Here is a 72,089-nt window from a genome sequence, read left to right as displayed (position 1 = left end):
ACATGAGGGTTTTTTTGCCACAATTGACCCTTGAACCGGTATTCGGTAAATCCATTTACCGGTTCCAATCGGTTCAAATGTGCCCCAGAAAGCACTAAACCAAAGCATGGTGATAAAAAAAATAGTTTGTAACTCTCCCGCTAAGGCGGCGCTTCAGCTAACTTTTACATGAGCATGATAAGGTGATGGTGTCTTCAGCAAAGTACAACAACTCAGTATTATGAGCAACTCTTTTAAAGAAACTATCTTTAAAAAGGCTTTTGATTTTGAGGTACAATGCAGTTTAATGTGAAAAATGTGATTTTATATCCAAAATTTGTTTATTTTTAGCTTAATTTTTTATTCTAGCAATATTTATTTTCGAATCATTTTTCTGTATTCCGAAGAGCAATATATAGTAGTGTCTGAGGCGATATATTGTAAAATATTCAAAAATATGAGAAAAAACGATTTATTATCCTACACCCTCCACTTTCCACTTAGATTTTACCTCGGATAGAATCTTTGGGTTATAAAGAATGTAACGGATGCAAATTCGGTTGCAGAAACTTGCCGTATATCTTGCACAGTAATACGGTAATGAACATTGCAGAAGACACCATCATCCTTTCATGCTCATGTAAAAAGTTAGCTCACGCGCCGCCCTAGCGGGAGAATTCTAAACTATTTTTATCACCATATGAAGGCCTACTTATAATGCAACAACATTGTGGTAGACACCAAACTTCTAGAAGGCAACCTTAAGGAGTTATTTATTTATGATAAGATTTCATCATATACGACCACAGTGCTGTGGACCATTTGGAATCCGGAATACAGGACATATTTTGGACCGATTAAATTCCTGATCGAATTTATCACAGTTTATGTGTCGTCTCCATTCAAAATATCTGAAATAATCATTTCCGAAGTATTCGATGTGGAAAATGGCCCAAGCCAACACCAATTTAAATTCTGGAATAACTCCGGAACCAAGTGGCCAATCCCGGAAATCTAAGAAGCTCTTGCAACTTAGATAAATTCCGTTTTTTTGTGAAAGTTGAGAAAAAAAAGGATGTAAGACAAAAAAGTTACAGCCAAACAGATTTTTATTTTTACGGAAGAGTTAATAATCGTATGATTTTTTTTTAAATTCTGCTCATCTAAAAATTTGCTGACCTATATACTGTGTAATTTATCGGAACAGTTGTGTGTAATTGGGTGGATCAATCTGTATTTATTTTTTGTACAAAAACTGTGGACATTACAATTATGTACTTTCATTATGAATTCACGTCTTCAAAGATTTGTTCTGTCACCCTTCCTGCATACGAAATGATTTTTACTTCCCAAGGGACAAATTTATTAAGACAATTTCCGTTTTCGCCTGCGATTTTGCTAGGCCACTCATCTAACTACATACATTGCCTCATCTATTCAATGTTCTGGCTCATCCTCCAGCGTATCCTCTTTTCGCAACCAAACACTCAAGTATACACTTTCGCCCGCATCAGCAATTTACCCACATATTTCTGCTGGAGCCACAAATTCACGTTGCATCTGGCACATTCTGATGTGGTTTTTCGATACATCCCCCCTTCTCTTTGCATGCTTACCAATTTCCGATCTTCACGTAGACCTCACTCGGAATGTTAACGACGCTATGGTAAACCTCGCATATCGGATCGGTATCGACTTTGGAATCGGAACAGCACCACATCGCCCGTGAGGATGGGGTACTGGGCCGGTGGTTTTGGGTGGTAATCAACATGTGCTTGATGGGTCGGTCACACTCACTCTCATGGCATCCCATTCGCTCCAGTAGCAGTGAAACAGGAGCAGCAACAGCAGCCATGCCGAGGTATTTATAGATGAGATCACATTACTCATTTATATGCATGCCTCTACACATCTCATGATTATAAATCAATAAAATATACACTAGACTTTCCGGAATGTGGAATGGATAAGCCCCTGATGGATCGTTCGTTTGAACCTAGTTTGCGAGAGGAGCTGTACCGAAGGATGTCGAAATGCGCCGGGAAGCTGCATAAATAATGACAGCTCACGAGTGCTCTTAGTCGGAAGTATGAGTCCAATGCGATGCGGGGATGAAGTGGAAAGAGGTTTCAATCGTATCAATATTTCCACACTTTCCCTATAGTATCATTGGTGTGGCTTGTTGATGACCGTGTAGACTTTTATTGCCATTTTTCGGGAACAGTGTCAGAAGCAGAACTCTATTTGAAACAAAATCGAGAATGTAATGCATTATATATTTGGTGATTTTTAGTGCATACTTCTTCGACTAGTGATATCGATCTACAATGTTCTGATGAAAGCAAATGAAATTCAAACATTCGAGCGAAGCCTCGGTACGATTTAAGTAAGGAGTTCCTAAGTCCTAAATCGGGTGAACTATTTCGCGGTGACGACACGGCTGCATATGCACTGCGATCATTACATGAGTAAATTTTTCGAAATTATTTACAGAAAAAGTAAACTAAGATTCCACATCATCTCAATTTGTTTAACTGAGTCAATCGCTATAAGACACTGTGAGTCTTCGGCATTTCTATAAAACGGCATATTAATAAGTTAACGAGTTACAAATTTGCTTTGCCACGCTTTCCACCATAATCACATATGCTTCCTAATGTAATTTAAGAGTCACTTTTTTTCAAACAAATTGTGAAATAAATACCAGCTTGCATCTAATTAATTGAAGCGATGGAACTAGCGAACATTAGAGATAAAATGCCTAAGCACCATGCGTCTCCATTTATTCGAATGTTTCATCGATATGATAATTTTATAGCCTACCTATCATGCGCTTGATAAGCCCCTGTTACTATGTATAATATTCAAATTGTATTTCTTTTCTAAGCCCGCCATAGCAGGACTGTGTATTTCGTGTGACAAGTATTGTGCTTTGCAACAAAATGACAACTTTCGTGATCATTTTCCAAGGCTCTCTCAATTTCTCCGCAGTACAAAAACCACGTGCTATCAAAGCATTCACTGCCGGAATGCACCATGCGGCGGATTTTCTATTTTTTTTTTCAAAATATCGAAGTAGCTTTTTTTCTGGAGGTATGTTTTTCGTAGGGGACTATCTGGTGCGTATTTTTCTTTGCGACCAAAAATGAGCGGAAGAGTAGGTATTCTTATGAGCGGTACAGTACAATGGATACACTATGACCAGGGAGTCGAGAATGTTCCCCACCCATAAACATCCTAGACCATACCGAGAATCGAACTCGCCATCTCTGGATTGGCAATCCTACGCCTTTGCTCGCAAGGCTAACTGAAGACCTCATGGATACTAGGCAGACTTGACAAATATTTGTCATCATGACAAAGAGTGTATTAAAGGCTTTAGTCTCTGGATATACGAAAGCAAAAATGACATCTTAGGCTCAGAAACCTCACAGATAATTTCTGGGGAGTGCGGCGATGCAGCAATTCCAAGGGGCGTGTAATGTCACTTATATAACTACCATCAGTTTTGTTCACTATCAGATTGCATCACAATCAATCTAGAAAGTATCAAAAATATATTCACACAGTATCATGGAATAAAATAGCTGAACAACCCAATAGAGGAAGCTATTCTGCATTTCAATATAGACCGGATGGAACTCGTGCAGTATACGTATGCCACGGAACGGTATACAAAGCGGGTTGTGGATTTGCATTCCATTTATAGGATTTCTGAAAGCTGCATTAGGATATTCATGAGATCCATAACGAGCTGCTTTCTGTCATGCTCTCGTTCTAGTTATAGGCAGAAGTGAAAATGTGGATTCCGATATGCCGGGAATGTGGCGATGCCAAAAGAGTTGATTCACAAATCAATTTCGATCGGCTTCCCTCTTTTCGCCTGTTGACTTTGTCGAACGAACCGCCCAAAACATGTAGCTCCATCTTCGTTGGTATAGGAAAAAGCATCAATTTGTCTGAGGGAAGAGGTCCATGAATTGCTTCGGTGAATAACGATGTTCTTTGTTTCCATACGCGAACGACTGTATAATGTGAACCCTTGCTGCTGGGTGTTGTCGGTGAGGTGAGGCGAAGTATGAAACAACTCCATAAACATATTCCAAATCCCAAGAGGCAGCTTCACACGTGGAAATGGAAATTTGCTCGAAATGATTTGGGTTACAAAACACGACCATTAGTTGATATCTAACATGTACCACATTATTCGAGCAAAATAAGAAATCAAAGTCAAAACGTGTAAGGTATTTGCCCCAGTCTTAAATCCAACGCTCAAATTTTTGCACTATCAAAAGCAAAAAAATGAAAAACAAATGTATTTATGTTCTGTTGTACATTCTCCTCCAATAGATTTCAATCGATAACAAAACACTGGAGAAGTTTTCAAGTAGAAAATAAATTACTTATCTGTTGATATAAACAAGTAGGTAAATGGAAGAATTGAAAATTTTTGTAGTTCAGTATTTTATCTACTCCTTCTTTGTTGGCATGGGAAACTGGCAATGGAGTGAGCAGAAATAGTGAGGACTTTCACGTACTATACCTGTTCCTTCGACACTAACTCTAACTGTTAATTGTAAAAGCAACTGACTTGAAAAATATTAATAAAGTTGTGTCAACAATGTTTATCGATATTATTCGTACATCTGAAACCAAAAAAATACCTTCACGTCGCCACCTCCAATTAAAATTATAACAAAGGCCTCCGACGTTGATTTTTGAACCGGCACACATCCCTTCACCACCGTATGTTAGGTCATAACAATTATTGTGGCTACAGTGCTCCAAAATCCATAGCCTGATGGTAGAGAAAAGTTCGAAACCATCGTGAAAACTCCGGTAGACTACCAACCGAAGTAATGAGGAGCCTTACAGTCAGCACTATATAGCATTAATTTCGGCTATCATCAAGCTGATGTGGCAAAACATAAAGTTTGCGGAAGCAACTTTTTCCACTGGTTCCGACGTGGGTGGGCTCGAAACCCGAGTTGAGCGAATGGGCGCTGGTTGGGATGTGTTCGTTGGACGTGTAACTTACTTCTGAAACTCATTAGGATGATCGTAGGAAAACTGTGGGAATGAGTATTAGCAACAATAGGTCTATCCTTTTCGGAGCGGTACTTTTTGACAATTTCGATTCCAATGAAATTAATCAAATAGGTACGATACAAGCACAAAACAGATAGACATCATAGAACAAACTGCAAATTTCAAAGTAGGCTCTTTGTGTATTAACAATCGACGAACGGCACTCCCGTATATCCAGGGCGACAGAAAGAGAAAGCAAAGCATGCGATGCTGCTCTGTCTAATGTGCGTTGTTCAGTAAAGCTTGACTTCCACCGCTAGGTTCGCTAGCGTTCCAAAATCATCGAAGACCCACAATCCACGGCAAATATGCCTATATGTTATGTGATACAAGTCTAGATGCTATTGCCACCTTAACGAAAATGAGAGCACGTGAAACAAGTTGAGGTTATGTATTTTTTTTTTTGAAACATTTGCAGATTATATCGATTATGGATTAAAGCATCAATTTAGGGCGATTTACAAGACTGCATGATATCAAAAAGTTTGTTCTAAGAATCTTAAAAAAGAACCACAAAATTGATTTGTAATATTGAGAGAAGTGAATTGATGATTTGTGTGCGTCATGGAAATAGGCCATATTTGTAGTAAATAAGTACATTTGTAGGAATTTGCTTTCGAGGTAGTTATATATTTTTGCTCGTTAAATCGAAGCTCACTGCTCTAGATGAGCCTTAGATCCTTAATGGAAATGACTCGCATAATCGGTGACGACAGATCTAGACGACCTTCGGAAATCAATGTACACGGCATCTGTTTGCTACCGATTCTGGATGCTATTATTAACAATATTAACCTGTCATAAGACGAGTTTATACAATCCCATTGAATTCCACCACTTAAGTGGTGGAATTCAATGGGATTGTATAAACTCGTCTTATGACAGGTGAAAACATTCCACTAAAAAGCTCAAAATAATTTTCTTATCAACAATATTAAAGAAATATTTGAGTAAGTGATCTGAGCATTTTTTTTCTTATTACAATGATTTGTTATACAAGGGTTAGAGTCCAAAGCAGAATGAAAAAATCTCTCACTTATCATGTTTGAAAACACTCTCGATAGGTACCACACAGTGAGAGACTTTTTTCAGAAGCTGTTGAGATAATGAGCTGATTCGGGGGGCTAAACCCCATGATACATTTCTTTTAAAAAGCACCAATTGCGAGGGATACCGATCCTGATGATGCGCAGCTGTGTGGAAATAAATATGGTCCCCATTTTATGTTGTTTATGCGAGAATGAAGCGTTTTATCAATCCCCTCGGTTGAGGCTGCCTGTCCGAATCATTTTTTTATTTTCAACATGTAGGGGGAAAGACAGCTTTGGCAGGTTTTGTTCTATTATTGGCAGGAGGGTTTTTTTATGACTGACTAGGCTCAAATTTGGCCTAAACATTCTTTGCATATCAAAGAATATTGTGGCCAAATTTCATACAATGCGATGACTTGTTTTCATGGCTTGTTATGATTCAAACTCTCTTTTATCGTTGTTCGTTATCTTGAGAACGATTTCCGCAAACCCACGTGGTGCACATCAGGTTAAGCATCACTCCCAGAGTTTGAAAGGTTGCTGTTGCAGATGAAGTCCGCAAGCTATTCCGACCAGAAATTATCATCGCAAATTAAATATCCTGTTAAATCTTAATTTTAAAGAAGTACGTCGAGCATCACGCCTACAGTTTTATTTTGACAAATGCTCTTCAGATGTGATGATATCATCGATACAAGTGGTACACCGTGTCGAATCCGAATAATTCTAACCAAGATGAATACAACACTAGGTGTTCCAATCTGCCAAATTCACAATTCAGCCATCTTGGATTTTAGTATGGGAGAGCCAGCCGGTTTGTTTATGTTTTGCACCGAAAATGAAGTTTTCACCCCCGCCTTCTTCTCGTCCATAAATTGGGCAGACTGCCACACCTAGCTGTGTATTCATCTTGATTCTAACGTCAAGTTGGTGAAACTTTTGAATGTGGCCAAATCAACCGTCCCAATGTGATAAAAGTGATCGAAGAACGTTTGTCGACAACAATAACTAATCGCAACTTTTAACTTAAAACGGCTACGCAGTCTTTAAGGATTAAAACAAGATTTATATTTGTCCAACGTTTCGACACGGGGTTGGTGTCTTCATCAGGGGAACACCAACCCCGTGTCGAAACGTTGGGCAAATATAAATCTTGTTTTAATCCTTAAAGACTGCGTAGCCGTTTTAAGTTAAAATAACAATAAACAGTCGATCATTTGAAAGTACTAATCGCAACCCAATGAATAACACCAAAACTAGAAGAGGAGGCCTACTTATTGCCATCTCCTCTACTCTTAACAGCCATCATGATTCAGCTCTAGTTAATGATACTCTTGACAACTATGGGTATGGATCGCATTGGAAGACAAATGTCATAGCGTTGGAGCTCAGATCGCTAGAACGATTCTAAATCATAACGATTCAACTGGCGCGGTTCTCTCAGGCCTTACACATCGGAACGTGGTCCTGCTGCCTGGCGACTACAATCAATCAAGTTCGCTGGATATATTCCGAAGACAGATATATGATCGTTGATGTGGATCGTTCTAGATTATCTGGTCCCTGTTGCGCTTTGTTGAACAGTTTTCACATCCTCGTAAATTCCGCAAATCAAAAGATTTGAAAACTTTGGCGGTCGTTTGACCTCGTTTTGCTGAATGATAAGACACTAGATGCAGAATTCAAACTTTTGTCGAGATTTACCTCTAAACGTTCGCACCATTGATCCCTTGCAGCAATCCTCCTGCAGCACTACAATGCCGAATCCACGGTCCATGAGCACATCGGCGATTATGCGTGTGCTCCCGATGAAATTGAGAGATTTGCAGTTCCACGAACCGAGTTTCCAATCGCTAGTCCCTTTTCGTCGCAGTGATCTTCGCCGATGGTTCCGGTCCGTACTCTCTTGCTGATTGTTCGTTGCGTATGTTTTCTAAAGGCTGGCTTGCAAAGCCTGACACCAAACCCCCTAAATTTCCGGAGAACCATTCCTCTCTATTCCCGGTGGACCATGGTGCACAGTTTCACTTATAGTCCCTCGCTGGTCCTCGGACGATGATCAGCCGCCCTAACTTGGAGAACAGACGTTGAGTTGTGAGCCGCTCCTAACATGGAGAACAGACGCTCAGTAAGATATGCATCTCTGGAGAGGAGCAAACTACCCCTTCCCTGTCAGCATACGACCATAGCTCTCACCGTTACCCGATCTTCCCTAAGGTTGCTCGTATCTCGGCCAGCACCACGAAGAGGTAGGGATAGGAGTTGCTGGGAAACAGGCTAAGGACCGCGAGATGGGGTCTGTTATATTCCTTCAGGTACGCGGAGTACCAATGGTACGCTTTACCCAGCATTTGCCGTGTCGTCTCACTACTGACTATCCACTTTTCACTTCTCACTTCTTACTACTCATTTCTCACTTTACTCTTCTTACTTCTCATTCTCAATTCCCACTTCTCACTTCTCATTATTAATTTCTTCACTTCTCATAACTCATTTATTACTTTTCATTTTTCACTTCTCATTAGTCACTTTTCACTTTTCTTTTCTCACTCCTCCTTCACACTTTTCACATCTCATTTTTCATTTCTCGCGTCTCATTCTCACTACTCACTACACTACTATTTTCTCACTTCTCACTGCTCAACTCTTAATTCTCAATTTTAATTTTACACTTCTTACTTCTTATTCTCACTGCTCACTTCCCACTACTTATACTCACTTCTCAATTATTACTATTAACTTCTTCACTTTTTCACGACTAATTTCTCACTTCTCATTAGTCACTTTTCACTTTTCTTTTCTCTTCTCCGCATTACTCACTTCACACTTTTCACTTCTCATTTCTCACTTCTCACGTCTTTTTTTCACTACTCATTTATCACTTTTCACTTCTAATTTTAAACTTCTTATTTCTTATTCTCTCTGCTCACTTCTCACTACTCATTGCTCACTTCGGATTTCTCGCTACTTATTACTCAGTTTCCTCTTCGCACTTCTCACATTTCTCATTTTTCACTACTCACTTCAAATATAAACTACTTTCACTACTCACGTCGATAAACGTTTGTCGACAACCAGGAAAAAATGGAAAACCGGAAGCCGCAAAAACGACGATAAGACTGGCCAGCGGAAGCACAACCTATATGTCGCAAGCAAGCAGGAAGTGTCATCTTCAATCGTGCAACGAGTTGAAAAGACTCACAAGAAGACTCCAAATGACTCCAAATCGTGACGATCAGAAAAACAAGTCGGACAGATTACGATCGCGAAAGCTGTATATGATGAAATTTTATTAGCATATTGAACAGGAATATTATAAATCAACTAAAAAGCATTTTACAGGACAAAGTTGTCCGTAGAAGTATTTGTTTAATGTGTAGCTTTAACCAACATAAAATTTAGATTTGCAACAAATAAAAAAATATTTGGCGAGTTTTAGAGGCCACGATCAAACATCACTTATAACGAAAAAGAAATTAAAATGAAAAGGCTTTAGCATGGCTATTATTAAGTTCTGTAGATACATTTGAAATTGAAGGTGTAGAAAATTAACTAGCATCAATGATGATTGCGAGAATTCCAAATGAAACATTGGTGGCTATCATAAATCATCAATAAAATATGAATAAAACATTTTGGTACTTGGGATTCCTTTCAAATACATATAGCTCTTCAAATGTGCAAAATCTGAAGGGTAATTTATTGTTTTCCTGAAAAATCTTTAGAGTGCAAACCTGCAGAATTGTTTCTTAAGTTTTCCTTGAACATCAAGTAAAATATTACTTTCTAGTTGAACGGAACTTGCCGTTTATCACACTCAGATATTACACGGAAGGAGCGAAATGATTGCATTAAATCCAATTAAATTATAATCTTTTTCACAATCTCGAATTCGAGCGAGACATAATGCGCAAGTGACAGAATTCCATTCTCTCATTTCAAAGAAATAAATTCACCTGGGAGTTGTCCCCAAGCGTGGTCTTTCCGTTCACTTGTACACTCGCATTGAACGTTACATATGCGGTACACGGCAAAGGAACTGGTCGCAAAACGAATTCTGTCAATAGAAACGAAAGAAATGATATTTCTGCTTTCTTGGAATGAATTAAATTGCTTCGAGTTTTGTGTCCCACGGCTCCCGAAAGAAAAGACTTACGAGCGAACAGGAAAACCGTTGTCGTTAGCTAGACGTAGATATATTGAGCAGCAAAGTGCACCAGGACACCAGCTGGTGCCGACGAATCAGATAACAAAATACTTTTAAAATCGAGGAAAAATGGCTCTCTCTCTTCATCTGGAGTTCGGTGGCCGATGCCTTTGCGAATCCTACCAGTAGTCGACCTTCTGCTGTATGGGGCCCAGACAAAGACGATGCTTTCGTCCGGGTGGCAGAAACGCAAGAGGCTAAGGCTATCGCATCTTGCAGTTATGGCATTTTATTAGATTTTCACCAAATTTCGGAACATGGTAACAGCTTGCAGTGTCTGCTTCTTGAGCGTCGAAAAAGAATGCAAAAGCTCTTACAGTAGTGCTGTAAGTAAAACCAAGTTATGTTTTCCATCCCATTGACACCCAGTATTTTTATTGTATCAACTTAAAAAAAATCATTTTTTTTATCAACTTTGAACATTTATTGTAAAAGTATTTAGTTCAAAAAAATAAAAATGCAACAACGAATAGAAACATAGTCATAAAAAACAAGCAATGGAAAGAATATTTAAAAAAAACATACATTATGAAATATGTTAAATGACAGAGATGGAAATGAATTCATGCTTCAAGGATCCATTTTCATCACATGCACTGTAATTTGACTAAAATATATATTACAGTACTTAAATAACGGCTTACGTGCATACAGATGAACGAGTTAAAATCCTACTTATTGTAACTAACTTCAATTTGTTTTCACGTCACTAAACAGCGTTAGTATAACAATTAAATCTCCCTTTTTAGTATTTAGAAGTATTTAGAAGAGTATTTAGAAAAATGATACGGCTTACGAATTCATAAAATGGTAGGATGTACTAAAGGAATATAGGGTTGCTGCTCCTGGACTTCATCTCATAGCTTCTATGTCAATCTAATGAAAAACAAAGTAATGACAGGGAAATCTTATTTTTGTGATTTTTTGAGCAGTTGGCACGCACGTTTACAAAAAGAAGCGACGAAATTGGTGCTGCATTTATTTGTTTCGCGATGAGACGAATATATGTTCAGTGAGGTGGATATGGAAACAGTTTCCCTACCTAACTCGATTAAGAGCAAGAGAAGACGCAGTAGCGAGTGAAAAAGGTGTATAAAAATGGCAAAAAAACAGGCAGAACCCACTAAAATTTATTGCAAGCCCTAAATCATTCCTCCTCTGCTCACATCCATCTTGTGTGGCAATTATTTAGAGCAGGGATAATTTTCCGTCGTCTTCGTCATGCAAGAGACTTGACACAGAATATTCATCTCATCGCGTGTGCACACTCACTTTCCAGTTCACTTCACAATTTTACCTTTATTTGTACAAAATCGCTGAGGTCTTTGTGCTCAGCCGTTTTGTACGTTTCTCTGTGGGTGGAAGCAACTGGCAGCTGAACAAACCCTTCAATATAATGTGGATATTGTTCATAAACCATAGAAAAAAATCCGTTGTGAAAAAAATGTGGAAGAAAAAAGTTTTTTTTATCCACTTATGAGGTTTTTTTTTAATTCATTGACCTTTTAGATTTTATTAGCATTATGAAACTTTTATATTTGCAAAGTCCCAACGCTGGAGTACACCATTCTAGGTTTACCTACTTGAAACCACTTCTTCTCGGTGCTCCTAACGTCAGGTATCCGCAGGTGGAAAGCACAAATAGTCCTCCTTTCTAAAGCAGACCCAGTGCAGGTTCAAAGCCGTCAACAGTCACAGAAAATGGAAAAGCAGGCACTTTGCCTACCTTTTTCGGACGAATCGCTCCCACCTTCAAAAGGGAGTGAGGTTTTTAAACAAGGAGGGTGGAAAACACATTCTTTTCATTTTGGTTTTTCTTAACGAAATAAGAAACAAGAATGGAAATGTGAACCTTTCTCTTCGACTGGGTTCAGTGTAAAAAACGAAGGAAAGCAATTTAAGTTTATTCTTTGCCCAAATAGACAGCTGGTGATGGGGCAACTACGAGTGACGACTGCAGGAAGAAGTGCGATCTGAAGAAGCGTCGAAGCTGTTTTCCAGAAATCTAGCATGGTTGGGAAGGTATCAGGCAGTGAAGTAGGAAAAGTTTAGAAGTTTTATTCTTGAAAGTTCGTTTCTTTCAATTGTTTTTTACCGTCTGGTAAACTTGTCGAAAAATTGAAGTATTTTGGTAATGCTTTTATTCATATTTGCAATTTTGTGCAACTATAATGCTTCAAATTTCAAATCATTCACCTTCTTACTTACTTTCTTACTTACTGACTTACTAACTAGTTTATCCACTAACATACTAACTTACTTTCTCACTTGCCAATTTACGCACTAACTTACTTACTTATTTTGATTATTTCTTTCTTTCTAACTTACTTACTTACTTACGTTCTTACTTTGCTTCTTTATTTTTTTCTTACTTACTTACTTACTTACTTACTTACTTACTTACTTACTTACTTACTTACTTACTTACTTACTTACTTACTTACTTACTTACTTACTTACTTACTTACTTACTTACTTACTTACTTACTTACTTACTTACTTACTTACTTACTTACTTACTTACTTACTTACTTACTTACTTACTTACTTACTTACTTACTTACTTACTTACTTACTTACTTACTTACTTACTTACTTACTTACTTACTTACTTATACACTTACTTTTAGTTCTTCTATTTAATATTCAATTTCAACAACTACTAAAACGTTCTTTCCAATAACAAACAGAATCATTCGCCCGACAGCGATTTGCTCTTAATTGATGTCAAAAATGGAACCCTACCATTCCGGTTGGGTTCAACAATGTGTGAATCGTTATCAGAAAGCCGTGCCAAATGTCCACCAGACCATTTTGATCCTTTTGCGATCCGTTTTTGTTGGCAAGGTACAATATTCGGTCCACTCTGCGCTAACCCCTTCACAGCCCGCGGATCGCATCGCACGCAAATGAGATTGGTTTTTGTGCGTACAGATTCCATCCGTTGTTTCCATCGCGTCATCGTCGCAAATCGGTTCGTGCCAATGCTTTTCCAATTTAACCCCTTTTTGTGTGGGTTTTTTTTTTTGTTTTTCAATCCAATGTTTCGGGGTTTGGAAATGGGAATGAGACTTTTCTCTGATTTCGGTTTCGGTACTGATCCAGTCCGAAACAAACAACTTCGCTGATGGAATAAAAAGGGATCGTAAATAGCTGCAGGTCATGCAAAAGGTTTAATTATAAACATCAATTCGAGAGTTGGGAGTGATGGGTGTTGTTGTTTTCTGGAGATTTTCCTAGGAAAATGGCTGCGACGAACGTTATTGTCACATTATAAAAGCGGGGGTTTGTACAGAAAGAGATATGAATAGAATTATGAAAGTAAAATTGCTTGTTATCTTAACAGGGTTAAAAATTGAGTTGAAATGGGTTATTTATGAGATTTACACAATCAAATTCCACCCTTGCTTATCGGTCGCCTCAGGGGGATGTTATCGTTTCTCCCTATTTATGTGTTGTTACTGCTTTCAAAGAGATAGGATGAAAAAGGAAAATCTTTTGACCTTGCTAATATGGTGTATTGGGAGATGCCTTTTATCAGCGTTTTTTTTTCAATACAATTCGTTTTAGGTTTCTTTGTGTTTCATTTCATACATTTAGGAGAAAAGACGGAAAGTTTAACTGGCGAACATACGAAAAGGTGTCCAAGATCCCCATGGTAGTGATCATTTGCCGATCGAAGTTTTAATTTCCAATGGACATAATCAATCCGCTTCTATCGACCTCTCATATGACCTCACGAAGCACATCGATTGGGGGAAATATGGGGAGGCCATCATCAATGGCATACAGTCGATAGAAACACTTCCACCGCGGGAAGAGTACCAGTTTCTATCTCAGTTGGTTATTGACAGCGCTCTTCATGCACAACGCCGGCCGGTACCAGGAGCTTCGGTTCGTAGGAAACCACATAGTCCGTGGTGGGACACCGCGTGCACACAGCTCTATCGCGAGAAATCCAACGCGTTTAAGGAATTTCGGAAACACGGATCGATCGTTCTTCACAAACGGTATATCGCGCTCGAAGTCCAGTTCAAGAAGCTGGTCAAGGTGAAGAAACGCGAATATTGGCGCACTTTCGTTGAAGGCTTGTCGCGCGAGACTTCAATGAAATCACTTTGGACCGTCGGAAGGAGAATGCGAAACGCGTCGTCCGTTAACGAAGATCGTGAAAGCTCGCCGCGGTGGATACTCGACTTTGCAAAGAAAGTTTGTCCGGATTCGGTACCGGTGAAGCAAGTATCACGTGATACTTTTGCTGATAGGGATGATATGGATCACCCCTTTATGATGATCGAATTCTCGCTCGCTCTCCTTTCATGCAACAACTCTGCTCCGGGGATGGATAGAATCAGGTTCAATTTGCTCAAAAACCTCCCAGACGCCGCGAAGAAGCGCCTATTGAATTTGTTCAATCAGTTACTGGAGTGCAACATTGTTCCGGATGATTGGAGAGAAGTGAGGGTGATAGCCATCCAGAAGCCCGGAAAACCCGCGTCGGATTATAATTCGTATCGCCCAATCGCGATGCTATCATGCCTTCGGAAAGTGTTGGAGAAGATGATCCTTTTCCGGCTGGACAAATGGGTTGAATCTAATGGTTTGTTGTCAGATACACAATTTGGTTTTGGTAGGGGAAAGGGGACGAACGACTGTCTTGCGTTGCTTTCTTCAGAAATTCAGTTAACTTTCGCAAAAAAAGAGCAAATGGGCTCAGTATTTTTGGACATTAAGGGGGCTTTTGATTCAGTTTGCGTCGATGTCTTATCCGACAAGCTCCACGCGTGTGGACTTTCTCCAATTTTAAACAATTATTTGTACAATTTGTTGTCAGAGAAGCGTATGAGTTTTTCTCATGGTGACTTGGCAACTTCACGAATTAGCTACATGGGTATCCCCCAGGGCTCATGTTTGAGTCCCCTTCTTTACAATTTTTACGTCAGAGACATTGATGAATGTCTCATGCCAAATTGCTCGCTGAGACAGCTTGCAGATGATTGTGTTGTATCCGTTTCGGGGCCAACAGCGGTTGATCTGCAAGGACCATTGCAAGATACTTTGGACAATTTGTCTACTTGGGCTTTAAAGCTGGGTATCGAATTCTCCCCGGAGAAAACTGAGATGGTTGTCTTTTCAAAAAAACATAAGCCGGCTAAGTTCTCGCTTCAACTGATGGGTAAGACAATCACTCATAGCATGTCTTCTAAATACCTCGGGGTCTGGTTCGACTCGAAATGCACCTTCGGGAAGCACATTGTGTATCTGACACAAAAATGCCAGAAAAGAATCAACTTCATGCGAACAATAACCGGAACATGGTGGGGAGCGCACCCCGAAGATCTCATCACGTTGTATCGAACAACAATTCTGTCGGTTCTTGAATACGGTAGCTTTTGCTTCCAGTCCGCGGCGAAAACACACATGCTGAAGCTCCAACGCATTCAGTACCGCTGTCTCCGTATCGCGTTGGGTTGTATGAATTCGACTCATACGATGAGTCTGGAAGTACTTGCGGGAGTTCTTCCTCTGACAGATCGTTTCGCGGAATTATCGCTCCGGTTCCTCCTCCGTTGTGAGGTTCTGAATCCATTGGTCATTAACAACTTCGAGAAGCTGCTTGAACAAAACCCTCAATCTCGTTTCATGAGTATTTACCACTGGTATATGACGCTGGAGGTATGCCCATCTTCGGTTGACACCAATCGTGCTAACTCCTTAGACTCCTACAGTTCCTCTGTATCATTTGATCTGTCCATGAAGCAGGAGGTTCATGGAATACCAGACTCTCTTCGTGCGGAGGTATTACCTCCATTATTTGTAAGCAAATACGGGCACGCCAGCCAGGAGAGAAGCTTTTACACAGATGGGTCAAAAACGGATGACTCCACTGGTTTCGGTGTTTTTAACGTTTTTCATAGCGCCTATTTTAAGCTCAAAGAGCCTTGTTCTGTGTATACTGCTGAGCTAGCAGCTATACACTATTCACTTGAGCAAATCGCGTCCCTACCTCCTGACCACTTTTTCATCTTCTCCGACAGTCTAAGTTCACTGGAGGCTATTCGGTCAATGAAACCGGTTAAGCACTCAGCGTATCTTTTGAACGGGATACGGAAAGCTTTGAGTGCTTTATCAAAACGGTCTTACACAATCACTATGGCTTGGGTCCCTTCTCATTGCTCGATTCCGGGAAATGAGAAAGCGGACTCATTGGCTAAGGTGGGCGCTATGGAAGGTGATATTTACGATCGACAAATCACCTTCGAGGAATTTTTCACATTAGTTCGTCAGGAAACCTTGAACAGCTGGCAACAGAAATGGACAAATGGGGAGTTGGGTTGATGGCTGAATTCAATTCACCCGCAGGTGTCGAAGTGTCCATGGTTCAACAAATTGAATATGGGGCGAGACCTCATTCGAACCATGTGTCGTCTATACCAATCACTACACTTTAAACGCACATCTTTTCAGAGTGGGACTCTCAGAAAGCAATCTTTGTGTTTGCGGAGCAGATTGTCAGGACATTGACCATGTCATGTGGGCGTGCGATGAACATCTCCGGGTCCGAGGAAAACAACGAAAACCTATGAGGGAAGTGTTGGCGGGTCTTGACCTCAAATACATGACCCTTGTCCACCAATTCTTGAAAGTAGCAGATGTTAGGCTGTAACCATTGTCCCCTTGTCGTACCCCATCACGAATGTCTTCTTCTTGTTACTCATCAATGTTTGTCGTTATTCCCGTATTTCTTCCTCTTGTTGTCTTCCAAGAAAATATTTGTTTGTTCCGTTACAGATGAAACATCGTTAAGCATCTAAACCATGTAACCATTAGAATCGTAATTAGTAAATACCTTAAATCCCTTTCCTTTCCCTTTGTATTATTGTATTCCCTAACCTCGACCAAACCGCGAGTTTTTCGGTTCCCCAAAACTAACATTATTTATAAGAATCAAGATTAAAATTGTAAAATTGTACTAGAAACATGATTTTGGCTCCGTAGCGCTTTACGGCAAATGAGCCTTTCAAATAAACAAAAGATTAAAAAAAAAAACATACGAAAACCGTGGTAATATTGAAATGATATTTAATAATATTCTATAATAGAAATAGTAATATATTTGAAGAAATCCCATACAGTATAGTTATGTAATTAAATGACGAAAATTAAAAATAAGTTCACATATGCCTGGATTTAAGACGCGAGTGGAGAACTTATACTTGGTGGACATAGTTGGGCTGGTATCGTTGCTCACGGCATCATGGCAGTCGCGGTTGATTCGGTAGACCTTTTAATCCCAACTCCTGGGCGATTTGGAGATCTCACAACATCTACTATGCTTGGATTTGAGACGCAAATGAAAGACAAATACTCGGAGGATGTAATTGAGTTGATACCGCGGTTGAGGATATCATGGAAGCCGTGGTAGATGGGGTAGACCACTTGATTCAAACTCCAGGATAATTTGGAGATCTTACAACATCTCATATGCCTAAATTTGAAACGCAAATGAGCATGATGACCGTGCATTTAGTAGTTGCTACTTTGATGCTTATAACATGCTAGATAACATGCTTTTAAATGTTTTCTGTAGCTTCATACACCCTGAAGTATAAAGTGGTTCTACCAGGCACTAAATTATCACCTCAGCCATAATAAGGATGCCTAAAATTTGTTCCCATGTAACAAGTGTTTCAATGTGTCCATCATCACTAGATGGATTAATTTATTTACAGTAATAAAATATGAAGATACAAATCACAAAAAAAAATGAAATCCGTTCCTTTGCTGCCACAGCGCTAGTAAAAAAATGAGCACAAACACATTCTCTTGTAATGTCCAGGAACCAAGAAGAGATGGCTAAGAGATTGGTGAAAATCTGAGAAAATCGGTTGAAAAACCACTAAGATATGGCAATTCAAAAAAAATGTTACAACGATTTTCTGCACGAGTCAAAATGACGTGACAATGTGTCAATGTGACAAAATAATCAAATTTTCTAACACAATTGTGAAACGTAACTTTTTTTGGTAGAAACAAAAATATCGAAGCAAATTCATCCTTACACACTTAATTTTTTTACCGGGATCTCAGCAAAATGTTGAACTTTTACCGAGTTTCGCACAGCCGTGCCCCAGCAAACATGTTTTTTGCCGAGATTTCTGTCAAAGTTGCTGAATTTCAGCAAATAATTTGCCGAAAATCAGCTAACAAACGTCATTTTTGCCGGGATATTAGTTTTTATTTTGCTGGGCAGACGGCTGTGCGGATTTTTGCCGAGCTGCAGAATTAAAAACTGAGTGTGATCAGGATTCTTCAACATCTCGTAGCAATACTCAACTAGAATAAGGTAGCAGATTTATAACTAACTGATTTATGGTTATTTGAAACAGATTCTGTTATGATTTGGGTCCTATTATTTAGTAGTTAAAACAACCAAGTTTTTTATACGACTTTCATGCGGGAGAGTAGAAACCTCTACACCAAGCCTTTGAAGACATCGTTGCGTAATTCCTTTCAATGCAGTTTGCCAGCCGTACACGGAGCATGTTGTTCAAGAAGACGCTGTTGCAACTGAATTGAAAGGAACTAGGGTGGGTGTTCCAATCGTCGCCATAGTTAAGAACAACTTTTTTTTTTAAATATAAATAAAAGGCTTGTGAGTGGTGTTGATATGTCAAGCGGAAGGTTTCCCTTCCTGATCTATAGTACAAATGTGAAAACCGCATTCAAATTCGTTTTAGTACCCAAAATTGCTTAAACAAAAATAGGAACGCATGTACCAGTTGTGGCCCTATTTTTAATGTTAGTTCCTATTATAACAAATCCCATTGTTTTCTTATAGGATTGGCCATAATGGGACCACTAATGCGAAAACTGGTGCAAAGGACGACAAAAATTAATCAAAATCATTTTCAACAATTAGGCCGTTACAAATATTTAATTAACTTTCGTTAATTAACTTTACTGGTCTCCGAAAGGTCAAGAGGGGGGGGGGGTCAAGGGGGTGTAAAAAATAAATATAATAAATATAAAAAAATAAATTAAGAGGGTTGAGTGTATTAAAATGAAAAAAATCAAAAAACTCCTCGGATTTGTTAAATAATGTTTTGAAAATCCTCAAAATTATCCGAATTTTATTTTGTTGCCTCCTCAAAATATTATTTGTTGGCAAAAAAAATCCAAGGGGGGGAGAGAAAATAGTTCTTAAATATTTGTATCAGCTTTATGGTATGTTTGATTTGGAGGAGATCAAAGGTGTTATCGTGTCATTTGAACATGGTTCACGTTTTGTGGTGATGTGATGTGCCACTTGGTGAATATGTTATGCACTAGTGCGACAACTGGTGCTATAGCCACGACTGGTACATCTACCCTACGTTCTTTTCGGGTAGTCAGAGAAGTCACTTCCTATTATTTTTAAGTGTTTTTTTAAAGCAATTTTATTGTCAATAGCAAATCATTTTGTCAGTTTTGATGTACCGTCGTCGAGGAACACTCACGGGAACACGAGGAACACCCACGACTATCGAAACTTTTACCCTATCTGAGGGCAAGAAAACTAAATAATGAAAGACCTTTTTGAACGATTTTGTTATCCGACTTCCATATTGTCAGTAAGGGCGCTGACCCATTCTCATTCCTTGACCCATTGTCACCCCCGATGAAGATATTTATGGTGTCTATGTCTTTATGTGCAGGTTTCTCGACGCACATGGAACATGCTGCCCAATGGTTCATCGTAGAAATTGAATCGAAAATTTTTATGAAATTGAAGATAATTTTCAATGCCCGGTTAATCAAAAACTCTTAGTTAATTTGTTTTGAAGCAGTATAACATCCGTACAAGGATCATGTCGTCCAGAAAGGCACTGACTGACTCAAAGATATTCCATACTGTTCCAAACTTATATTTACAAGTTTGATATATATATATTCCTATTTCTTCAGTCTTGGCCATGTATAGTTTGTTTTGTGCGATGTCATCTTGTCGTCTTTTTTTTTGTATCTTTATTAAGGAGACTTTCAACCCTAGGCTGGCTCATCTCCGGCCAATCTTGTCGTCTAATTTCGTCTAATATATAGATGAATGACGATGTCCAAAGTTATGGGGTATACGTTCGTTAAAATTCTTTGTCTGCATAACTAAGTTATGTGTTCTTTATTATTTTTGTTCTGTACCAATAATGCTATCAAACTCAATGTAAATTATAGTCCAGCGAAATGAGCAGCCCGAAGTAACTCGCAGTCTCTCGCATCCCGCTCGGTTTCATTTGTTGACAAAAAAAAGGACAAGCAGGATGGGAGAACCCCGAGCCGACTCAAGCCGCTCATTAGACAGCACTTTTGTTTTGTAAAATGTGAAACTGTTAGTGCATTTAGTCTATTTTATTATCATTTCTTTGTGTACGGCCTACATGTCCCGCATTCCATGAATTATCTGGAATTTAATGGAAAGGGGGTGTCTGGAAAATCTGTAAAAGATCCATATAATCAGGAAAAAAAGGCGAACTTGGGCTGTCTAGAGCAGCGGTTCTCAACCTTCTTCTTGATGGGTACCCCTTCGTACTTTTGCATTCATTGAGGTACCCCCTATTTTATCAAGTTAAAGAAAATAAGTGTTATTCCGCGAAATTAAGCGTTATTTCGTTATTTCGTGAATGTTTTCAATTCAAAGTAAGTTTATACATTAAGCTTCTTACAAGATTCTGAAGATATTCAAAAGCTTTCGAGCCTTTTCAAAGGAGGCCTCCGAGCCTCTTGAAAGGAGGCCTCCGAGCCTCTTGAAAGGAGGCCTACGAGCCTCTTGAAAGGAGGCCTCCGAGCCTCTTGAAAAGAGGCCTGCGAGCCTCTTGAAAGGAGGCCTGCGAGCCTCTTGAAAGGAGGCCTGCGAGCCTCTTGAAAGGAGGCCTCCGAGCCTCTTGAAAGGAGGCCTCCGAGCCTCTTGAAAGGAGGCCTCCGAGCCTCTTGAAAGGAGGCCTCCGAGCCTCTTGAAAGGAGGCCTCCGAGCCTCTTGAAAGGAGGCCTCCGAGCCTCTTGAAAGGAGGCCTCCGAGTGTTTTATGGCGTTATATCGGTCCACGGGTTTTAGTCAAAGCCGACGTTTCGAATGTTTAATCATTCATCCTCAGAACAAAACTGGACAGTTATCTTTAGGTCAAGTAGGGTTGAATCATTAATTGGACGGCTAAAAACATTAAAACTGTTATCTATATGCGCAGGTGAAAGCTGGTGTAATGTTGTTAGCCGTCCAATTAATGTTTCAATCCTACTTGACCTAGAGAAAAGGAGGCCTCCGAGCCTCTTGAAAGGAGGCCTCCGAGTCTCTTGAAAGGAGGCCTCCGAGCCTCTTGGAAAGAAGATCTCCGAGCCTCTTGAAAGGAGGCCTCCGAGCCTCTTGAAAGGAGGCCTCAGAGCCTCTTGAAAGGAGGCCTCAGAGCCTCTTGAAAGGAGGCCTCAGAGCCGTTTGGGAGGCCTAAGTCGCATAAAGAAGGCCTAAGTCGTATAAAGAAGGCCTATGTGCCTCTTGAAAGTAAGCATCCGAGCCTCTTGAACCGAGGCTTCCTAACCTTTTGAAAGAAGGCTCCCGAACCTCTCGAAAGGAGCCAGCCAAGCTTAAGAACCTAAGGAGACTCCCAAACATCTTGAAAGGAGGATTTCGAGCCTCTCATAAGAAGGCTTTCAAGCTTGAAAGCTTGAAAGCCCTTCTGGCTTTCAAGTTTCATGAAAGAAGGCTCCAAGACCTCTTGAACGAAGATCCCCGAGCGTTTTTAAAGGAGGCTCCCGAGCTTTTTGGAAGAAGACTCTCGAGCATTTTGAATTGAGGCTTCCGAACCTCTTGAAAGGGGGTTTTCAGGGCCTTTGAGCCTCTTGGAAGGAGGTCTCTAAGCCTCTTGAAAGGCCTCTAAGCTACACACAATATTTTTTACACAGTTGGTATTCTTTAATTACCCAGTTAAACTGATCATTCATAGATTTATAAATATCATCTGAATTTTCTTTGATTTATTGTGATTTTTTAATGGGGTTAATCGACTAAAACCCACCCGTGTAAAAAGAGAACCGGGTGTATTTGGAAAGAGGATTCTTAGCCTTAGCCTGAAAGGAGACTTCCGGGCCTCTGAAAAGGAATCCCTAGAAAAAAGGCTTTCGAGCTTCTTAAAAGAAAGCATACGATCTCCTTAAAAGAAGGCTTCGTAACCTTTTGGAAGAAGGCTTTCGAGCCTCTTGAGAACAAACTTCACAGCCTCTCGAAAAGAGCAATCCGAGCTTCTTGAAAAAAAGCTCCGAGCTTCTTTAAACGCCATTTGAAACCTCTTGAATTGAGGCTTCGGATTCTTTTAAAAGTAGTCTTCCGATGCCTTTTTAAGAGGGCTTCCAAACTTTTTTGCACCGGAGCTACTCATCTTTTCGGATAGAAGTCCTTTAAGCCTCTTAAATAGGGGCTTCCGAACCTTTAGATTCTAGATTTTAGTTCAAAAGTATATTCTCAATATATTATTCATTTCTATGTCTGAAACTCAATTATGCATATGCACAACATGTGATAGATTCAGTTCGGAAAAGGTACTAGATGGTAAAACCGCCCTTTGGTGGGCTTTGATCCCACGACCCCAGTACGCTAGACAGGTGCGTTCCCTACTAAGCTATGAAGGACCTCCGTCTATTCATCGTTATTCATTTTTTTTTTCGGTCAGATAGATTACATTAAAAATTTTCAAAATTTGTTCCTTAATCGTTATGTTCTTTTGGCCTTTTGTCTTATACCTTTTCATAGGTGGTAGACTTTGATTAAATGATCGCCATATATATTGTTCACAATATACAAAGTTTTGGAATAAAAAAATAACAAATATCAAAACTTCATCGATAATTTTTTATTGCAATTGGAATACATCCGATATTACGCAATTTTTTTTTTTCAATGTAGCCCCTGGGGCCAGCAAAGTTATCCCCAACGATACATGTATCCCAGGTTGAGAGCCGCTGGTCTAGAAGGTCTACTGAACTTGGAGAATGATGGCTTGAAAAAGTTTTAGGAGTTTTTCACAAATTCTGTAAGTACATCTCTAAAATCTAGCATTTCAGTAACCTGGAGGGTACCAAGAATAAAAAAATATTAAGAATTTGTATGATTTACGGAATCAAAACTATCTAATCCAAATGGTATTCCAAAAAGTTTTGGTAATGATAATGATCTGAATCTAAACTGCCTATTATCGCATATTTGTAAAATTTGCATTTTGGTTGATTTGGTAAATCATTTGTCAATTCTCCCCCATAAACTCAATCATTTCCAGCTTACCACAGATAAGAAAGATAGTAAAGCGTATTTTACTGTTGTGGGATTAGATGCAGTAAATTGAGCTTTCTGAACGATTCACAGGCTTTAATAAAATCTAATCAAATCTAATCACAGGCTTTAATAAAATGAACAAAAATGCAAGTTTTGCAAATATGCGATCATGGGCTGTAAAGAACTCGAGTCAGCTCCAGAATTTAAAAACATGGGTAAAAGCTAAAGCATCTTTAAATCTGCATAGATCTAAAAATCTGAAAAATCAGGAAACGTCTGAAACATCTGAAGCTTGAAAAAGACAATTCACTGTATGCAATCGCACGGCCACATAGTAGATAATAAAATATTTTTTATCTTAAAACTACTTTGGAAATCTATAGATTTTAGGGTATTTGTTATGAAATCAGGTGATTAGTTGGGTGTGGCAGATTTAGGAGATAAATCTGTTTTGAAACGATTTGATACGCTTTCAATTTATGTAATAAACAAGGTGCCCGGATTATCCTAAAGAAAATCTGGAAACTTTACTCTAAATAATTATTTTCTAGCTAGTAACTTAAATGTTTACACACTAACTGGAATAGGCTAATTGCACTAATGATCAGTTATGGGTCAGCTATAGGATTCACTTTTCGATAACAAAATAAAGCCTCATTGCGCCTATTCCAAATCTATTAATAAAAATTATCAAGAATGAAGCCGATACTAGATTGTTCATATACTATCGTTATAATGTATGGTATTTTAATTATGTTTCTTCAAATTGAGACATAACAAAATACGACTGACGCCACCGCGTTCCTAGGTTTGCTGAAACTTCTACTCAGTACTCAGTGAAACCAAAAGTCGATTCCCTATCAATGTCGATAAACTTGAATACATTTCCTACTGAAATATTCCAACCTAGCTAAATTCAAGTGTGGCTACGACTCATCGTCTTCAGGGAACGCATCAGAAAAGTATTGCCAAAAAGAAGAGAACTCACATCATTATCACTGACTAAGAAGGCCTGCTTGACTGCACTACTATTCAAGGATCCAGGACACGATGTCATTTGGACCAGATGCGTAAAATCAGTATGTCAATGCCAGATTATACGTGATGCATTATTGCAATTAATTACTTTGATGATCCTGTTCCGCTAAGCAAACAACTACCAGATATTCGAACCACTTTACGCCACTCCAAGCGATATGCATCTTCATCATTAAGAATCCATGATTAAATTCTGTGGCTTTTCGCTCATAAAGCATAAAATGAACGCCATAAAATTTACCTCATCCGATAATGTACACAGAGCAGAAAGGCACGGTCCTTCTACTATAATGTAAAGCCCGGTAAAATACGACACAATTACTTTATTCGCAACTTTTCGTCAATTTATCTAATCCGGTGAGCCACTGAGCCGGTAAGTGCTAGATGGCATTATGGGCAAAACTTTGTCCGCTTCTGTTACACTCGGTCAAAACGGCAGAAAAATAAATACCCTACTAAGTACATGCTAGGGGAAGGGATAAGGTTTACAAGACCAGCCTAAGTAATCCGCTTTTTTTTTCGGAGGGGCTTCTAGCGCTACAAAAGGAACTGGACCAACGATTAAACGAACGAACGAGCAAAAAGTAAACTTTTCTCTATTGTAAACTCTTATGAAAACTGCGTGCAAGGATTCCGATAATCTGCTTGAAGTCAACCACGAACTTTGTTAAATTCTTTATTTGTTAACAAAGTTGAGCTGGCTCATAGGGATTGCACTTTTTTTGCGTGAAGCAAATTTTTTGCTCTTTCTCCCTCATGAATTGAAAAGGATTAGTGGCCACCAACAAAACAAGTCATCGTTACAAAGTCAGCAACAGGGCGTTATTACGCAATGATATGGATATGTAATAACTAAAATGGAATTGCGATTCCTACTTCCCATGTACCTATATCTATGTGAGAACAAATCGGGAGTCATGTTTGATGAAACTATAAAAAAAATCATTAAAAAGCACATTTGCTGTATGAAACAAAAGCTAGGAAATATCGAGAAAGCTTATGTATCGATAAGCTCTAGCAGGGACACAAACCTGCTGAAATCTTATCGATTATATGCTTTGCATGGTTTGGTAAGCGCAGTATTCTACTAAATGTAATTATGTAAAATAATGATGTTTTGGCAAATGTGCTTTCAAGTAAGCATATGCGGTATTTCGAAAAATTTCGTTTAAGGGCATTCGAAACGAAATTCCGCGGAATTTGAGTATGGCGAAATCTGATATTTTGATTTCGTTTCGTATCGTAAAATTTTAAAAATTTCGGCTGAAAAATTATACTTTTAACGAAATTAAACGGAATTTCGCGGAATTTCGAAATAAATTTTTAATAATTCAAATTTTCATATTATAAAAAAATTCGGCTGCACCGCTGAATACAGTTTTCAAACTCTATCCAAAAATTTATACATATAAATTCCTTCACTAAATCTCATTACGTAGAGTAGAGTGGGGCAAAAGTGCGCGTGGGGTAAGAGTACGTTTTCGATTTTTTGAAGTAATGAAAAAAGATAAACTAGCAGCACTGCATCAGTTTGACAGGTATTCTGGCCAACTATTATCATGTGTAATTGTAAACGATTTGAATAAACAACAAGGGAGATATGGAGTTAGATAATTTTTTGGTCATTTTGCTAAAAATAATTGGGTTTCCGCAACTAGTATTTCATTACCATATATACGTTCAATCAGGTGAACATTATACCATTTCGGTAACCTATTGTATAGAGTACTTTATGGTACAGAACACCGATCCGGTTGGTTTTCCAAAAAGTCAAAACTATTACTTGAATAATTTTTGGGACTGTGGGGTAAAAGTACGCAGGAACCGGTGGGGCAAGAGTACGCATATGAATTTTCAAGTTATGATGTCAAACCCGTATCTCCTGCCGAAATAAGACTTCTTCCAAAGCGTAAAGATCCACAACTAAGAAAAAAGGGACAGAATTCAAAATTATCACAAGTTTTTAGGATTAGTTGAAGTAATTCGGTGTTAAAAAAGGACTTAGCGATCAAAGCACTGAAGCGAAATAATGAAATTGCATTAAGACTTGTTGTATACCTAAACATAGTACGAAAACACAATTTTATCTAAATTTTCATTTCATCAAAAGAAACATTCATAAATTACCCAACGTTTAGCTGGGAGGGGTTGCGAGATGTGTGACGATCCATATATTTTTTAGAGGATTCATACAAAAAGTGTAAGATAGGGGGGAGGGGTGATGAAATAGACAAATTTTACGTTACGTGATTGGTGGACTTTCTTTAAGGAAAATGCCTTTGTATACGCCACGCGAAACCTGATATATATTTTTACCTCTGTAGTTTTTTGTATATAAAAAAATGGTTTTTCGTATGAAAGTGCACATTTCTTAAGAGTTGCGTAATCTTCAATATTCCATAATAAATGTTCATTAAACATCAATCAAATTTTATTAACTCTTATTTGTGTTAATATATACTTAAAGCACATGATTGAATAAATGCGTACTCTTACCCACCCGATGCGCACTCTTACCACCGATGGGGTAAGAGTGCGTTTTTCACTTGTCTTGAAAAAGGGTTCTACTAAAACGAATCACAATAATTTCAATATTTTTTCCACTGGGTAACATAAAGGAAGAGTATAGGAATCATCGACACTGATTTGATATGCAGAAGCTTGCTTCATAAGGGCCACATGATCGATTGAAAACTAAGTGCGTACTCTTGCCCCACTCTACTCTACACTATGTGGGTCACTTTGTAACAATTATTAGTCACTCCATTTTGCACGCTGAACAAACCATATTAGTGTGTGACCCATGATTGTGGCGTTAGTGTAATACAGTTCTGTATCTTCAACAGAAATGGATTTAGATTTCCACTTGCAAATTTCTTCAATGTTTTAAAATATAACAAAACGTAGTGGATTAAATGGAAAGTACTAAACTCGTCTTAGACGATTGAATACATTCCACAAAAAGAGCTTAAAACAATTTTTCTGTTCAATAATTTGTTGAAAGTGTTCAAGAATAAAACGTTATGCATACCTATCTGTTGATTTAAATAATATTGTTCAGTGACGTAGAAATAATTTGTATCGTTTTGGTATGCTCTATTTTTATTTAAGTTAACTGAGTTGTGAATGTAAAATGTAATGTATTATGAGGCGATTGTTCGATCTGTGCTCTAGTTGTGGAAACTCTTCGATGAGCAAAATATTCCTCACTGGTCTACTGTGTATTGTCTGCTTTCCGTGTTCTTTTGATAGTAATCAGTTTCAGCAACCATTGTTTGAGAATAGTGAAATTGAGATGTTGATGTTACAGAAGTCTCCCTGATTTAGCAAATTTTTAGATGTTTGCAGATTAAGGAATGCTCCAGATTTGGAACATTCTCATCTGATATCTCATCTATTTCAGATCTTGGAACTCATTCAGATCCTTCCGATGGAGATCATTGTTATGACCTAAACTTTTATCTTCAGATAATTTTGATTCCGTATATCATATATAGAATTCGTATTCTTCGTATTCTAGATATAGAATATTCTCACATCTTCTAGATCCTGCAGATCCAGATGCTTCAAAATTGTACCGATTTTCTGTCACAATCGTGTCGGTGCGGTGCGTCTTCCGTAGGGCAGTTTGTTGTTAGTTTGGACGTGCTGCTGGTTTTAAAATTTATTATTTAGCAATAAACGTAAATGTCTGTATTTGCAAAGACTTATACATTATTCTCAAGGTCTGCAAAGATTTATAAGTGTTGATATTAAGCATTATATTTATTTTTTGTCATTTTTTTATCATATCATATATCAGTCATATTTTTTCAAGTGAAATCTTTTGTGATTGAATCTTTCGCTTCTCTTACATAAATAATGGATAGGAGGAAGATAAACATCGAGTTTTGAAACATATTGTATGGAAGATTCTAAACGAAATTAATTTGGATACACTGGTGACCGCCTTGCCAGAACAACCGACTGAATAGTAACAAGACAGCATCATGTCCTAGGTTTGGGAAAGGGTCGTTTGCCCGAAAACTATTCGGCCAAAACCCATCTGACCGAAAGTCATTTGGCCGAAAGGCTCATTTGGTCGAAAGGGTCGTTTGGCCGAAAGGGTCGTTTGACCGAAAGAGTTGTTTAGCCGAAAGAGTCGTTCAGCTGAAAAGGTCGTTTGGCCGAAAGGGTCATTTGATCTGAGTCAAAACGTGTTTTTGCCGAGAACTATGACGTTTTATTGCTAAAACACAGCTAAAACACATTATATAAAAATGCCCCTCACCATAACCAAAAAAATGCTCGCTTAATATTTGCAACAGACCTCAGTAAAAATAAAAAATGCCGATTTTTTAACTGTAATCAACAGCTTTCATACTGCTAAGATCTGTTGGAAAGACCATTTTCATGAATTTTGTTGACCATTTGCCTGGAGACTTCATTCAAGATGGTAATAGAAATTGAGGGGTGGCACATTGAATCTGTTGATTGCTGTTAAAAAATCATTTTATTTTTTTATTTTTACTGAGGTCTGTTGGAATTATTAAGCGATGAATATTTTTTCGTTGTTTAAGGTAAGGGGCATACTTTTGAAAATGTTTAACAGGTTCAAAGCTGTCCTTTTGTAAAATTAAGCTACATTCTCCCCATAGATAAATTAATAATAAAATTGGTTTTCTCCGCGGATTTTTTATTCGTTTTTGCCTTATGTATATAATGCAGAAAAAAAACTATTCAAAAAAATTTCCGGGGAAAAAATTTAATTTCGTTTCGTTTCGAAAAATTTCGAATAAAATGGACCTCGATTTCGTTTCGTTTCGAAGTCTCGGAAGTAAATCTGAATTCCGTTTCGTTTCGAACTAACAATTTAATTTCTAATTTTGTTTCGTTTCGTCAGAAAAAAATGTGTTATCGCATACCCTTACTTTCAAGCTTATAACAGTCAACTTTTACAAGAGAATACTTTCGCAGGAGTCCCATTCCCAGCACAAGACAAAAAAGCATAGTAGCCCAATGTGCTCACATAATAATTTGCAATGCCTGATTTTCATGGGAGTTCGGAAGAGTTTCACATTGGAATCCAAAGATTTTTTTATTTAAATCAAATTCGTGAACGAAGGAAGGCTGTTAGGTTGAAAGCCATTCGACTAAAAACCACAAGGCCACCAGTTATTTGGCCGAATATACCATTTGAGCAAATTTCAGCCTGTCGATAGTTGTTTTATGACCGAAATGATGTTCAGCCGAACAGGTAATTGAACGAACGAATCTCTTTTTCATTCGTCCTTTACGAAAGATACGCAACAACATAGCCAGTAACTGTCAATTTTGACTTTTAGTGGCCTTGTTGTTTACAAATTTCTATCCAGTTAAAAAGATATGGAGCTCATCCGCGCAATGCCCTATTTGGCCGAAAATGCTGTTTGGCTGAAATGGTCGTTTGACAGAAGTCGCCATTTGGCCAAAAATGTCTATTGGCCGGAATGAACAATAGAGGTAATAAACTATAGAGGACTATTGTCGCTGCGGTTCCCATTGTTATCGTCCCCAAACATGTTGGGTACCTATCTGTCAAAACGTTCTGATTTTTCCTTTGTTGACATTTAGTGCCCTATGCTCGTCAGCAAAAGATGTTTCGCCAGTGACGACAGCGACAATCTTCCTCTATAGTTTATTACCTCTATTGAATGAACATACAGCATATCGTATACGTTAGGCGATGACAGTGACTGTCAAAATAAAGGGTTAAGACAAATGAAGAATAGACAAAACAAAATGTCACAGATGAAGGAGTATCAGCCAAATAATCTCTAATTAATGATTAGTGAGCTGGTGGTAACCGATTATTCGTAATGGGCTCCACCCATCATTTCCCCCAGGAACTGCCTCCCAGCCTTGCTCCCAGCATTACTTCAGGCTGGCCCGGTTTTTCTCATCTGTCGCTCTTTGGCACTCCAAATAGAACCAGCCTTTTCGTTGATTTCCTTGAGTGGTACCTACCAAGTACCTCTGTTACTAACCTATATCCGAAAGCTAATATTGGTCAACACATAGTGAAATATCTATCCGAAATGGAACGGTCACCTGTTGATATTAAACCTATTGAAAATATGTCGGTTCACGGCACAATTAATAATAAAAATATAGCCCGTTTATTATCACGTGCTGTTTCCAATCGTGACCATTGCTGTTGGCAACGACCTGGAACTGCTTTAGTGCTGTTTATTTGTTTATCGATTTAAGTCAAATTTTGAATCATTCCTTCACACTGCAGTGCACTGTATCGGTATTCGTTTAATTGAAAAATTCTGCTTAATTCTGCTTTGAAATGACATATCGCAGTCACATTGTGGGACCATCACGCGTCTTCGACCATATCTACGATCCACTGTACGTAACATCGGACCAAAAGGATGTTTGCCGTGCGAATAAGGCCGCCCTTTGTCGCTCGGCTCCAATCGGTATCTTTCCGGTGTATCAAACCATGTTCAGCGAACTGCCCCGGATGACCCGTAACCATTACGTAATGCATCGGAATCCACTACCATACTATCCGGGAGTACAGGCGAACTCCGATCCAAAAGGATGCTTTATTCCGGATGTGTCGAGGATCCTTGGAACAGAACGGTCTAAATTCTTCTGCCACCCAACGGCTGGGGAACCGGGTACGGTGTTGAAACTGAGCGACAGTATGGAGGAGTTCTGCCATTGTGATCAATCGGTGGAGCCTCGCGTTAAGGATGCTTCTTCGCAAACAATGTATCGGGAATCGTCTGCTCAAACGCAACCCTGGATGCCGACAGCTGTGTTGAAGGATGGCGACTTGGGAACGGCTGAGATAGTTTATGTTGCGGAAATGCTGCACCATACTCGCTATCCAGGAATCAATGAGGTGGAAATCATTGAACGTGCCAGAAAGAAGCGAAATTGGGAATATTCGATGGGCAGTTGCGATTCTGCGGATGAGTGGGCTCAGCAGAAGCTCGTCCTGCAGATATTCGAGTGGGAAGAATGGGTAGCCAGAGAGCGTCAAATAGATCGCTACCAAATGCTGAGACTGCAATTGGTGGCAAAGATCATGGAAAAACGTGAGCGAGATACTAAGCAAGCCACCGAGAGCAAAATGGAGAACACCAAAAACAGGATTAACGAACAACGTAACAAAGCTATGGAGAAGTTGAAGATCAATTATGAGAGAAATATGCGCAAGTTGGAAAAGAAACGTAAAGATAATAAAATGAATAAATTCCGATCGCATCATGCGTCGAAACCGGAAGAAGCTGCCGTGACAGTCATACAAAGGAAGATTGTTTGTAAGAAGTCCTACGAATATGATCCCAATCTGATAGAAGTAGGGTAAGTAGTTTGCTAATCCTATAAAAATCATATCATATGTATTACCAATAACTTTTGTCAATTCAAGCTTGACAAAACTGGAGAAAAAAATAACCATCTCACACAAGCTAAAGGATGTTAACAATCAGCGTCCAGAGTTATGGAAGCCCAAAGAAGTATGCCGAGAATTCCAAAAAGGTTTCTGGTCCGACCATTTCCTGAGAAAACTATATGATTCGCTAAAAGTAAGCATATTTGTTATTATACAGGTTATATAGGTTACTCTTTACTATCTAAATCCATTATTTGTTTGTAGCACTTTCGTCATAAGAAGGACACTAGACCGGAAACGCCCAAGTGTTTGATAGTGGTTTCGTCTCCTACAGAAAGCCTCATCGAGTCTCCTCCCCGAGTCAGTGAGGAACGAGAAGACGATATGCTCTATCAACAAGCAATTCTTCTGCAGAAATTGATCAAAGGACGTGCCACACAGGAAATGATCCACAAAGATTACGCTACTGATCGCGATCTTGTTGAGGACCTCATTGCCACACATCGCTTACCGGTGGTAGAGGAGTTCTTTCCAATTGACCCCATCCAGACAGGAAGCGTCCGCGAGAAATATTTGCACATTCTACGTAATGAGCAACTGCTGGATGAGTTTGTGGAAACATGTACCAATGCACAGATGTCGTCCTTGATGACGACTTTAGAAAGGGAACTCTCCAGACTTCAAAACGAACGAAATACCCATGCATTCTACTTGCTAACCGAGCAAGAACGCTACTTCCGCGAAGCCCGTGAAACACGACACATTTCGGAGATGAAGTACCAGGATAACGAAGAGTTGTCGATCTATTTGGAGAATGCACTCCTGGAAAAAGTTGAAGGAGATAGTTTGGACGACACACGCGGAAAAATTCAAGAACTTGTCAAAAAGTTCGACAATGAAGCTGACAAGCGTATAAGCTCCATCGAAATGCCACCTCAGAACCAAGGAACCATCAGTTCCTGTATGATGGACGAACTTCTGATGCCGGATATCTACCGTCGCGTTGCAAGAGAAAACATAAAGATGAAGCAGAAATCATTGCTAGCGGAAGCTCACGAAGCGATTTTCCAGAAGATCGAAATTAAACCATTAGATTCCGTCCCAGAGGACGTAATGGAATCCTTAAGGAAGGAAGCGGTTGATACAGCATTCACTGAGGAAAGTCAAGGGCTAGAAGAACAAGCACCGGATCTTGACACGCGAAGCGAAGGCCAAATAATCATCGGCGAGATATTGAGCAATGTGGTTGACAGTGCTCTATCGGAAAATGAAGTAGAAGATATACCGGAAGATGACGGAACTAACTTTTTCGGACTGGATGTGGAGGGTGAAGAGGGCGAAGCCGAAGAAGAAGCTGAAAAAATGGCCATTCTGTTGATTGACAATATTATTACTCAAGTTTGTGGGGCACCTGAAGAGTAAATCTGCAAAGCAAACTTCTACAATGTCCAATGTAATGAAAACTGCCTACTATCGCATATTTGTCCCATATGTATAGATTTTTCTAAAAAAAAAATTGGGCTGATAAGCGATCACAGGCACAACAGAATTTTGTTGTTTTCAGTCAATTACCCCATTGATTTTTTTATTTTAGGAGCCTTTCTAATCTTGACTTTAGTTTTTCTAATGAATGTCGTTTTTATATAATGAACAATGAACATAATATTCAAAAAATTGCCCGTGGTTTAGTAAATTAGAATATTTTTGAATTCATGTTAAAAATAAAATAAAACAAAAACAATTTACACCATGTCCGTGCATGAAGCTGCACATGGTAGACATTACTCAATTCACATTAAAACTATTCAGCCCGATGCAGATATTGCATAAGGGATTTCAAAATTTCCCTAAAATTTTTTTTCAGAACTGCTTCCGTTAAAAAGTTCTCCAGGAATTCTTCTGGAACTTCCTGCAGGAATTCCTTCGAAAATGCCATCATGAGTTCTTTCCGAAATTCTTAGTAACTCTATCATAGTTTTATTCTCTAATACATTTTCAAAGGATTTATTAGGAGAAACTCTGGAAGAATTTCTGAAGAAATCTACGAAGAGATCTCGAAGATTTTTCGAGGAAACTTTAAAAGAAATCCCTGCAGAAATATCCGAATAAATTCTTGGCGATTTTTTATGATTACTTTTTAAAAAAAATCTTTAGGAGATATCAAATGAATTTTTTGGTTTAGTTGGAACTGCTAAGAGAGTTTTTGAAAGCATTTGAAAGAATTCCTAAAGAAATTTCCAGCGGAATCTATAAAGGAATTTCTGAAGGAATTTCCGGAGGAATTCTCAAAGGAATTTATGAAGAAATTTCTAAAAGAATTTCAGAGGAAGTGCCTACTGCTGTTTCTGAAGTAATTCCTAGATTTATCCAGGAATTCCTTTGAAGTTTTTCCGAGCAATTAATTCGCACATAAAAATTCCTTTGGAGATTCGGCCAGGAATTCCCTTAGAAATTGCCTCAAGGAGTTCTACAAAAAATTCTTCTGAAACGACTTCTGGAAAGTCGTTCGGAAATTCTTTCGGGTATTCCTTGGAACTTCCCTCAGGAATTAGTTCGGAATTTTCTCCACGCATTCCTTAAGAAGTTTGTTTAGAAAATTCTTGGGAAAATCGTTAAGCTATTCTTCCGAAAAATCTTTCAACAATTCTTCTAAGAACTCTTTTGGAATTCCTAAATTTCTTTAAGAATTCCTGAACAAGTTTCTGAAGGAATGCCCGAAGAAATTCCTGAAGGATTTTTCAACGTAGCTCCTGAAGGAACTTCAGACAATCTTTAGACTTCGTTCAAAAATTTGGAAATACCTTCTGAAAATCCTTCGCAAATTCCTTTTGAAATATCTGTTGGAATATCAGGTAGTGTACTCTAGTATTTGTTATTCTTAGAGAGCGGGTTCCCTTCTTCTGGCCAACAATATCTACGGAAACTGTTTTATAAGTTCCTCCGGAAATTGCTTCACAATTTCTCCAAAAAATTTCTATGAGCTCCTTCAGAAATTCATTGACGGATTACTTCGGAAATTTCTTTATACTTTGGAAATTTGCTTAGGAATTTCTTCGAAAATAAATTTACGAATTCCTTCGGAATTTTTTTTAGAAATTCCTCTAAAGGTTTCTTGGTAAGTTCCATGACAATTTTTCCTCAAATTCCCATAGGAATCCTTTCAAAACTACATATAAGCAATTTCTGGAGAATTTTTACAACTTCTCCGGGTAATCCTTTGAAAATTCCTCCAGTAAATTCTTTTGCAACTTTAGGAAGCTACCTACAGACACTGAAAAAACTAGCTATGTACACATCGTTAATTCGTTCGGGGATGGTGTCGAAACGTCGGACAAATATACATCTTGTGTTAATCTTCAAGACTGCGTAGCCGTTCTTAAAATCGAATAAAATATATAGTCCATTTCTCAATAGTTCTAACTTAATACAATGGAGGTGGTGAATGATTCATTCGAAATTGTTCCTCTAACTTCTTAAACAGAAAATTAAAATGAAGCTAATTAGTTTTGAAATTTCCACAGCTCTTGATTTTTGTCTCAAGGTTTTTCTACCTATTCCGTTTTGCAAGTGCGTATGTCCCGTTTTTTCCCCAAAGTGATCTGGTCAGCCTAACACTAAATAAAGTTAGAAATGCCATTAAGGAGCATCGGGAGAATGAGCTTCCAGCTAAAGAACCTAATTTGTAACATGTAACATGTAATGCTTAAGGATCCTAGATTTTTGTCAAACAGATCATTGTTCGAAATACGAGTGAGGCATGAGAACGAAATTTAAAAAAAAATGTCACGGAATATCATGACATTAATGTCGTTTGACACTAATTCGGCTCTCACGCCGCCGATTTCAGATTTAGAGCAATGACCTATTAGAAAAACTTTAAGGATCCTTTATAGCAGCGGTTATTAACCTTTTTCTTGACAGATACCCCTTCAAACTTTTGCATTATTTGAGGTGCCCCCTCTTGAAAGTAGGCTTCCAAGCCTCTTGAAAGAATAATTCCGAAGCCGTTGAAGGGAGGCTTCCGAGCCTCTTGAAAGGAGCTTCTGAATCTCTTGAAAGTAGGTTTCCGCAGCACTTGACAAGAGGTTTCGCAGTCTCTTGTAAAAAGGCTTTCGAGTCTCGAACGGCGGCTTTTGAGTCACTTAAAAGGAGGCTTCCTTTGCATCTTGAAAGGACGATTCTGAGCGTATTGAAAGAAGAATTCCGAGCTTCTTGAAGGGAGGCTTCCGAGGCAATTGAAAGGAGGTTTTCGAGCCCATTAAAATAAGCATTCCGAGCTTTTTGAGAGAAATAATTTTAAAATAAAAAAAAACAATTTAATAAAGAGAAAAAAAATGAGAGAAGGCTTCTGTTTCTCTTGAAACGAGGCTTCTGAGCCTCTTGAAAGCAGCTTCTGAATATCTTGAACATATACTTCCGCACCTATTGATAAAAGGCTTTTAAGCATCTTGAATGGTGAATTTTGAGCTACTTAAAAGGAGGCTTCCTTTGCATCTTTAAAGGATGCTTCTGAACCTCTTGAAAGTATGCTGTCAACCCTCTTGGAAGAAGCCGAGCATCCTTCCTAGCTTTTTGAGAAAAAGGCTTTCTGCCCTCTTAAAAGGAGGCTTCCGAGCCTCTTAAAAGCAGGCGTCCTGGCCTATTGAAAGGAAGCTTTTGAGTCACGTGAAAGGAAGCTTTTGAGCCTCTTGAGAGGAGGCTTCCCAGCCTCTTGAAAGGAGGCTTTCGAGCCTCTTGAAAGGAGGCTTCCGAGCCTCTTGAAAGGAGGCTTTTGAGCCTCTTGAAAGGAGGCTTTTGAGCCTCTTGAAAGGAGGCTTTCGAGCCTCTTGAAAGGAGTCTTTCGAGCCTCTTGAAAGGAGTCTTTCGAGCCTCTTGAAAGGAGGCTTCCGAGCCTCTTGGAAAGAGGCTTCCGAGCCTCTTGAAAGGAGGCTTCCGAGCCTCTTGAAAGGAGGCTTCCGAGCCTCTTGAAAGGAGGCTTCCGAGCCTCTTGAAAGGAGGCTTCCGAGCCTCTTGAAAGGAGGCTTCCGAGCCTCTTGAGGGAGGCTTCCGAGCCTCTTGAAAGGAGGCTTGAGCTCTTGAAAGGAGGCTTGAGCCTCTTGAAAGGAAGCTTCCGAGCCTCTTGAAAGGAGGCCTTCCGAGTTCTTGAAAGGAGGCTTCCGAGCCTCTTGAAAGGGGGCTTCCGAGCCTCTTGAAAGGAGGCTTCTAAACCAGTTGAAAGGAGGCTTCCGAGCATCTTGAAAGGAGGCCTTCCGTGCATCTTGAAAGGAGGTCTTCCGAGCCTCTTGAAAGGAGGCTTCCGAGCCTCTTGAAAGGAGGCTTCCTGAGCTCTTGAAAGGAGGCTTCTGAGCCTCTTGAAAGGAGGCTTCCGAGCTCTTGAAAGGAGGCTTCTGAGCCTCTTGAAAGGAGGCTTCCGAGCCTCTTGAAAGGAGGCTTCTGAGCCTCTTGAAAGGAGGCTTCTGAGCCTCTTGAAAGGAGGCTTCCGAGCCTCTTGAAAGGAGGCTTCTGAGGCCTCTTGAAAGGAGGCTTCTGAGCCTCTTGAAGGAGGCTTCCGGGCCTCTTGAAAGGAGGCTCTGAGCCTCTTGAAAGGAGGCTTCCAGAGCCTCTTGAAAGGAGGCTTCTGAGCCTCTTGAAAGGAGGCTTTCCTGAGCCTCTTGAAAGGAGGCTTCTGAGCCTCTTGAAAGGAGGCTTCTGAGCCTCTTGAAAGGAGGCTTCTGAGCCTCTTGAAAGGAGGCTTCTGAGCCTCTTGAAGGAGGCTCTGAGCCTCTTGAAAGGAGGCTTCTGAGCCTCTTGAAAGGAGGCTTCTGAGCCTCTTGAAAGGAGGCTTCTGAGCCTCTTGAAAGGAGGCTTCTGAGCCCTCTTGAAAGGAGGCTTCCGAGCCTCTTGGAAGGAGGCTTCCGAGCCTCTTGGAAGGAGGCTTCCGAGCCTCTTGGAAGGATGCTTCCGAGCCTCTTGAAAGGAGGCTCCCGAGCCGCTGGAGAGGAAGCTTCCGAGCCGCTTGAGAGGAGGCTTCCGAGCCGCTTGAGAGAAGGCTTCCGAGCCGTTTGGAAGGAGGCTTTTGAGCAGCTTGAGAGGAGGCTTCCGAGCCTCTTGAAAGGAGGCTTCCGAGCCTCTTGAAAGGAGGCTTCCGAGCCTCTTGAAAGGAGGCTTCCGAGCCTCTTGAAAGGAGGCTTCTGAGCCTCTTGAAAGGAGGCTTCCGAGCCTCTTGAAAGGAGGCTTCCGAGCCTCTTGAAAGGAGAATTTCGAGCCTTTTGAAAGGAGGCTTCCGAGCCTCTTGAAAGGAGGCTTCCGAGCCTCTTGAAAAGAGGCTTCGGAGCCTCTTAAAAGGAGGCTTCCGAGCCTTTTGAAAAGAGGCTTCTGAGCCTTTTGAAAAGAGGCTTCCGAGCCTCTTGAAAGGAGGCTTCTGAGCCTCTTGAAAGGAGGCTTCTGAGCCTCTTGAAAGAAGGCTTCCGAGCCTCTTGAAAGGAGGCTTCCGAGCCTCTTGAAAGGAGGCTTCCGAGCCTCTTGAAAGGAGGCTTCCGAGCCTCCTGAAAGGAGGCTTCCGAGCCTCCTGAAAGGAGGCTTCCGAGCCTCTTGAAAGGAGGCTTCCGAGCCTCTTGAAAGGAGGCTTCCGAGCCTCTTGAAAGGAGGCTTCCGAGCCTCTTGAAAGGAGGCTTCCGAGCTTCATGAAAGGAGGCTTCCGAGCTGTCGTAGCCAAGCAAATCCGATTCACTTTTGTTTACCGACGAAAACAAGCGTAGAATACCGAAAGACTATCCACGTCCTCACGCCTCAAGAATAGAACACTGAATGACGCGCAAACGCAGTTTCATCATCATACCGCTTCGACCGGGTAAACGTTTTCTCTCTCTAACTTAATCTCTTTCTTGTCGATAGACGCTTTTGCTCTCTTTCATTCCATTTCCGCCAAAATTGATGACAGCAAGCTTAAATCCCACCTTCATTTCGAACCTTGTGTTTACACTCTAATTGAGAAATGACAAATACCTTCCAAGAAATCAAACAATCTGATCCAAAATTATTTGGATAATTCACGTCCAGTATATTCCCCACACGAGCATCTTGAAAGGAGGCTTCCGAGCCTCTTGAAAGGAGGCTTTCGAGCCTCTTGAAAGGAGGCTTCCGAGCCTCTTAAAGGAGGTTTCCAAGCGTCTTGAAAGGAAGCTTCCGAGCCTCTTGAAAGGAGGCTTCCGAGTCTCTTGAAAGGAGCCCTCCGAGCCTCTTGAAAGGAGCCCTCCGAGCCTCTTGAAAGGAGGCCTCCGAGCCTCTTGAAAGGAGGCCTCCGAGCCTCTTGAAAGGAGGCCTCCGAGCCTCTTGAAAGGAGGCCTCCGAGCCTCTTGAAAGGAGGCCTCCGAGCCTCTTGAAAGGAGGCCTCCGAGCCTCTTGAAAGGAGGCCTCCGAGCCTCTTGAAAGGAGGCCTCCGAGCCTCTTGAAAGGAGGCCTCCGAGCCTCTTGAAAGGAGGCTTCCGAGCCTCTTGAAAGGAGGCTTCCGAGCCTCTTGAAAGGAGGCTTCCGAGCCTCTTGAAAGGAGGCTTCCGAGCCTCTTGAAAGGAGGCTTCCGAGCCTCTTGAAAGGAGGCTTCCGAGCCTCTTGAAAGGAGGCTTCCGAGCCTCTTGGAAGGAGGCTTCCGAGCCTCTTGGAAGGAGCCTCTTGGAAGGAGGCTTCCGAGCCTCTTGAAAGAAGGCTTCCGAGCCTCTTGAAAGGAGGCTTTCGAGCCTCTTGAAAGAAGGCTTCCGAGCCTCTTGAAAGGAGGCTTTCGAGCCTCTTGAAAGGAGGCCCCCGAGCCTCTTGAAAGGAGGCCTCCGAGCCTCTTGAAAGGAGGCCTCCGAGCCTCTTGAAAGGAGGCCTCCGAGCCTCTTGAAAGGAGGCCTCCGAGCCTCTTGAAAGGAGGCCTCCGAGCCTCTTGAAAGGGGGCTCCCGAGCCTCTTGAAAAAAGGCCTCCGAACCTCTTGAATATAAGCTTTCGAGCCTCTTGAAAGGAGCCTTTTAAAAAAAAAAACTTCCGAGCCTCTTGAAACGAGACTTCCGAGCTTTTTGAAAAAAGGCTCCCGGCTCTCTTAAAACGAGGCATCCGGGCCTCTTGAAACGAAGCTATGAATCGAACTATTCGAAAGAAGACTTCTGAACAACTTCCGAGATGAACCAGCCAAAGGCTGAAAATCTCAAAAATAAAGCTAATAATAATAATAAATTCTGAACATGTTGAAAGGAGGTGTTCGTGCTACTCTGAAGAAAGCTTCCGAGAAGCGTAGAAAGATGCTTCTAAACCTCTTGCAACGAAGCAATAGAGCTTTTCTGAAAAACCCTGCATGCCCCTCAAACGAAGGCTTCCAAACCTAGATTCTAGATTTTAGTTCAAAAGCATGTTTCTAACATATTATTCAACATTTTGTTTAGATCAGGTAGATTGCATTGAAGATTTTTTAAATTTGCTCATTAGACATTTGTCCGTTTGATATTTTGTTCCGCAGCCCTTTATACGCTGTTCTAGTTGAGGAGCGCAGGGTTCAATAAGCTTTGATTTACTGATCGCCATGCATATTATGTACAAGACAAGGTGAAATAAAAGAATTACAATTAGCATTAGCATTGAGAAATTTGCACAAATTCGTAGGTGGTACAAGCCAAGATTATTGTATGAGAGTAGCTGAGAGTATTACTTCCATCCGTTACCTCAGATATTGATTTAGGACTAATCACTATCTCTTAGATGGAAGCAATGCACTGTGCAATAGTCGAGATATCTCCTGGCCATGTCCTTTCAAATGCTGAGAAGGGAAAGGATGGTTAGTTGGACACCTACCTGAGATGCAGAGAACTCTACGACCTCTCATAGGTGCCTCGGGAGGTTTTGGGATTGTGTGGAAGGTACAGGGGTACATGTACCCCAAGTTGAGAACCGCTGCTTTAAGGGATACATGTTTATAGGAAAATCACATGTCTCCTCCTCTTCCTATTTGGCCCTCCTTAGCCGTGCGGTAAGACGCGCGGCTACAAAGCATGCTGAGGGTAGCTGGGCTCGATTCCCGGCAAGTCTAGGCAATTTTCGGATTGGAAATTGTCTCGACTTCCCTGGGCATAAAAGTATCATCGTGCTAGCCTCATGATATACGAATGCAAAAATGGTAACTTGGCTTAGAAACCTCACAGTTAATAACTGTGGAAGTGCTTAATGAACACTAAGCTGCGAGGCGGCTCTGTCCCAGTGTGGGGATGTAATGCCAATAAGAAGAAGAAGAAGAAGAAGAATAAATTCCCGTCATTGTCTGTGAGGAACTTTACGAAGTCCTACACTTTTTTTGTTGGGGCGTCGAAGTATTAAGTTAGTTGAGGAAAAATACTACAATACAAATATTTCACTATTCAAAGGGGCGCGGACACAAACACGAAGGAACAAAAAACTACGATTTTTGGAAATTGAAAATTCATTATGGATTTATTACTGCCCAATATCCTAAACTTTTCCCATTCTGAACAATTGAAAATAATAAAAAATAGTCGAAGTACCCTGCCTAAAGCCGGTACTTTAGTGGGCATTAGAAGGATAAGAAAAAATAATTTTAGAAAAAAAAGTCAAGAGACAAATGCGAAAAGAGCAATAGGGTTGGATTATTGATTTCCCGTGCTAAAACCCTTTTTCATGAATATAAGTGAGAGAAAATCTACGAATATAAATAACAAGAATCTTTACAAGGGAAGAACATTTAAAAGTGTAATTTTAATTATTCACATGAATATGGTTGGCGCATGTGAATAAATGTCCAATCTTATAAATTCACAGTCCTTTTTGGTCGAAATTGATTAGAATTACGCTAAAAGTAGCCTCACACCTCGGGACTCATGCAATTCCGTCGCGAAAAGTGAAACAAATCCAGGCTAATTTATAGACTGGTTCACAGCTCGGATTGTCGGAGATTTCCACCGGATTGTATTTTAAATCGGGCCGGAATTCTAATTTTCTGAAACAGATTTCTATAATACCCGCCTGAAATTTGCAGAAAAGTTTTTAGTCTGTAAACTAACCTTAAAGTACGTGAGGACCGAAATCCGAACAAATTTTCCCTCGGTTTGAAACTGTCATAAATTCGATTTTCTTCAGCTGATTTATAATTTATTTTTTAATGTCGTGGTTTTTTATAGTGGATGATATCGAAATTTTCAGAAAGACTTTGAATGATTCTTAATGTTTCGAAAAGAATCAAACAATAGAAAAATATGCCTTCGGAATAAGCAAAAAAAAGTCATTGAAATGAAAATGTATGTAAAAATCTCTCATTGTCACCTGTTGTCATTAACTGTTGAAAAACGGGACAAATTAAGGATTTTTTAGATTACGACGGGACAACACAAAAAGGTCTAAAAAACGGGACTGTCCCGTTAAATACGGTACGTATGCACTATAGGATTTCGGGCGGTCATTAATCGAAAATGTCATGTCTTCCGAATTATTTTAAAATATTTTCTCTCCATTGTCAATACTCTAATTAAGAGAAATTCTGAATTTGAAGTCTCTAGGTGCACTAGTTCCAAAGATATAAGGTGGCAAAGTCAGAAATGGGTAAAAAAGTTAGCAAATTTTCTGAAAAAATATTTTATTTTCAACTATTTATTGAAATATTTTTAAATGTTTTTTCTTCAATGTTAATACATCATTACAAAGGTTATTGTATAAGCTTTTAAATGGTGTGCAAAAACTAATGGTTACACTGTGAAAAAAATTGAAAAAATGCGGAAGCAATATTTTTCAAAAACGACGCTATTTTCAACTTTGATAGTGAAGAACTTTTTTTCCTCAGGAATCCCCTGGTTCTTTTATGATACACATCAAGGACAAAGCTTCGACTAAAATGTCCCGAAAGAATTTCTTGCCAGTATTTGCAATTAACAGAGTTAAGTCACTCTGATTTTTTCATTTGTTTTTTACCGTGTTTTGCCTCTCTCGTACCTCCAAGGTTAATGCTCATTCCAAAACGAATGTTTGATAGAAGGCCCGAGACCCCTAGTGGTATATATCAACTAACTCAGCGCGAAGAATTGAGGTGATGTCTGTATGTGTGTGCATGCGCGTCTGTATGTATGTGCGCAAAAGAACGCAATCGCCATTTAGACACTTATTTGTGTCCGATTTTCTCGCAACAAGTTTCATTCGACGGAAATCTAGTCCCATCGTTTCCTATTGAAAATGGGTCAGACTGAACTATGCGCTCAAAGGGTATGGTCAAAATACATTTATTGGTAATAACTTCGACTTTATTTATAACCATTTGAGCTCATTTAATTAACTTTTCAAAGGAGTAAATGAATAAAACCCCCAATGCAATGCAGCACAACGGTAACGGAAGGATTTAACAGTTCGCTCATATATTTCCTGTCAAATTTTACCGTTTCCGTCGCCATTCCGCTGAAATGCGTTTGGGGCTTGAGTGGTTTGAGTCATTCTCTAAACCTAATTTTCTGAGCTATTCATTAGCTACTGATGGAGAACTAAATATGAGATTTCATAATATGTAAATATTTATAAATCTCCTGGAATCAATAATTCCGACATGTTTATTGCAAAAGTAAAGACGAACAATATCTTAGTTAGAACGGAGCGTATGAAATTCCTGCTAGTGTTCATGAATGTCTGGCTAATGGTAGGGAAATATTTATTCACTCATCTACACTTTGAGGTTCACTGGCTGAACAACCAGCGGAAAGTCAATATAAACAGTTGAAGAAATTTAGAACTCATAATGCAAGAAAATGATCAAGAGAGGCAAATGTTGACATTTTCCTTCGTGCCTTACATGAATCAGATCCATTTTAAGCTCGATTTGGATAACGAGGAGGCGTTGGAAAAAATTTTTCACTTAGTTATTCTTATGCCATGCGTAATTTTGTAATATTTGAAGATTTTCAAAAGTTCTTTATCTTCTAATACTTTAGATGAATTTATCTCATCTTCCATCGTTGATGGAATTGAAGAAAATATCATTGAAGACTTAAACCTTGACACAGAAAAAGAATGATGCTGTATATAACTTGTAGAAATCATGAAAACAAATCAAAAGTAATTCAAATAGTGTTGTTATTTAAATTAAAAGAATTTTGCTTTTCGGAAGAATGGAGCATTCTTACATTCCACAATGAATGTCCACATTTTTTGAGAATATATTAATCTCATTTTTTGAATAACTTGTACACGTAAAATGTCATGGGATTGCGATTTCTAATTTGCTAATACCCTTTTCAAAAGTTATTTTCAATTCTGATTATTTGATTAACATTTAATGCTTTATGATCCTTCAGATCCTAGTACTTTGTCAAACAAATTGTTCTAAATACAAATTGTGAGGCATGAGAGTGAGAACAAAAAAATATCACGGAATGTCATGAAATTAATGTCATTTAACATGATCGCCGCCATAATGTCCATAAATTGCTGAACTTAGTTTTTGTCAGGCCCCCTCCCTTCCCCTAAAAAAAACGCACAAAATTTAAACTCCCCAAATAGGTTTGCTTTGTCACGTTAATCGAACCTATGAAAAAATAATTACGTAATTCATAGACGATCCCCAAAGGGGGGGGGGGGGTTGGAAATTGTATATTCATGCTATTTCGACCATACACAGCTAAAACTAAGTGGAAAATCACTTTAAAAGTCCAATTTTATTTTTGACCGCTCGCTTGTATGGGGATCCCCCATAGTGGTATGGTCAGCCTATTTAGTGTACCCTTTTTCAATTGTAGTACAGTACAATATGTAGTACAGATTTCGAGCTCCCGCAGCTACTATTGTTGTCTATTCGAAAATGTTCTCTATCCAACGGACTATAAACGGACAATACTCGTGATTAGGATGTGAAAACGCATAGGGGGAATATGGATAATATGCGCCCACTAAGCCAATCTCTAGATTTAAGTAACGTTGATTCCATCCGATTCCTGCCGATAGCACTGGCCATATCTGACATACGATTTGATCATGATCATACTACTGTTTGTATTTCATTAGACTGAAATTAAATTTAAAATGCGCTAGAATATTTGACTAAAATTATCACACTCTTCTGCACAAATCTAGTGTAAAGAACCCCACACATAGGATACGTTTGCGTTGCATTTGACACATTTCTCATAGAAAAACTGTAAAATTCTTCACGTTAGTCCATTTCCAGGTTATTTGTCAATAAAGAGATTTTTTTTATCAGGGGAAAAAGCATTAAGGAAACGATCCACGAAAATGCGTAAAAAGAGCCAAATAGCATTTTATATTTGACTTTTTATTAAACATATTTTGGTTGAGCTTTCTCAATAAATGCTTTCAATTTTTTAGTAGCTTGCAATTTTGAGACAAAATTTGGATTAACCAAAAAATGTGATTTTACATTTTATACATATTTTCCTTATAAGCGGTTTCATCAATAATTAACCACCTCTTCTTCTTATCGGCACTACATCCACCACTGGGACAATGCTGCCTCGCAGCTTAGTGTTCATTTAACACTACTACAAAATTTAAACTGAGAGGTTTCTAGGCCAAATTACCATTTTTGTATTCGTATATCATGAGGCTATCACAATGAAACTTTTATGCCCAGGGAGGTCTAGAAAAATTCCAACCCGATAATTTTCTAGACCGGACCGGGGCTCGACATACCGGGACCGGTATGGGCTTACTTTGTATCCGCACAACATACCGCAGGCTAAGGATGACCCTATCGTCATCAATCACACGCCAACCCCAAAAGTAGGTATTATAATCCACACTGAAAAAGAAAATTGCCTTATTTTCTATCTGTAGAAGTAAAGTGAACTACGAATTCGAAAACTTTGAATTCGACTTTTCTAAAGAAATCGAAATACGTATCTGTAATGTAAAGTAATGAAATTAAATTAAATATAGCTAACTCACTCCAGGCGTGCTCATTTTAAAAACACAAAAATAGGAAATAAGCTATTCATTTTATTGATTTTGATAAAATGATAAAATGAAATATGGATGATGGAATGAACCCACGCAACCCTATAAGTTTGTCTGTGCTATAAGCATGCAATTTACGTATAGGCATATGTTTACATTGGCATTAAATTCCTAGTAGACGATCGCTTTCTTCCCACAATAAGAACAGAAGGCAACATACTGAATTGTGATAATGTTCACATCGATTCACAAATGCTTCCAGTATGCTGAAGCATCACGGAAACTCTCACACGTACAATTCTTTACACGACTGGAAAATAATTGCCTCTTTCTCATTAGATCGCAGTCCTATTAAGTATCTATACTATGTCTCTACTCATACTAAATAGCATTAACGATGATCGTTAATAGACATCGTTCATCATTGGAGGGCATCTCAGTTTGCGAGCTGCAATCCAGTCAATCGGCAACCGTTGATCACGCGCGTAGTGTAAAAAATGTTTTTCATTCTCTGACATTCTTAATGCGTGGAACATTGTTTGACGCTATCAAAAACCGCAAAATGTGGATATGAAAGCAAATGTTCGTTGATTGCAAATAAATTGGATTCAATTATGCAACCAGAATAGAATTATAACTAATTATTGTTAGATTTGTGGACGTCGGTGTCTGACGAAAGGTTCTGAAGTAAGTGACGCTGTTAGCCGTGAAATATTTGCACCGTGAATCGACAATTGTAATTTAGTCTGCATTCCTATCGCATCCACCATGTGGAACTAATTGGGAACCGCTAAGGCTGTGATTGTGATCTGTCTCTCATAGACGGCGTTGATGCTGTTATTTAGATGATGTCGAGAGGAAAATAAAAAAAACGGAAACGGCATTCACATATGAGTTTGAATTGTGACATGTGATATTACGCGACACTATACGTAAGGTCTACTAGCTGTGCGTGATGAATTGTGTTCAATCGCGATAAGTACATAAAAGTGAATAAAGATAATTCCTAAGAAATAGAAAAAATTAAATAGTTTCTAATGCCAGGCATCCATGCGTAGTAGGGTGGCTCAAAAACACTTTCAAATTTTTGATGGGCCGCCCTCTTATTCAGTTCTATTTGATGCCCTGATACTCTGGGCAAAATTTCAGCCAAATCGGTCAACGTTTGGGCTGTGCTAAACTCATTGAAAGTTTATGTGGAAAATGTATGCAGAAACATCCAAAACAGTGATTTGCAATTGGACGGCACAATTTACGATCAAGAACCATGATACTCATTCAGTTCTTGTAAAATAAAATACAGAATGTTATGCTGAAAACCGCGAGAAGATTAGAGTTTATTACGCAAAGATATTAGCATTTTACTGGAGTGTTGTAGGGGTGAATTTATTTCTTTTCAAAGGTAAAAGAAACGAAATTTGCTTAAACCCCACTGCAGAGAAATGCTTATAACTTAGCCGGGCAAACTCGAATCTTCTCGCGGCTTTCTACATAACATTCTGTATTAAATTCTCCAAGGTCTGAATGAGTATCATAGCTCTTCATCGTAAGTTGTGTAGTCCAGCTCCAATTTACTGTTTTTGGATGTTTCTGCATACATTTTATATATAAACTTCCAACGAGTTTAGCACTGCCCAAACGTTGACCGATTTGGCTGAAATTTTGTCCAGAGCATCAGGGCATCAAATAGCACCGAATAAGAGGGCGGCCCATCAAAAAAATTGAACAAAGTTTTTCCCATACTAATTTGAGTCACCCTAATGCGTAGTCTGAGATCTCACATCATGTTACACGTTTATAGAAAGATTGAATACATTTGGTTTGAAAATTGAAACCGTGTTTAAGTATCAACTGCAACCGTACAATCGATGTTCTCATGGGGAACCCATTCCACGTTTGCATTTGTACCTAGGTATAGATAAATGATACAAAGTGTTTTTTGTTTATTTTTATGCTCTTTGTATTATCAAACAGTGAAGTATGACCACTGGCGGCGTCAGACATTGATATTTGATAGGGCAACACTTGAACGCTGTATTTGAGAGCTACATATTGCTTGCAACGAGTGGTGCCTACCTCTGGTTCCGCCAGTAAGTATGAACTATGTTTATCACTATGGAATATCACTTGGTGAATTTTCCAAAAAGATGTATTTTATATATTTACTTCGTCTATATAAATTTATCATCGGATGATATTGAACTCCCTGGATAATGTTTTGCAATGCCGAATGGAGCAAATACAATAAAATGAAATGCAAATCAGTCGCTCTATTTCTTACTAACCTTTTACTTCTGAAAAATGCGTATGCTTTTTTATGGATTGATTCTTCTTTGGAAGCAAACGTATATTATGTGAACTTTGTCCCTCAAAAACATCTACATATTGTTATAGGTATTTGATGGCTTTTATGTTGCTCGGCACACGCTATCCAACTGAATGGTCGTCCGAATTGTAAATTTTAAACATCATCTGCGTTATCTTTGGCTATATATGCTAGGTGTACCAGTTGTGGCTATAGCACCAGTTGTTGCACTAGTGCTTTATGTGCCAAATGACCAATCAAATCACCACAAACTAAGTTCATATCGATAAAGCATATTCATATGACACGATAACACCTTTGATTTCCTCCAAAACAAGAAAAGCATAATTGTAAAAATTGATTTTGCTTAATTTTTAACGTCCTTTGCAACAGTTGTCGCACTAGTGGTCCCAATTTGGCCAGTCCCATAAGAAAACAATGGGATTTGACAAATAAGGAACCAAAATTAAGAATAGTGCCACAACTGGTGCATGCGTTCCTATTATGGATTAATCAATTTGAGGATAATAACAAATTTTATTGTGGTTTTCACAGCTGTTCTAAGGAGCAGGAAGTAAAACCTTTCGCTTGACATATAAAGTCCACCCACATGCCTTTAACTTATTTTTTAAAAAAATAGTTGTTTTATGTATGGCGACAATTGGTACACCGACCCTACTCAACACGTTTCAAGATCGAGTGGTACACTCGAATATTTCGATAACTCGCAAAGCTATCCCCAGCTCGTGGTTCCATGTCGACCCCAATTTCGCTATCTGCTAATGTCAGACTGTCAAGATATTTAAATCCTCCTTCGATCCTCCGATCGTCCGGCTACTGCAAAGTTTGGGGGGCTGTTCCCGTTGACACTCAACCATCTGGACCTGCTGACTTTGATGGTTAGACGCCGCAAAAAAGCAAACAGTCAGCCCTTTGAACCCACTTAGCATAAATGAGCGTCGCAGTACTAAAGCCAGTCCACGTTAAATTTCAAACACCCATCTCATCAGGCAATTTTTGAAAATATTTACGAACCACTGAGACGATCAATTTACATGACAGCTGAATCTTTCTGCTTTATGTGCTGCTTTCAGATATTTTGAACACGCCCAAATTGATAAAAAAAATGGCGCAAATCAATTGGACAGTACCTAAGTGTCCGAAATTTAACGTGGACAAGCTTTAATATAGCGTTTTGTGATCATTAGCCAATACAAAAACCATCCAATAGTGGGTGGTTTTTGAAGAACACTGGCTGAGACTTGAAGACGCTATTCGAAGTTCTCGAACCAACACTTCAGCTGTCCAAGTCAAAGAGCAATTGAGGCAATAACCTCCTGTTGCCGCACCCATCCTTTCTTCATCGGTCACGGTCAGGAAGTCCACCCATGATCGCCTGTCCTGTCTGCAGTAGCGCCCGACTCCCACTTACAGGAATACATACCGTTGATGGACTCTACTTTACTTCTCTGGTTCTTCACTTTGCTCACCGTTTGCTTCTCTACCCTCCTCAATCTGCCGTCAGGATTACATCTGTAATCCATCCTTTTCGCTGAGTGAGCAGCTCGCCCAAGTTTTTTTCGCCGATTTCGCTAAAAGCATTCTTCACTGCCCACTTATCTTCTACGCTGACACCTTCCAGAACATCCACTACCCGAGTTCAAAGATCTTCAACGAACGATTTCTTCACAGCTGGATATTCTGGACGGTCTATTTTGAATCGTCGCCCGAGCTTCCCCTGACACCGCTGAATCCAAGCAATGCGTTGTCGCCAATTAGAAGATGATAGTCAAAAGCGATGTCAGCGTTGCATTTATTACGGACTTAAGAAGGCATCGTCTCCGTTTTCAGCTGATCCATTTACAGATGAGCTGGATACTACTAGTACTGCCTACTAAAAGCGGGTCTGGGAAGTAAGTCAAATGCTGCTGCCTGCAGACATGAGACGCGGGCGCAGGAGGACTTCCCGGCCGACGATGGTAGGAAACCCGCAACAAACGGCGATATTCATTTCCTCGAGCATGTGAGAACTATTCTGTCACGCTTTGCATCATGCTGGAGCACGTCATTTAATTTCAAGAGTCCCTCCATTTGGTACTGATTCACCACGGAATCGTAAGTGAGTACAAGAGCAAGACAAGGGTGCATGTATTATACTGCCGTGAATCGCATATCTGTCCCATCTTTGCTGGGTTTCCTATTCATTTGGGACAAATATGCGATTCACGGCAGTATACGTCTTGTGCTATTTCACATCGTAGTCGACCAAATCATAGACCTCTCTAGCAGTCTACCTCCATAGAGCAATCGAACGATATGATGGTACTGCTCTACAACACCACAGGGCTCTACCAAGTAGAGTAAACTGAATGACCTGGTCTTATGTTCTCACTCAACAAACTCCAACTCCACGGTAGCCGGGCAAACAGTGGAGAAGGTCGAAACCAAAGCCAGCCAACGTCGGACGGCGGACCAAGATCAACATAGTACATGGAGATCCAAACTGTCCAGGCAATGCACCTAATACCAACTCGAATACTCAACTCTAATATGAAATCTGTTATGTTATACACCAGTGAGACTTGATGTGTATTGGCAGAGATCACATAGATTTGCAAGTAGTCATCACCTGATGTCTATGTTTCACAGCTCGGGCCTGGTGGGTTCGCAACTGGATCCCGAAATCGACGATCCAATATCAACGGCAACTCCACAGTGTGAATGGGCGTAGGATGGCCACATCGTTAGAGCAGAGACGAAATCGGCAAGCAAGCGCTGGAATCCGGCAGGACATCGCAGCAGAGGCAGACCCAGAATCGCCTGGCGGTAAAACCCTAACAGAGAAATAAACAAAGTCGATGGGAATCAGACTTAGGCTCAAGCCAAGGATGGAGATCCTTAACGTTGTCCCCATGTACCCTAACAGGTGCTCAGAACACAATGCTTGAACTTGTTTGGATTTTTTTTTTTTTCATAAAACAAGTGGAGCTGTATCTCTAAAAAAGCAAGGTTGTTTTCAGTGTATTGTACCTTGGAGTGAGATAAACATAAATCTGCAACCAGACACCTGATAAGACATCTCAGATCGTGTAAGGATTGGGAAGCGCCCAGGCAGCAATCGCCGTGCATGAGCCGAAATTGCCTCCTTACGACTATACAGAAACCCCCGCAGATGATCCACGCATATTTCTTGCATGAGTAAGTTCAACGTCCATTGCATTCTCTCTACGGGTTTATCCGAGTCCGCTAACAAGTAGCATGGCATTTCAATAATTTTAGGAACGTGAGCATGATATGACGAGCTGATATGACGTGCTTCACCGATTCTACTTCAAGCTTCACCTATCTATTCCGTATAGTTCGGGAAGTCTTCAATTCCGAACCTTCATAAAACATCCATGTTCAGACAACACATCTCTGATTTCAAAAGTACAGCTGACCATTGCCCCAGTACAACCAATTTGAGCTTCATACTTAACTTAAACAAAAGCTTATAATTTTAGCCGTACTTTAAAAATGTTGGTGTTATGGATTCAACAGTTTAGAGTCCACCAGCAAAACTTTTTCAAAAAGAAAAACTAAAATTTCTGCGGAAATAAATTCCAGTATTTTTTCTAAATTATTTAAAGCTTCTGCTAAGTTCATTACTGCATAAATATATTACAAATACTTATTCAAATTCTTTGCTTTCTCTAAACATTCTTTGTTATCATTTTCCATTAAAATTCAAATTTTTTTTATGCAATATTCCCATTTTGGACTTTTTTTTCGTTTTCTTGTTATTTTTTTTATTCCACCCCCCCCCCCTCGTGTTTTCCAAGAGCTGTCGGACATAAAATAAATTTAATATTTGTATCGGCCATTAGGGAAACTTGTGTTTCCAAAATTGAATTGTTTTGTTGCCAAAATCGAATATTGCCAAAATTGAATGTTGCCAAAACCGAATGAGGTCTGTAAAATGTTTGATTTGATACTCTCCTTTGCTCCGCATGACGATCGTGTCCACTTTCTTCTGATATGATAACCTACACCCAACCAACAAATCTGTGTATCTTGGCGTAAATAAAATTGCTCTATTCTTATTAACAAAGTGCCGGGTTTTCTGTAAAAAGCATGCATTAACAAATGATATTTAAATAAGAACGTAGCAATTTAGAATATTTCAAAATTTTATACAGATTTCAATTGATTTATACAGAAATAACGACTGGTATGCTGCATCCGCTAATTAGATGTAACAGAAAAACATAATTCACAAACGAAACCTCAAAATTTACTCAAACTCAAAACTTAAAACTTTATCCTATTCTGCTTCTTCTGCACAGTATAGAATCGAACAATGGCCAAAGAGAAGGAACAACCGCTCGAACTGAGCTCCGTAAGCGCATCGAAAGCCGAACCGCCAAAGCAAACCACCAGCACTGCGTCCGGAGGTGAATCGACGAGTCTGCTGATGCGTAGCCACAGCGAAACTGAGATCGACGGTAGCCGACGAAGCCGCGGGCAGCAAACCCAAACCTACGATATTCACAAAGGGATCGCCGAGAGTGCCATGGACATATCCCTGCTCACGGCCAATGCCAACCAGCTACGTCTGCTGATAACTTACAATGGGCGCTCGAAGACCTACATCGCGTGCATAACGTTGGTGATCGTTTCGTTAGTGTTGCAGGTGCTGGTAGCAAGTGGGGTTATCATAATTAAGGTGAGGTGCTCATAGCTGAGCTGCAGTTTAATGATGCAGCGAGTTAATTGATACTGATCAACATTTTAGAGTCAACCGAAATCCAAACGAAGTCAGCAAATTGAACGATTGAAGATTGCCACCTCAATTGGCGTGACAGTTATAACAGTCATCAACATATTGGTGGCATCTTTGGTGGTAACGGATGGACCAGCAGTGACTGGAGCATCTTAGTTAATCAGTTTTAGAACAACATGTGATATACCTTGGTACAGTGGAGTAGTTTAAGGACGAATAAAACAATTGTATTGTTATCGATTCGAATCGGTTCATCCCCATTGAGCACAGTATTCTTTGTGAATTCACTTCCGAGACGGAAATTGAAGATCCAACCATCCATCATCATTCAGTTCACGTTCAGCAGCTTACGGTATAGTTCTATATCAGAGCAAAAATGGTCAGCCAATCAATAGTGATTAACTCCGATTACATAGCGAAGAAAGCTCTCAAATCGTCGCCGCCTATTTCGAATCCACCCTCACCCGGCATTCCGCCCACCAATGGTTCACTCTACGGCATTGGTAGCGAATCAGAATTCGACCTAAGGTTCACCTACCACAACTATGACCCGTACCGAAGTGTTATCGAAATTGCTATGACTGTGTCGTTCCTGGCCGCCACCACTAACCAACTGCGGTTGCTGATAAGCTTCCGCGAAGCACAGGACTTCATCGTCAGTACGATTCTGGTCACTTTGTCGCTGATGATGCAGCTGGTAATTGCGATCATTGTGGTGACAATTGCGGTGAGTGGAATTGAGATGTGATATCGCTATTGGAGCGTTATGCCAATTAATTATATGTGTACTACATTCTGTAGGTGAACGACCATTTCCAATGGACCAAGTTGAAAGCGGTTACAGCGATGGGTGCCATTCTGCTGACTGTGGTGAACGTTGTGATTCCTTTTGTCGTCAACTTCGAGCACTCGCATGTGGATTTCACCAAATTATATCCACATTGATGATTGTGTGATCTCCGAGTGAAGAATTAATACGGTGATTCACGTGTAACATTAAACATATTACAATGCATTATAAAATAACAGATTTTCAAAGTTACATCATAGATTCATAAGGTTGTGAATAAACAAAAATAAATTCTAAATTCCGACTGGTGAGACAACTGGTATTCAAGGCAAAGTTTTGTGCGTTAGTACATGACTACAGAAAAGCAACCTTACCAAAATATTTTGTATCAAAAAGCTGTATTGTAACTTTTTAGAGACCACAATGAGATACGGAGAAATAATATTGCTTTAAATGGTTTTAAGTCCTTGCACAATGATCGGATTTGTCGAAATTCACGACATAATTCAATAACTTGAAAACCACCAGCGCCAGATTTTTGACGTCTTCATAAAAAATTATCTACGAAAATCCATTTTTGATCAACCGTCTAAGACGAGTTACGTATTTCGACCACACAGTATCTGCATAGATATCGAAATAATTGATGGAATTAAATGGAGCTTACTTAACTCGTCTTAGACGGTTGAATACATTCCACTAAAAAGAGCTTTAAACCATTTTTGATGTAAGATGCCATTAAGATGACCCTTTGTGCCAAATTTTGTAAAATGTATTAGTTTAATGTTTTGAGTTTAGGGATCAAACTATTTCACAAAGTTGTAGAAAATTTAATTCTAGGCATTTTGCTTTAAAAAAAACAATCTATGACAGAATTATTAAATTATGATAGGGTGGTCCCGAAACGGTTTTAGCTTATTTTAAAAAACTATCTTAGCATCGCTTTACGGTCTTTGGCTACCGCATCTTTTGGTTGATAGCTTCATTTTCCAGCATGTAAAAATGATATTTTTCTGAGAATTCCAGAATTCGAGGAAACCAGTTAACCCTTAGCAAAAAAAATAAATCGTATTATAAAACTATACGTTCAGGCTCATCAAATCCATTAATATATCTTATTTGAGAAACACATATACCATTTCTCCTATATTCGCAATATTTAGTAGAATCGTTCTTCTTTGAAAATAAATAAACACATGATTTTGCCGTTAGGGTGATCAATTTCGAATAGGGTGGTCGAAAAAATCAACGTTAGAAAAATCTTTTTTTTTTAAATCACTGCTTTTGAACTGAAACTAATTGAGCAAAATTTAGTCATGCAACTACTGTTCCAATGTAGGTGTTCCAGTACTTTTTTTGGGGCGTAGAACCACTGCGTCCATTGAGTTAAACTTTTGTGGTAAGGTGTTCCAGTATAGCAGCGGTTCTCAACCCCTAGGGGTACCTTCGCCAGGCCCAGGGGGTACTTTGGACATAAATGCGTAAGGGCGGATGAATTACAATTTTAACCAAAACTTATTCTCAAAACTTTGTCTTGTACAGAATATGCATGGAAATCAGCTAATCATGGCCTATTGAATCTTGCCCTTCACAACCAGCATAGTGGAGGGCTGTGGGAGAAACGGACAAAACCTCGAATAAACAGATTTTAAAATTCTTCTATGCAATCTACCTGATCGAAACAGAATGATGAATAACCTGTTAAGAATATGCTTCTCGGAAGCCTTTATTTGAGAGACATGAACGCTTCCTTCCGAAAAGTTTAGTTGCTTTGTTGCAAGAGAATTTGAAGCATCCTTCTACGCTTCTCGGAAAACTCCTTCCAAGCAGCTCGGCAGACTCCTTACAAGAAGTTCGAAAGCCCTTTTTCAAGAGGTTCGGAAGCCTCCTGTTAAGAGGCCCGGAGGCCTCGTTTTAAGAAGCTCGGAAACCTTCTTTCAGGAGCCTCGGAAGCCTATTTTCAATAGAATCCTGCTTTCGAGAGACCCTGAGGCCTCCATTCAAGTTACCCGGAAGCCTCATTTTGAGAGGTTCGGAAACTTTCTTTCAAGCCTTCCTTTAAGCTTTTTCTTCAAACTTTCTTCTTGTTTCAAAAGCCTCGAAAGGCTCTTTTCAAGAGACTCAGAAGGCTCCTTCATTCAAGATGCCCGGAAGCCTTATTTTAAGCTTTTCCTGTACATTTAATTTTTCTTAATTATTTTCTTCTTCCTTCAAAAGCCTCGGAAGCCTCCTTCCAAGAGGCTTAGAAGCTTCCTTTCAAGATACCCGGAAGCCTCCTTTCTAGAGCCCCGGTTGCCCCCTTAAAGAGGCCCGGAAGCCTCTTTTCTAGAGGCCCGGAAGCCTCGTTTCAAGGGGCCTGTAGGCGTGCTTTCAAGAGGCCTTGTTTAAGATTTTTTTTCTTTAAACTTTTTTTTTCTTTTCTCCTTATTTTAAAAGACTCGGAACGGGGCAGGCTTGGAAAGCTTCTTTCAAGAAGCTCGAAAGCCTCTGCTCAAGTAGTTCAAAAGCTCACTCGGAAGCCTCCTTCTAAGTGGCTCGAAAGCCGCAATTCAAGAGGCTCGTAAGTCTTCTTTCAAGAGGTTCAGAAACCTTTTTAAAAGTGAACGGGAGCATCAGTGTTTGGGGCAGGTGAAGGTATCTTCCAACAGCCATTCTCAGGCAAGTACCCTCTCAATATGTTCAGATCATCTACCGAAAAGCCTCATGCTTCCAGCCAATGTGCAGCGATGTCTCACCCACCAGGAAATCCTCTTCATCCGACCCCGGAACGCACACTTGCCTCCAGCCTTGTGGAAGGTCCCTATCCGCTCATCACAGTCTAACCAATCCAGCCTGCGTTCATCAGCCGTCCCGGCCCTGTGTTTGAGGCAGGTGAAGGGACCTTCCAACAGCCATTCTTAGGCAAGTACGATCTCAATGCGAACAGGCCACCTCCTGATAAGTTACCTGTTTTCAGTTGTCCTGTTGCTTCACAACCCAGTACCATGGCCATTTTGGCACCTGCGTTGACCTCAGGTTCAACTCGAGCTGGTGCTTTTATGCGTTCAAGCAGCTCCCAACAACCTATTCGCAGCATTATGTCCACTGTCCCGCTATCCGAGTTGCGCGTTTATTACCAAAATGTGAGGGGTCTTCGTACTAAGATCGATTCATTCTTTGTGGCAACTTCAGATTCGAAATAAGATGTCATCGTATTAACCGAGACTTGATTCGATGATTGCATTCTATCTACACAATTTTTCGGCGACTCCTTCACGGTGTACAGAACTGATCGGAATCCGCTTAGCAGCAGGAAAACTAGAGGAGGAGGTGTACTAATTGCTGTTTCGTCTGCTCTGCGTTCCTGTGCGGATCCGAATTCAGTTAGCGGATGCTTGGAACAACTGTGGGTGAAAATAAGGCTGGCATACTGTGCCGTTAGTGTTGGAGTTCTCTATCTACCACCTGACCGGAGAGATGACCGGAGAGATATATATGATGCAAGAGCATTTTGACTCCGTCGAATCCATTCTATCTGGACTAAACCAGACCGATTTTGCTCTTCTTATGGGGGACTACAACCACTCCGAAATGTATTGGACACGTTCTGAGAATGGTGGATTTATTGATGTTAGTAGGGGAACTGGGGGTAGGACGCCCACGTTAAGGAAAATGCCATTTTTATCAATGAAAACCACCATTTCAGCCAGTTTTCATCAGCGCATACTAAAGAACAGCATATCTGCGACTGACTACCGATGACAGATATCTAATTGTACATTTTATTGCACAGAAATTTGATTTTTAAAAAGCACCCGAAAAATATTGATTTTGAAACCATGCGGGGTGAGATGCGCCAGTGGATGGGTTAAAACGCGCATGTGTTTATCGTACTGATTTTCATTTTAATTGCCTACATTAAGGCAATTAACCGAATGTTTCAGCTGTTTCGGTCATACAGAAATGAGCATGGGCGTACTGCCCCACACCGACCTCAGAAGTTTGAAGGCCCATCAAATCGTTTTAAGACCAATTTTGACGACGATTTCGTGTGGAACATAAAGAACACGAGTAAGCAGCATGGCTCATGGCTCAATTTTCAATTTACCAATGAATAACAGCGATAGAAAGACTAAATTTCACCGAGCTAGAATTGCATCAAAACACGCAAATATCATTTTTTCGAGTTTTTCATGTGTAACTAGAGAAAAATCATGAAATATATGTATCCAATGGCAATATTTTTCATTGATTCATCGTATAGACTATTTAAAATAATCACAATGGGGATATTTGACCTTATTCAGGGGTGGCGCGTTTTAACCCCTATGGGCGTGTTACCCCCACTTCCCCTAATTCAAGGATGACACGATCTGGGAACGCACTTTACGATGGATTTTGTTTCAATGGTTTGACACAAGTGAACCCCATACAGAACACTAACAATAGGACTCTCTATTTGGCCCTGGTGAATGGGGGAGGTTCCTTCATCAGTGCTGCCACCTGGAAAAGTTTAGAGAAAAAGTAGAACCATGGAAATTTGACATGGCATGATATAGAAAATGAGAATTAAAATGTCTCTAGAACGTTATAGAATTTTTTTTGTCAAACCATTTTCAGTTTGTGGGGTTAGAAATTCAACAATCTTAAGCATTAACCGCTTATTCGAAAAAAATAAAAAAAATCAAGATATCATGTCTATTTTGTGTGCTTTTAAAATTCTAACCCAGTAAACCAAGATTTTTTTGGGAAACGTCCTTAATTTTTGTTTTATAACAAAAATATACTTCATTTCCTATACCACACCGTGTGAAATCTCAATGATTCTACTTTTTCTCTCGATGACAGCTGGTGGTCTTCTCCTCCCCTATGATAGGACGTTACCAGTCTGCTGCGTTTATGAAGCAATGGAACATCTGGTTGTTGCCGATATAGCTCATCCACCAATTGAGGTTGGTATAGAAATGGATTTACCGTTGCAATTTAACAATCTCTTGATAGGGTTCAGTTTGATTTTCTACGTGCCGATTATGATCTTCTAACATCCGTCTTATTATCAATTGATTGGCGCTTCTTAGATTCCGATCGGGATCTGGATGATATTATCGGCATATTCAACCGCAAAATTCAGCGTGTGATTGAGCTCCATGTACCACTCAAGCGACCGCCGCTCAAACCTCCTTGGACAAACAGTTATCTCCGTAAGCTGAAAAGCTGTAAGCAGTCTGTTCTTCGGAAGTACAGACATAATTGCACTCCGCACTCCAAGCGTTGATTCATATTGGCTAGCAACAAATATACTAGCTTTAATCGTTTATCGTATGCAAGGTATATTGATCGTACGCAGAGGAGTCTGCGATTACATCCTAAAAATTGTTGGTCCTTTGTCCAAACGAAACGCAAAGAAAACAGGCTACCTACAAGCATGTATTATGGTGACTTAGCTGCAGACACGGCATCTGAAAAGTGCATACTATTTGCCTCAGAATTTCAAAAAAGCTTTTACGAATGCAGTACTCGGTCCATCTCAAGTAGACGAAGCCCTCCGAGATACTCCGTTGGATCATTTCGATTTTGGATTATTTGAAATTTCTGAAGAGCACTCCGAAATCTCAAGTACTCCACAACACCCGTACCGGATGACATTCCATCGTCTCTGCTTAAAAAGTGTTCTGCTGCTTTGCTAGTACCATTGGCGAAGTTATTCAACCGTTCCATTCAGAGGGCGACCTTTCCCGCCGCGTGGAAAACGTCATTCCTATCTCCAATCTACAAGAAGGGAAACAGATGTGACATTGCGAACTATAGGGGTATAACATTTTTAAGCGCCTGTTCGAAAGTTTTCGAAATAATCATGGACAAAGCTCTCTTCGATACCTGCAAGGCTTACATCTCTACTACTCAACATGGGTTCTTTCCAAAACGGTCAGTGACTACTAACCTTGTCGAGTTCTCGTCTTTGTGCATCCGCTCAATGGATGCAGGTAAACAAGTTGACGTGGTATATACAGACTTTAAGTCAGCGTTTGATCGCGTGAATCACTGCATTCTCCTTCACAAACTTGGAAAACTCGGAATGTCGACTGGACTTGTGAGCTGGTTTAAATCTTACCTATCAGACCGGTGTATGAAAGTGCGAATTGGTTCGGAGTATTCAGATTCCTTCCGTATGGCTTCGGGAGTGCCACAGGGGAGTAATTTAGGACCATTGCTTTTTTCGTTATTCATCAACGATGCAGCGTTTGTATTGCCTCGCAGCGAGCGAGTGTTTTATGCGGATGATGTAAAAATATACATGGTCGTTACAAGCAGAGATGATTGTCTGGAATTGCAGGCTACCTTGGATTCTTTTGAGAGCTGAAGCAAACGAAATAGTTTGGAGCTCTGCGTGGGAAAATGCAACACCATTACTTTCTGTAGAATGCGGCGCCCGATTATATTCGACTACTCTCTGTCTGGAGAAGTACATCAGCGTAAAACTGAAGTTTATGATCTCAAGATATCCAATGATTTTTGTAATCCTCTCTGCCTCAAACCACTCTACTGTGTTTTAGTTCGTGCCATTTTGGAATCTTCTGTACTGGTGTGGTGCCCATATAACAAGAATTGGATTGACCGTATTGAGGCTGTTCAGAGAAATTTTGTTCGACTGGAACTCCGGAACCTTCCTTGGCGTGATCCTGTGCTTCTTCCTCCTTATGAACATCGATGCAACTTAATTGGCCTGGCATCGCTGGAAAGCAGGATATCTGTAATGCAAGCCGCTTTTATTGGTAAAGTGCTGAGAGGTGAGCTCGATGCTCCAGCTATTCTCTCTGAGATGAATATTTATGTCCCGGAGAGATCCTTGAGACGGCGAAACTTCCTGCTGACGGACGCTCGCAACACCCGATATGGACAACATGACCCCATTAGGTTTATGGTATCCAGGTTCAACGAAAGGTTCCAGCAATTCGACTTTGTTACCTAGGCTAGGTTACCGTACACTGATCATGAATGTGTTGTGTTATTTGTATAATGATCCTTCTGAAAACATTATTGGCTTAACTGTTTTTTTTATTTTTAATGACGATGTATTTTGACTGATTCCATGATTTATGATTGTACCGAATATTTTTGTAATTTAATTTGGTTGTGTTTTTACTTCATTAATGAAGTAAAAACACAACCAAATTAAATTACAAAAATATTCGGTACATAGGTCAGATGAAGGTGATCAAGCAAACAAATAAATAAAAAATAAATCCTTTCAAGGGACTCGGAATGTTTACCAAGAGGCTTGGTAACATACTTTCAAGCGGCTCAGAGGCGTCCTTTCATGATGCTCAGAAGCCTCCTTTTAAGTGGTTCGAAAACCGCCTTTCAAGAGGCTCGGAAGGTTCTTTTCAAGAGACGTGGAATGCTACTTTCAAGAGGCTTGGAAGCTTCCTTTCAATAGTCATTTGATCATTTGATCAAATCAACCTTCTGCATGAAAACTGAATTGAAAACAGTATTGGATTTTTTTTAAATAATTCTCAGAAGTTGTTCAGAACGAGGTATAACAGAGGATTGAAGGATTCAATTTTGATGTAAGCTAGATAGATGAGAAATGTGTAGAAAAAAACAGATTAATCCGCCTAGACGGGTAAAAATCCGTTCCCAGAAAACATAAAATAATTCATGATTCCATGAATCCGTCCTGTTTTCATGCTATGAAAATACATCATGAATATATTGCTCTTTTTACAATTGTTTAGCCTTTTGTGATAATCCTTCTCACCCCATTTTCGAACTTCGCACTGTCAAACGCTTTGAGATGTTGATGAAAACAAATTATTTTCATTGTTGACTATCGAATTTGCTGACTGTCAGATACAAGGTCATATTGTATGGAAATATTAGATAACCTTACTGTGCAGTAACCTTGACGCACTGCGAAATCGTGTGCGAGATTCGACTGTGATAATCATTTATTCAGGGTGAGTCTAAATAGGAGTAAATGTCGCAATAAATAATGATTTCATGATTTATTTTCGCGTAACGCAACCAATGCGTTACAATTTGGTTGTTAAAATCGATGGAATAAAAAAAAGTTCAACAGGGGATCCGAACTCGAGTACACTGAGCGAGAGTCCTGCGTGCTACCTCTCTGCCGTTCTTACTTCTTGGGAATGGAGTGTTCGAAGTATAACCGGTTATGCATACTGTCGACTGATGAGGATTGCCTAGTACCATGAATAATGTTCCTGAAATCATGAATTATAATCATGGTTTCATGAACTGACCTGATTCATGATTTCATGATTTTTTATTCATGCCTGTGGGTATGCATTTGTTTCCGTGTAGCGGCGATGATGCCTTTCTCGTGTATCATAGAATGAGTTGAATCAATCACATACCGTAGTGCAAAACTGTCGTGAAATTGTGAAATTTCGTGGTCTCTTGTTGTCGGAATACCTCCCCTACGGGTCGAGTTCGATCGATTGAGCGGAGTAACACGGTTACAGCGGCAGGCGGCAGAAAGGAGAAGCACTTCTTCCAACGTAGAAATTTCCACTCGGCTAGGGAACCTATAGGGTCTCCAGTAGCCTTGCGAGCAAAGGCGTAGGATTGCCAATCCGGAGATGGCGGGTTCGATTCTCGGTCCGGTCTAGGATGTTTTCGGGTTGGAAACTTTCTCGACACCCTGGGCATAGTGTATCCATTTTACTTGCCACATATGATACATACTCATGCAATGGTGGCCATAGGAAAGCTTTCAAGTAATTACTGAGGAAATGCTAATAGAATACTAAGTTGAAAAGCAGGCCAAGTTCCAGTTGGAATGTAGAGCCATTGAAGAAGAAGAAGAAGAATAAGAAGAAGAATGGAAGCTAGATTGCCCCGGGGATGAGTCCAAAAGGTGAGTCGCATGCTCTATATTTTTACGTAAGCTAAACTCTAACTTACACAGACTTGAGCTGAAAGTCTCGCTAATGGAGATATAAAAATATAGAATACTAAGTTGAAAGGGAGGCCAAATTCCAATTGAAATGTAGAGCCATAGAAGAAAACAATATGGCGCATACTGAGATTGGTTATGAATGCTATGCGCCCTTGGAAATTTTCCGCTTTTACACATTTGCATACCATCATCACGCCATAAGTAACTAAATTATTATATCAAACAGTAATCAAATAATCGAGACAGATTTACAAGAATAGATATCTTATGTAGCAACTAACTATTCTTAACTGCTACAAAAATAACTAGATTCAAGGCGTATATGCCTAAATTAATTTACACTTTTTTAAATATGACATATTCTCTATACAACAGTACGTAATAAATTAACCACATTTTGTTTTACTTAAACTATTGCTTTTATTAACAAATAAAAAATAACTTTGTATGAGGAAGTAAAGCAAAACGGTGTACGTGATCAAGACTATTTTTTGAGAAAAAACTGCAATTTAAAAAAATATTTTTCATTTAATAAAAATACCACGTAAATATTAAAAAAACATTGTTTGCTATATTCTACTAATATTTTAATCAAAGCAGTATGAACTTCCATCTTTGCTACAGACTCCTTTAATTTCGATTATAACTTAATAGCTAACTATAACAATACTGCATTCACCAAAGACAGCACAATAATGTTCATAATAGCTATAACAGCAACCCCAACAGATGCGAACATCTTAAGCTTCTTCCAACGCTGGTCACTATTTACCTGAAATGCAAAATAACACAAGAAATGTCCCATTTTAGCTATCCACTTCACAATCGATTACATTATTTCCAACAAACCGATATGGTCACCATGGAAACGCCGAGCAAAATCTGTAGAATCAACGACATGATCAACATCCCCACGCACACCTGATACGTTTCGGTTTGCTCCTGGTATTCGGTCAGCAGACGTAGATGATTGGAGTTGGCCGCCAGAAAGGCCACATTCAACGCATTCTCCACAACATTTCGGTACATATCGAAATCCGACGAATCGCCCTCGTCCTCGTTGTTACGACCGAGCCTACTTCTCAAACGATGAAAGGTCTCTTCCGCCTGGCGATTCGGAGTGTTCTCATAGTTGGCCCATTCATTCTCCAAATATGGACGAACTCGATCGACATTACGGTCCCAAATGACCGGAGTGGTCAACACTTTTCTCTGTTTCTCATTTCCGGTAAATATGTGGACGGCACCGTTTTTGCCATATTTGTCAGCGATACTGTTTTTCAAAGGATTTGGCGAATCGCATGTATTCACTTTGCCCATATTTATTGAGCAACGACTAGACTGATTCGGTTGGAAGTTTCGATTTCAACTGAACGAAAAGCACATCAACAAAGCGCGCTTCGACCCGTTAATCTGGTTATTATACTTATTTCAATCGCTAAGCCAAGTGTTGTGCATTAAGACGGTCAATGTTACAATTGTTCTGAACAAAGTAATGCATTTGTAAGCATAAGTTTGCACGATTTGAGTGCAATCATGCGGTACGGTGACTAGAAGACGATGATGTAGGTAGCAGTAGATTTATATTTTCAATTTTCACCATTTTTTATTCAAAATTTTAAATTCGAAAAAAAAAAATAACTATGGTTGTAAGATACCTATACATGATTTCAATATATCGCCATACTACAAGCGTGGTTTTTATCAGTATATCATGAAGGTGAAATGTAAAGTATAATGAAGACTATGGCTTCTTCGTAAGTAAGTATAACGGAAAAGGTGAGAGCGGAAAATGTTAAGCTTGATAGATAATAATTTCGAGTGATTGTAAAATAATTCCATATTAAATTGGCATTACAAATGAATTTATGAAAAAATATTATAAAAATTTGAATCTAACACATTTTAGGAATTTAGACATCTAATTGCGTGGACATTCTGATAAAATAGATGAGAATTCGGTGTGACTAATTGTTAGGGGAGACCGGGGCTGGTAGGTCGAGTATTGCTTTCTGTACACATTCTTGATATACTTTTTGAAAAACGGTTTGCTCTGTCATAAACATACAAGACTTGAGCACTTATGTGATTTTGTTCATAGGTGAAAAATTAATCAGGGGAAAAGTTATAAATAAACAAAATCGGGGGTAGGATGGCCGAATGGGGTAAAATAAATTAAACACAACAGTATATCAATGGAAAACGTTTATTAGTGGATACCTACAGGCCAACAAACTTACACAAAATTCGACCAACCTATCCCAATGGATGTTTTCGAGAACAATCTTGACTTACAAACATAAAGTAAGTTTACCCTGGAATCACGTTTTTGGAAATGGGATATAAATTGATTCGTGCTAAACATGTTACTTTATAATAACATAAATTTACTCACTAACGCCGAAAAGACTAAAAACGTTTTCCTGTGCAAACGGCAACACAAAACACCTGACATTACGTCGCGTCGGTACATAGGTCGCCAATACACACAAAAGCAACTCGGGGAGATCGGGGCTGGTAACAATATTTAAAAATTCTCTAATTCTGAATTTTCCGAACTTTGTGATCTACAGGGACTTGAGATCTACAGCTGCTAAGAAATATGGTTTCCATTCTCATAACTTCGATATATATGCAATCATTTTATTATTATTTAATCAGACTAAGGCCGAAGTGGCCTGTGCGGTATATAAGAGTCTTCTCCATTCGGCTCGGTCCATGGCTACACGTCGCCAACCACGCAGTCTACGGAGGGTCCGCAAGTCATCTTCCACCTGATCGATCCACCTTGCCCGCTGCGCACCTCGCCTTCTTGTGCCCGTCGGATCGTTGTCGAGAACCATTTTCACCGGGTTACTGTCCGACATTCTGGCTACGTGCCCGGCCCATCGCAGTCGTCCGATTTTCGCGGTGTGAACGATGGATGGTTCTCCCAACAGCTGATGCAATTCGTGGTTCATTCGCCTCCTCCACGTACCGTCCGCCATCTGCACCCCACCATAGATGGTACGCAGCACTTTCCTTTCGAAAACTCCAAGTGCGCGTTGGTCCTCCACGAGCATCGTCCAGGTCTCGTGTCCGTAGAGGACTACCGGTCTAATTAGCGTTTTGTAGATTGTCAGTTTGGTACGGCGGCGAACTCTATTCGATCGGAGCGTCTTGCGGAGTCCAAAGTACGTACGATTTCCAGCCACTATGCGTCTCCGAATTTCTCTGCTGGTGGCATTTTCGGCAGTCACCAGTGAGCCCAAGTACACAAATTCTTCTACCACCTCGATTTCGTCACCACCGATGCAAACTCGCGGTGGGTGGCTCACATTGTCTTCTCTTGAACCTCTGCCTATCATGTACTTCGTCTTCGACGTGTTGATGACTAGTCCGATTCGCTTAGCTTCCCTCTTCAGTCTGATGTAGGCTTCCTCCATCTTCTCAAAGTTACGTGCCATAATATCTATGTCGTCGGCGAAACCAAATAGCTGGACGGACTTATTGAAAATTGTACCACTCGTGTTAATCCCTGCTCTTCGTATTACCCCTTCCAAAGCGATGTTGAATAGCAAACACGAAAGACATTAGTCCTTAGTGTTCGTGCATTAGCTGCCATAGCTGGTCCCGATCGATTGTATCATATGCGGCTCTGAAGTCGATGAATAGATGATGTGTGGGCACGTTGTATTCGCGGCATTTCTGCAGTACTTGGCGAATGGCGAACACCTGGTCCGTGGTGGAGCGTTCGCCCATAAAACCCGCCTGGTACTGCCCCACGAACTCCCTTGCAGTTGGTGCTAGTCGACGGCATAAAATTTGGGAGAGTACCTTGTAGGCGGCGTTCAGCAATGCGATTGCGCGGTAGTTGCTACAATCCAGCTTATCGCTCTTTTGTAAATGGGACACACGACACCTTCCATCCACTCCTGCGGCAAAACTTCCTCCTCCCAAATCTTGGTAATGACCCAGTGCAGCGCTCTAGCCAGTGCCTCACCACCGTGTTTAAATAGCTCTCCTGGTAGTTGGTCAACCCCAGGGGCTTTGTTGTTCTTCAGCCGGCCAATCTCCTCCTGGATTTCCTGGAGATCCGGAGCCGGTAGAATTATGTCCTGCGCGCGTTCTCCCAGGTCCATCACCATACCGCCATCTTCGTCTGCCACATCGCCATTCAGGTGATCTTCGTAGTGCTGCCGCCACCTTTGGATCACTTCACGCTCGTTCGTAAGAAGGTTCCCGTTTATGTCCTTACACATATCAGGCTGTGGCACGTGGCCCTTACGTGAACGGTTTAACTTCTCATAGAACTTTCGTGTGTTATTAGCGCGGTACAGTTGCTCCGTTTCTTCACGGTCTCGATCTTCCTACTGGCGCTTTTTCCTCCGGAAAATCGAGTTTTGTCTGTTCCGCGCCTGTTTATATCGTGCCTCGTTCGCCCTTGTGCGGTGTTGCAGCAATCTCGCCCATGCTGCATTCTTCTCTTCCACTAACTGCTCACATTTGCCGTCATACCAGTCGTTTCTCTGATCCGGGGGCACCGTGCCAAGTGCAGCGGTCGCGGTGCTACCAATGGCGGATCGAATATCTCTCCAGCCATCTTCAAGAGACGCTGCGCCTAGCTGCTCTTCCGTTGGAAGTGCCACTTCCAGCTGCTGCGCGTATTCTTGGGCTAGTCTACCATCTTGTAGCCGCCCAATGTTAAGCCGCGGCGTCCGACTTCGACGCGTGTTGTACACCGTCGAGAGTTTTGAGCGCAGGCATACTGCAACGAGGTAGTGGTCGGATTCAATATTCGCACTGCGGTAAGTGCGGACGTTCGTGATGTCGGAGAAGAATTTACCGTCGATTAGAACGAATATGCAATCATTTATGATCATTATATCTCCATGGAAGATAGTTTTGGGATAAGCTGGGTCATCCAAACTGTCTCTAAGTTCAGGACTTCAGATCTACAGCTGCGAATCTGAACTGAAGAACAATTTCGATATTACAGAACATATCAAAACTATCTTACGATGTCTATTGACCTCCCAGGAGATTTAATGCACATGGTTGAGTACATTTAGATACTTTGAGTGGCAAAAGAAGCTAGCCACTCAAAGTATCTAAATGTACTCAACCATGTGTATTAAATCTCCTGGGAGGTCAATAGACATTGTAAGATAGTTTTGATATGTGCTGTAATATCGAAACTGTTCTTCAGTTCAGTTCAGATCTACAGTTGCTTTAAAGTGTTTTATTTGACTATAGTGTCAAAGTGACGTTAAGCGTTGGAATTGGAAATAATATATTTTCATCGAATAATTTTCTTCATTTCACAACGCATCTTGCAGTACACAAGAAAAATGACAATTCATCAAAGCTGTGATTTTTAGGTTCAATAAAAATAAAATTTAATGATTTCGACAAAAGATCAATATTTCTGACCACATTGGCCCGGGCTTTGATGTGGGTGGCTAAAAAACACAACAGGGATCAAAGCGAGAGTGAACAAGAAAAACAAGAAGCCAGTTCAAGTCCCTTTCGCATGTAAAGGTTAAACGATCTAGTCAGTAGATAGTAATAACCAGCGCGGGGGGGGGGGATATTAATTTTCAGTGCAAAACGTAAACGAACGAGCATAAATTCGATACAAAAATCCAAGATTGCCTGAGTTGGTGATATTGACAAGTAAGAACATCCCCTCAATAAATGCATCCTTAGACAGTTGGCACATCTCATCTCAATCAGCAACTGGTTATAAAAATGGTTGAGATTCGAGATACAAGATGGCACATGTGTGGCACTGAAACAGCACACGCCGTTTACTATTTATATAAAGCAGATATTCAATAGTTTCGGGACGATCGAAGAAGGCCTAATGCGGATCACAATTGGTCGGAGTTCAGCCAAACCGCACCAAACGGCTTTTTGACTGACTTGGGATATTTTTTTTGTAAAATATCTTGGCTGTGCACAGCACATGTTTCGAAATGGACAAATTGATATGAAATTTGCGAAAAAGAATCCACGTTTCTTGGACTACTTTCTTCTCCTACGCTCTAGATAGGCGTGATAGCCCCTACACAACAAGACCGCTTAAATGACACGTTTAAGGAAAAGCCATCAGAATCCGAGTACCTACCTTGCAAATTGAATATCTTTCGGATGCTTGATTTGTCCAATCTCACATGTGATTTACTGTTGTATATCCACAGTCAAGCGAGTGCACATTGTTTATTAAACGAGAGGATCGCACTCTATGCCCCCAACAACGGACTGGGCGGATTTGTATAGAGTGCGAATCAATCACACTATGCTGTGCCAAAGGCTTGCTTGGCTTAAGCATTTGATGAGTTGGATTGCCCTACGCATGCGGTCGCGTGTACTCAGACGACTAATGACGGTGGAAGACCGACACTTGATTACAATTGCTTGCTTGATTGGCTACAGCTCTTCGATGAAGCTACGCCGGCCTTCCACGAAGCCTGCGGCCTCTTCCGGGTTCTCTACTAAATATTATCTTCGCTCGACGTTCTTCCGGCATACGAACAACGTGACCAGCCCACCGTAGTCTGCCGTGTTGTATAAGCCTAATAATATCCAGCCCTTTATACACCTGGTACATTTCGTGATTCATGCGACGCCGCCAGATACCGTTCTCCTGTTTACCGCCGAGTATTGTCCGCAGCACCTTACGCTCAAACACTCCGAAAGCTCTCCGATCAGCCTCTTTTAGCGTCCATGTCTCATGGCCGTATAAAGCCACCGGAAGAATCAGAGTAGTATACAGCGCGAGTTTTGTTTTCGTTTGCAGGCTACGGGACTTGAGCTGGTTACGAAGTCCGTAATAAGCCCTATTTGCAGCTGCAATACGCCTTTTCACCTCGCGGGTAATATCATTATCGCACGTCACTAATGTTCCAAGATACACAAATTCTTCTACCACTTCAAATTTTTCACCATCCAGCACCATTTCGCTACCACCACCACTAATGAACCCACGTTGATTGCCAGCGATCATGTACTTCGTTTTGCTGGTATTGATCGTAAGTCCAATCACAGAGAAACAGACGTCTCACTCAACATATGTTCCATTGTACACCTTTTTAACGGTTTATTTACCTTTTTGTAGGTGGTCAATCGGCCGCCGATGGCGCTTTCATCGATTTTGCTTGTGTTTGACGTTTGCACACTACCGCCATCTAGTTGCCGCTTGACCACTCACCGGGATTTTAGCATTGGGCGACAAAGTTTTCGTGACGATGATTTTGATTGCATTTTGTTCTAAGTGAGACGTCTGTTTCTCTGTGGTCCAATCCTCGCTGTCTCCATCTTAAAAGGCACAAAAGCATCTTCCACGGCACGGCGATCAATTCCGATAATATCGATATCGTCTGCAAATCCCTGGAGCATATGCGATTTTGTGATAATGGTACCGCTTCTTTGCACACCAGCTCTACTAATCGCTCCCTCGAGCGCTATATTGAACAGTAGATTCGAGAGTGCATCACCCTGCTTAAATCCATCTAAGGTAACAAATGACGTCGATATTTCATCCGCAACCCTTACACTTGATTTCGATCCGTCCAACGTTATACGAATCAGCCGTATCAGTTTCGCCGGAAAACCATGTTCAAGCATAATTTGCCATAATTCATTCCGTTTCACTGAATCGTACGCCGCCTTGAAATCAATAAAAAGATGATGTGGCTGCAAGTTGTACTCCCGGAATTTATCAAGGATTTGTCTCAGGGTAAACATTTGATCTGTCGTTGATCGACCCTCACGAAAACCTGCTTGGTATTCACCGACGAAGGACTTTTCAAGCGGTCTCAATCTGTTGAACAGAATACGGGACATAATTTTGTACGCCGAATTAAGCAGGGTTATTCCTCGATAATTGGCGCACTCCAGTCTGTGCCCTTTCTTAAATAGACGGCAAATGGGGCCGTCCAACCAGCTAGCAGGCATTTCCTCGACTTCCCATATTTTCGACATAATATGGTGCAGAACTTCATAAAGCTGCTCACTGCCATGTTTGAGAAGTTCAGCCGGGAGCTGGTCCTTCCCCGCAGCCTTATTGCTTTTCAGCTCTTTAACAGCTTTTTTAACCTCATCTAGTGTAGGTGACTCCACAGCTTGTCCATCGTCGCTAATATTTATTCTGTTCACCGATGCACCGTCACTTCCTCCATTCAACAAAGTCTCGAAGTGTTGCTTCCACCCGGCAGCCACTTCAGTTTTATCTGTCAGCAAATTCCCTTGTTGGTCGTTGCACATGACGGGAGATGGCGCTGTCTTTCTCCACACGCCATTGACAGACTCATAAAACCTCCGCATATCGTTCTGCTCCATTTTTTCCTGCGCCTCACTAATAACTGTACTCTTTTTTCTTCCTGCGGTGGGTTCGTTTTTCGGCTGCTCTTGCTTCCTTGTACCGATCTCTATTCGATCGGGTACCCGACACCAACATTCGGCTTCTGGCAACGTTCTTCTCGTCTGTCACTCTCTGACACTCCACATCGAACCAACCCGTCCTGGGTCGCCTCTGTGCAGTGCCTACCACTTCTCGTGCTGTTGTGCTCACCGCTCCATGGATCGACTCCCATAGATCGTTGATGTTGTCGCTAACGTTGATTGCACTTATCCGTTCGTCGAGCTTCTGGCGGTACTCAGCCGATACTCCTTCCGCCGACAATCGCTGGATATTGTAACGCATCGTTCGCTGTGATCTTTCGTTCGATACAGTTGACAACCGTGATCGAATTTTACTGACAACGAGGTAGTGATCAGATTCAATGTTCGGACCTCTGAATGTCCGCACATCGATAACATCCGAGAAATGGCGCCCATCCACCAGAACATGGTCTATCTGGTTGCAAGTTTCACCATTTGGGTGTCTCCAGGTGTGCTTTCGGATGTTCTTTCGTGCAAAGTAGGTGCTACTGATGGCCATCCTTCTGGCAGCAGCCGTAGGCCGTTGTCATTGGTAGCGGAGTGAAGGCTCTCCCTACCGATTATGGGACGGAAAAGTCCTCTTTACCGACCTGAGCGTTAGCGTCTCCGATAACAATTTTCACGTCATGCTTTGGGCACTCTCCATAGGCTTTATCAAGACATTCATAAAACGTGTCCTTCACGTCGTCGGATTTATCGTTTGTCGGTGCGTAAACGTTGATTAGGCTGTAATTGAAGAATTTGCCCCGTATCCTCAACACACAGATTCGATCGCTAATGGGTTTCCACCCCATCACTCGCTTCATCTGCTTGCCCATCACTACGAAACCAACTCCATGCTCTGCCTTTTCACCGCCGCTGTGATAGATGTTATACTTGAATGCAGTGTTAGTCGTGGGGTCCACGGCTCGGAATTCACGTTCTCCGGATCTGGGCCATCGGACTTCTTGAATAGCGGTCACGTTCACTCCAACCTTCTGTACTTCGCGAAC

The 72,089-nt window shown here is 40.3% G+C and overlaps 4 protein-coding genes across 11 annotated transcripts; 3 read left to right on the top strand and 1 right to left on the bottom strand.

Annotated features, from left to right (window-relative positions):
* The first annotated feature begins 30,851 nt into the window (after positions 1-30,851).
* LOC134217115 (cilia- and flagella-associated protein 91-like) lies at positions 30,852-33,603 on the top strand. The gene is made up of 3 exons (XM_062695896.1): positions 30,852-31,977; positions 32,045-32,201; positions 32,273-33,603. Exons 1-3 carry the CDS (start codon positions 30,950-30,952, stop codon positions 33,428-33,430), a joined length of 2,343 nt encoding a protein of 780 aa, XP_062551880.1. The 5' UTR covers positions 30,852-30,949; the 3' UTR covers positions 33,431-33,603.
* Positions 33,604-46,365: 12,762 nt separating this feature from the next.
* Positions 46,366-53,134, top strand: LOC134217113 (ninjurin-B-like). Of its 8 annotated transcripts, XM_062695889.1 has the most exons (5): positions 46,366-46,598; positions 47,886-48,001; positions 50,866-51,414; positions 52,542-52,921; positions 52,991-53,134. In XM_062695889.1, exons 4-5 carry the CDS (start codon positions 52,556-52,558, stop codon positions 53,132-53,134), a joined length of 510 nt encoding a protein of 169 aa, XP_062551873.1. In that variant the 5' UTR covers positions 46,366-46,598; positions 47,886-48,001; positions 50,866-51,414; positions 52,542-52,555. The 8 variants fall into 8 exon arrangements, with proteins under 8 accessions (XP_062551873.1, XP_062551878.1, XP_062551872.1 ...); XM_062695894.1 differs by lacking the exon at positions 47,886-48,001; XM_062695888.1 differs by lacking the exon at positions 50,866-51,414.
* A 219-nt stretch (positions 53,135-53,353) lies between these two features.
* On the top strand, positions 53,354-54,813 carry LOC134217114 (uncharacterized). The gene is made up of 2 exons (XM_062695895.1): positions 53,354-53,705; positions 53,780-54,813. Exons 1-2 carry the CDS (start codon positions 53,355-53,357, stop codon positions 53,921-53,923), a joined length of 495 nt encoding a protein of 164 aa, XP_062551879.1. The 5' UTR covers position 53,354; the 3' UTR covers positions 53,924-54,813.
* Positions 54,814-63,288: 8,475 nt separating this feature from the next.
* On the bottom strand, positions 63,289-64,033 carry LOC134217112 (ninjurin-B-like). Its single transcript, XM_062695886.1, has 2 exons — positions 63,523-64,033; positions 63,289-63,445 (listed from the first exon to the last, which is right to left on the bottom strand). The coding sequence occupies exons 1-2, from the start codon at positions 63,991-63,993 to the stop codon at positions 63,332-63,334; spliced, it is 585 nt and encodes a 194-aa protein (XP_062551870.1). The 5' UTR covers positions 63,994-64,033; the 3' UTR covers positions 63,289-63,331.
* Between the last annotated feature and the right edge of the window lie 8,056 nt (positions 64,034-72,089).

Source organism: Armigeres subalbatus, chromosome 2, assembly GCF_024139115.2.
Source record: "Armigeres subalbatus isolate Guangzhou_Male chromosome 2, GZ_Asu_2, whole genome shotgun sequence".
NCBI lineage: Eukaryota > Metazoa > Arthropoda > Insecta > Diptera > Culicidae > Armigeres > Armigeres subalbatus.
This window is presented reverse-complemented; position numbering and strand designations above follow the sequence as displayed.

Bases quoted from the DNA above. Each gene is read 5' to 3' on its own strand.
- LOC134217114 (XM_062695895.1), top strand. From the start codon at position 53,355: ATGGTCAGCCAATCAATAGTGATTAACTCCGATTACATAGCGAAGAAA. The intron at 53,706-53,779 runs GTGAGTGGAATT...TACATTCTGTAG, and splicing joins TCATTGTGGTGACAATTGCG to GTGAACGACCATTTCCAATG.
- LOC134217112 (XM_062695886.1), bottom strand. From the start codon at position 63,993: ATGGGCAAAGTGAATACATGCGATTCGCCAAATCCTTTGAAAAACAGT. The intron at 63,446-63,522 runs GTTTGTTGGAAA...TTTGCATTTCAG, and splicing joins TTTCCATGGTGACCATATCG to GTAAATAGTGACCAGCGTTG.
- LOC134217115 (XM_062695896.1), top strand. From the start codon at position 30,950: ATGACATATCGCAGTCACATTGTGGGACCATCACGCGTCTTCGACCAT. The intron at 31,978-32,044 runs GTAAGTAGTTTG...TGTCAATTCAAG, and splicing joins CCCAATCTGATAGAAGTAGG to CTTGACAAAACTGGAGAAAA. The intron at 32,202-32,272 runs GTAAGCATATTT...ATTTGTTTGTAG, and splicing joins AACTATATGATTCGCTAAAA to CACTTTCGTCATAAGAAGGA.
- LOC134217113 (XM_062695890.1), top strand. From the start codon at position 52,556: ATGGCCAAAGAGAAGGAACAACCGCTCGAACTGAGCTCCGTAAGCGCA. The intron at 52,922-52,990 runs GTGAGGTGCTCA...TCAACATTTTAG, and splicing joins GTGGGGTTATCATAATTAAG to AGTCAACCGAAATCCAAACG.